This window comes from Lolium perenne, chromosome 2 (genome assembly GCF_019359855.2).
Source record: "Lolium perenne isolate Kyuss_39 chromosome 2, Kyuss_2.0, whole genome shotgun sequence".
NCBI classification, from domain to species: Eukaryota; Viridiplantae; Streptophyta; class Magnoliopsida; order Poales; family Poaceae; genus Lolium; species Lolium perenne.
Window position 1 is genome coordinate 59,445,565 of NC_067245.2, and position 72,089 is coordinate 59,517,653.

Genomic DNA, 72,089 nt, shown 5'->3' on the forward strand with positions numbered 1-72,089 from the left:
CTTGGGGGACTAAAAAGATCATGCTCATCAAAACCAGCTTCCCCAAGCTTAGAATTTTCCATATCATTAGCAATAATGGTATTCAAAGTATTCATACTAATATGTTCCATGGGTTTTTTAATTTTCGGATCAAACCATCCATGTTTTAAATCAGGAAATAGAATAAGAAGCTCATTCTTGTCCATTATGCCAAACTAGTGTAAACAAGAAACAAAAAGATGCAATTGCAGGATCTAAAGGAAATAGCTTTGAGTACTTACAACGGCGAAAATAGCTTAGTAGCCGAGATCCGGAGTGTGAGTACCTTTTACCTTTCCTCCCCGGCAACGGCGCCAGAAAATAGCTTGATGTCTACTTCCCCCTCCTTTTCCTGTAGACAGTGTTGGGCCTCCAAGAGCAGAGGTTTGTAGAACAGCAGCAAGTTTTCCCTTAAGTGGATCACCCAAGGTTTATCGAACTCAGGGAGGAAGAGGTCAAAGATATCCCTCTCATGCAACCCTGCAACCACAAAGCAAGAAGTCTCTTGTGTCCCCAACACACCTAATAGGTGCACTAGTTCGGCAAAGAGATAGTGAAATACAGGTGGTATGAATAAGTATGAGCAGTAGCAACGGTGCCAGAAAATAGCTTGCTGGCGTGTAGTTGATGGTGGTAGTATTGCAGCAGTAGTAACGCAAAGAAACGAGTAAACAAGCAGCGATAGCAGTATTTAGGAACAAGGCCTAGGGATTAGACTTTCACTAGTGGACACTCTCAACATTGATCACATAACAGAATAGATAAATGCATACTCTACACTCTTGTTGGATGATGAACACATTGCGTAGGATTACACGAACCCTCAATGCCGGAGTTAACAAGCTCCACAATTCAATGTTCATATTTAAATAACCTTAGAGTGCATGAAAGATCAATTCGACTAAACCAAGTACTAACATAGCATGCACACTGTCACCTTCATGCTTATGTAGGAGGAATAGTACACATCAATAATATCATAGCAATAGTTAACTTCATGTTCTACAAGAGATCATGATCATAGCATAAACCAAGTACTAACACGGATGCACACACTGTCACCTTTACATCGTGCAAGAGGAATAAAACTACTTTAATAACATTGCCAGAGTAGCACATAGATAAATTGTGATACAAAACACATTGCAACCATAAAGAGATATAAATAAGCACTTCACTATGCTCTTCATAACAGTGAATAAGTATTCTGTGAAATATAGCCTAAGAGACCCACACGGTGCACACACTGTCACCTTTACACACGTGGGACAAGGAGTCTCCGGAGATCACATAAGTAAAATTCACTTGACTAGCATAACGACATCTAGATTACAAGCATCATCATATGAATCTCAATCATGTAAGGCAGCTCATGAGATTATTGTATTGAAGCACATAGGAGAGAGATGAACCACATAGCTACCGGTACAGCCCCGAGCCTCGATGGAGAACTACTCCCTCCTCATGGGAGCAGCAGCGGTGATGAAGATGGCGGTGGAGATGGCAGCGGTGTCGATGGAGAAGCCTTCCGGGGGCACTTCCCCGTTCCGGCGGCGTGCCGGAACAGAGACTCCTGTCCCCCAGATCTTGGCCTCGCGATGGCGGCGGCTCTGGAAGGTTTCTGTGGGTTTCGTCGAACGTATCAGGGTTTTCGCGACGGAGGCTTTAAATAGGCGAAGAGGCGGCGCCAGAGGGTCGAAGGGGTGCCCACACCATAGGGTGGCGCGGGCCCCCCCTGGCCGCGCCGGCCTAGGGTTTGGTGGGCCTGTGCCCCCTCTCTGGTGGTTCTCGTGTGTTCTGGATGCTTCCGGGCAAAATAGGAACCTGGGCGTTGATTTCGTCCGATTCCGAGAATATTTCGTTACTAGGATTTCTGAAACCAAAAACAGCAGAAAACAGGAACTGGCACTTCGGCATCTTGTTAATAGGTTAGTTCCAGAAAATGCACGAATATGACATAAAGTGTGCATAAAACATGTAGATAACATCAATAATGTGGCATGGAACATAAGAAATTATCGATACATCGGAGACGTATCAATCATCTTATAATGCTACCGTCGCGATCTAAGCAAAATAAGATGCATAAAAGGATTAACATCACATGCAGTTCATATGTGATATGATATGGCCCTTTTGTCTTTGCGCCTTTGATCTTCATCTCCAAAGCACGGACATGATCTCCATCATCTTCGGGCATGATCTCCATCATCGTCGGCGTAGCGTCAAGGTCAATGGCGCCGTCTTCATGATTGTCCTCCATGTAGCAACTATTACAACTACTTTGAAATACTACTCAACATGAAATTTAAAGACAACCATAAGGCTCCTGCCGGTTGCCACAATACAATAATGATCATCTCATACATATTCATCATCACATAATGGCCATATCACATCACCAAACCCTGCAAAAACAAGTTAGACGTCTCTAATTTGGTTTGCATATTTTACGTGGTTTAAGGTTTTCGATAGAGATCTAATCTACCTACGAACATGAACCACAACGGTGATACTAGTGTTGTCAATAGAAGAGTAAATTGAATCTTCACTATAGTAGGAGAGACAGACACCCGCAAAGCCTCTTATGCAATACAAGTTGCATGTCGAACGAGGAACAAGTCTCATGAACGCGGTCATGTAAAGTTAGTCTGAGCCGCTTCATCCCACTATGCCACAAAGATGCAAAGTACTCAAACTAAAGACAACAAGAGCATCAACGCCCACAAAACAATTGTGTTCTAATCGTGCAACCATCTATGCATAGACACGGCTCTGATACCACTGTAGGGATTCGTTGCATAGAAAACAAAAATTTTCCTACCGCGAACACGCAATCCAATCCAAGATGCAATCTAGAAGACGGTAGCAACGAGGGGATTATCGAGACTCACCCTTGAAGAAATTCCAAAGCCTACAAGATGAGGCTCTTGTTGCTGCGGTAGACGTTCACTTGCCGCTTGCAAAAGCGCGTAGAAGATCTTGATCACGGTGCCACGAACGGGCAGCACCTCCATACTCGGTCACACGTTCGGTTGTTGATGAAGACGACGTCCACCTCCCCGTTCCAGCGGGCAGCGGAAGTAGTAGCTCCTCTTGAATCCGGTAGCACGACGGCGTGGTGTCAGTGGTGGTGGAGAAACCCGGCGGAGCTTCGCTAAGCGTGCGGGAAGTGGTGGAGGAGAGAAGGCCGCTAGGGTTTGGGAGAGGGGGGCGCCGGCCACTAGGGGGTGCGGCCACCTTGTGGTCTTGGGGTGGCCGGCCCCCTCCCCTTGGCCCTCATTATATAGGTGGAACACCCAAGAGTTGGTCTACAAGTCTTCGAATAAGACCCCAAACCAAAACCTTCCATATCACATGAAACCTACCCAAGCTAGGACTCCCACTAGAGGTGGGATTCCCACCCTTCCTTGGGAGGGGGTGGCCGGCCCCCTTAGGGGAGTCCACTTGGGACTCCTCCCCCTTAGGGTTGGCCGGCCATGGTGGTGGAGTCCCTTTGGGACTCCGCCTTCCAAAGTGGTTTCTTCCGGACTTTTCTAGAACCTTCTAGAACCTTCCGTAGAACCTTCCGGATCATTTTAAATCTTATAAAATGACTTCCTATATATGAATCTTATTCTCCGGACCATTCCGGAACTCCTCATGATGTCCGGGATCTCATTCGGGACTCCGAACAAATATTCGAACTCCATTCCATATTCAAGTTCTACCATTTCAACATCCAACCTTAAGTGTGTCACCCTACGGTTCGCGAACTATGCGGACATGGTTGAGTACTCACTTCGACCAATAACCAATAGCGGGATCTGGAGATCCATAATGGCTCCCACATATTCAACGATGAATTTAGTGATCGAATGAACCATTCACATACGATACCAATTCCCTTTGTCACGCGATATTTTACTTGTCCGAGGTTTGATCATCGGTATCACTCTATACCTTGTTCAACCTCGTCTCCTGACAAGTACTCTTTACTCGTACCGTGGTATGTGGTCTCTTATGAACTTATTCATATGCTTGCAAGACATTAGACGACATTCCACCGAGAGGGCCCAGAGTATATCTATCCGTCATCGGGATGGACAAATCCCACTGTTGATCCATATGCCTCAACTCATACTTTCCGGATACTTAATCCCACCTTTATAACCACCCATTTACGCAGTGGCATTTGATGTAATCAAAGTACCTTTCCGGTATAAGTGATTTACATGATCTCATGGTCATAAGGACTGGGTAACTATGTATCGAAAGCTTATAGCAAATAACTTAATGACGTGATCTTATGCTACGCTTAATTGGGTGTGTCCATTACATCATTCATACAATGATATAACCTTTTTATTAATAACATCCAATGTTCATGATTATGAAACTAATCATCCATTAATCAACAAGCTAATTAAGAGGCATACTAGGGACTCTTTGTTGTTTACATATCACACATGTATCAATGTTTCGGTTAATACAATTATAGCATGGTATATAAACATTTATCATAAACATAAAGATATATAATAACCACTTTTATTATTGCCTCTTGGGCATATCTCCTTCAAGTTACCAGTCGCGGGCCACCACCCGCGGCTGGTAGCCCAAATTGGCACGCCATAGGTAGGTTTTTCCCTACTAGTGACCGCTTCCTCGACCGCGACTGACGGACTGACGGGCGGCTGCAAGATACTCTTGCAGACTTCCACCAAGAAGGCAACGTTATCTTGGATATTCTGGAGCATCGTTAGTGGAATGCTCTTCTGGAAAAAGCTCTCGCATATACCCGGGTATGCACGAAAGCTCAATTTTCATATCCTCGACCGCCACTTTCATTATGCCACCCTCCTGCGAAATCTAACAAATCTAATTAAGTCAAATCATTCCTAGATTTTACTACTACATACCTCTACTCCAAAGATTAAGGCTTATACTCCATCCGATCAAAATTAATTGAGTCCACTTTGTCTACATACGCATGTATGTACTCTAGAAACTTAACTAAACTACAATAGATACATATGAATCTAGATAAAGTTGAGTTAATTAATATGGGTCCCACGGAGTTTATTTTTAGAAAATCAAACTATGTAAAATTTGACCAAGTTTTTACAAAAAATTATTAACATGCAAAATAGAAAATTAATATCACTAGATCGATAGAGAATGAAATATATTTTTATATGCTATCTACAAAATATCATATTTATTGATATATTCTTCTAAATATTTGTTCAAACTTTACTTAGTTTAAATTTTCTAAAAAAACTTAAGCTTTGAAATGGAGGTAGTATCGATTAGTTGGGCGATATTTTAAATTTATATGACAAAACACATCCTTTTTTACAAAATACCAACCTATATACGGAGGATAGCAGCACTATCAGATGATAATATCAATGTAAGGATTGCAAACAGTAGCTAGGAGATGCATTTTTATATGTGCCGTGAGATTGATGAGAGACTCATGGACAATAGTTGCATTTTGTTGTTGCTAGAATCCTAGTAAAAGAAAGGTAATTAGGCGCGACGATGGAACCCTATGATAATAGTGCTTGAGTATAGTATTAGGAATCCCAACATTCTCTGTTGAGAGGACACACACCCATATGCTTTTTTAAAGGTGTGATGTGGGCGTCCAGAGTAGTTAAATTTGGGTACAGAAATAATAGTTGTATCAAGTTTTGGGAGTATATCTAGTTTGGTAATGCACCTTTTGCCATCCAATACTGGGACATTTATTTTGTAGTTAATCAGCAAACCTAAACCATAGGTTATCTATGGGATGGAACATAGCTAATGTGCTCTTTTAGGAGAATATTCACTACTCCAATGATGTAGCCGTTGATGAAAATTTTGATATTGCAAACAACATTAATTTCTCCAACTCGGAGGACCAATTAGATTAGTAGAACATTCACTCCTCCCATGATGTAAAAGTGGATGTAAATTGTAGAAATTGCAAACAATATTAGTTTCTCCAACTCAAAGGGTCAATTGTAGCGACTGCAAACAATATTATCTTTTAAATTTTTATATATGAAATTATTAACTTTAGAGGAGTGCAACCCATATGTTTGCCTCCTGTGGGGGTGATATGTCTCCAACGTATCTATAATTTCTGATATTCCATGCTTGTTTTATGACAATACCTACATGTTTTGTTCACACTTTATGTCATTATTATGCATTTTTTGTAACTAACCTATTGACGAGATGCCGAAGTGTCAGTTCCTGTTTTCTGCTGTTTTTGGTTTCAGAAATCCTAGTAAGGAAATATTCTTGGAATTGGACGAAATCAATGCCCAATATCTTATAATTCCACGAAGCTTCCAGAACACCGGAGAGGCACCAGAGGGGAGCCCTGGGGGGGCCCACACGTGTGGGCGGCGCGACCCAAGGGGGGCGCCCCCTATTGTGTGGAGCCACCGAGCCCTTCCGACTCCGCCTCATCGCCTATAAGAAGCCCCCTGACCTAAATCTTCGATACGAATAAGCCACGGTACGAGAAACCTTCCAGAGCCGCCGCCATCGCGAAGCCAAGATCTGGGGAACAAAAGTCTCTGTTCCGGCACGCCGCCGGGACGGGGAAGTGCCCCCGGAAGGCATCTCCATCGACACCACCGCCATCTCCATCAACGCTGCTGTCTCCCATGAGGAGGGAGTAGTTCTCCATCGAGGCTAAGGGCTGTACCGGTAGCTATGTGGTTAATCTCTCTCCCATGTACTTCAATACAATGATCTCATGAGCTGCCTTACATGACTGAGATTCATTTGAGCTTTGTATCACTATTAATCTATGTGCTACTCTAGTAATGTTATTAAAGTACTCTATTCCTCCTCCATGATGTAATGTTGATAGTGTGTGCATCATGTAGTACTTGGCGTGGTTTATGATTGTGATCTCTTGTAGATTATGAAGTTAACTATTACTATGATGGTATTGATGTGATCTATTCCTCCTTTCATAGTATGATGGTGACAGTGTGCATGCTATGTTAGTACTTGGTATAATTGCGTTGGTCTATCATGCACTCTAAGGTTATTTAAATATGAACATCGAATGTTGTGGAGCTTGTTAACTCCGGCATTGAGGTGCTCTTGTAGCCCTACACAATTAATGGTGTTCATCATCCAACAAGAGAGTGTAGAGTGGTTTTATTATGTGATCAATGTTCAGAGTGTCCACTAGTGAAAGTATGATCCCTAGGCCTTGTTTCCAAATACTGCAATCATCGCTTATTTACTGTTCTACTGCATCTTTACTTCCTGCAATATTACTACCATCAACTGCATGCCAGCAAGCTATTTTCTGGCGCCGTTACTACTGCTCATATTAATTCATACCACTTGTATTTCACTATCTCTTCGCCGAACTAGTGCACCTATACATAGGTGTATTGGGGACACAAGAGACTTCTTGTATCGTGATTGCAGGGTTGCTTGAGAGGGATATCTTTGACCTCTTCCTCCCTGAGTTCGATAAACCTTGGGTGATCCACTTAAGGGAAAACTTGCTGCTGTTCTACAAACCTCTGCTCTTGGAGGCCCAACACTGTCTACAGGAAAAGAAGCGTGAGTAGACATCAAGCTATCTTCTGGCGCCGTTGCCGGGGAGGAAAGGTAAAAGGCACTCACCCTCTGGTCCCAGGTAACTAAGTTATTTTCTGGCGCCGTTGTAAGTGCTCGAAGCTATTTCCTTTAGATCCTGCAATTGCATCTTTTTGTTTCTTGTTTTTATTTCACTAGTTAGGCATAATGGAAAGCAACATGGAGCTTTTTAATCTATTTCCTGAGTTAAGACATGGATTGTTTGATGCGAAAATTAAAAAACCTATGAAACATATTAGTATGAACGCTTTGAACACCATTGTTGTTAATGATATGGAAAATTCTAAGCTTGGGGAAGCTGGTTTTGATGAGCATGATATTTTTAGTCCCCCAAGCATTGAGGAGAAAATTTTCTTTGATGATACTTTGCCTCCTATTTATGATGATCATAATGATAGTGGTCTTTTGGTGCCACCTACTATGGAGAGTAAATCTTATTATGATTATACTATGCCTCCTACACTTGATGAGAATAATAATGATAGCTGCTTTGTTGAATTTGCTCCCGCTATTACTAATAAAATTGATTATGCTTATGTGGAAATTAATAATTTTATGCATGAGACTCATGATAAGAATGCTTCATGTGATAGTTATATTGTTGAGTTTGTTCATGATGCTACTGAAAATCTTTATGAGAGAGGAAAATATGGTTGTAGAAATTTTCCTGTTACTAAAACACCTCTCTTTTTGCTGAAATTTTTGAAGTTACACTTGTTTTATCTTTCTATGCTTGTTGCATTATGCTTCATGAATTTGTTTATTTACAAGATTCCTTTTTATAGGAAGTGGGTTAGGCTTAAATTTGTTTTGAATTTTCTTTTTGATGCTCTCTTTTGCTTCAACTCTTATTTCTTGCGAGTGCATCATTAAAATTACTGAGCCCATCTTAATGGCTATAAAGAAAGCACTTCTTGGGAGATAACCCATGTTTTTTATTTTCCTACTGTTTTGTTGTGTCTTGGAAGTTGTTACTACTGTAGCAACCTCTCCTTATCTTATTTTATTGCATTGTTGTGCAAAGTAAAGTCTTTGATTGTAAGGTTGATACTAGATTTGGATTACTGCGCAGAAACAGATTTCTGTCTATCACGAATTTGGGCAGGGTTCTCTCTAGGTAACTCAGAAAAATCTGCCAATTTACATGAGTGATCCTCAGATATGTACGCAACTTTCATTCAATTTGAGCATTTTCATCTGAGCAAGTCTGGTGCCTCTAAAAAATTCGTCTTTACGGGCTGTTCTGTTTTGATAGATTCTGCCTTTTATTTCGCATTGCATCTTTTGCTATGTTGGATGGATTTCTTTGTTCCATTAACTTCCAGTAGCTTTGGGCAATGTCCAGAAGTGTTAAGAATGATTGTGTCACCTCTGAACATGTGGATTTTTGATTATGCACTAACCCTCTAATGAGTTTGTTTTGAGTTTGGTGTGAAGGAAGTTTTTAAGGGTCAAGAGAGGAGGATGATATATGATTAAGAAGAGTGAAACGTCTAAGCTTGGGGATACCCCCGTGGTTCATCCCTGCATATTTCAAGAAGACTCAAGCGTCTAAGCTTGGGGATGCCCAAGGCATCCCCTTCTTCATCAACAATTTATCAGGTTTCTTCTCTTGAAACTATATTTTTATTCGGTCACATCTTATGTACTTTACTTGGAGCGTCTGTTTGTTTTTGTTTTTGTTTTTGTTTTGTTTGAATAAGTTCATGCTTGTGTGGGAGAGAGACACGCTCCGCTGGTTCATATGAACACATGTGTTCTTAGCTTTTAATGTTCATGGCGAAGGTTGAAACTGCTTCGTTAATTTTTATATGGTTGGAAACAGAAAATGCTACATGTGGTAATTGGTATGATGTCTTGAATAACTTGATATTTGGCAATTGTTGTGCTCAAATAGATCATGTTTAAGCTCTTGCATCATATACTTTGCACCTATTAGTGAAGAAATACATAGAGCTTGCTAAAATTTGGTTTGCATGATTGGTCTCTCTAGAGTCTAGATATTTTCTGGTAAGGTGTTTGAACAATAAGGAAGACAATGTAGAGTCTTATAATGCTTGCAATATGTTCTTATGTAAGTTTTGTTGTACTAGTTCATCGCTTGTTTACTGTTCTACTGCATCTTTAGGTCCTGCAATATTACTACCATCAACTGCACGCCAGCAAGCTATTTTCTGGCGCCGTTACTACTGCTCATATTCATTCATACCACTTGTATTTCACTATCTCTTCGCCGAACTAGTGCACCTCATGGTGGGTGTGCTACTGAAGCATGTGTGCAAGAACATCGAGAAGAAGCTCATGCAGTTCATGTGGTGATTTTAAAATTCGAGTCACAAAATATTCAATGTTTTACAATCACGGATCAGATAAGGTCGATACATGAATCAGCCATATAAAAATGAAGCTGAAGCATAAAAAGAGACTATCCATTTTCTAGTCTACTAATATGCCGCCACCCAGTAGCCTGGAAAAAGAAGTCCCGAGCAACCGTCAGCAGCCGATTGCATCCAATAACCATATACTTCCGCTGGTCATGTGTGGAAGAAGGAATACCCAAAGCTGGACCCAATGGATAGCCCGCCGTATAACCTACAAGAAATTAGTACCCTTTTATTTGTTAAAAATTATATCATTTCTAGTTCTCCAAATGGACGAACAAAGAGCGGAAACGCCAATACGAATTCTATCTTTGTAAATTCCTCGCGCTCGATTCAACCAATTACCAAACATATTAGTGATATTAGATGGGGGCGGAATATTGTATGCAAAGTAAACCATACGTCGGATTAATTTTGCAAAAGGACAAGCAAGAAACAAATGATTAACGGTTTCAGCAGAATCACAAAAATAACACTTTTGACAACAAGTCCACTTCCGTTTAGCCAAATTATCCTTAGTTAATAACACCTTATTACTAAGAAATCACATATTTTTATTTTTCAATGGGATCTTCAATTTCCATAAGTATTTACGAAGAAATCTAGCATGACCATTCATTAAATCCCGATACATAGACTTAACCCTAAACACCCTAGAATATGTAAGTTTCGAAACAAACCTACCAGGTTCACTTGACAATATGACGGAAATTAACCGCTCACATAGATGCATCCATTCCACCCACTTATGATCATTTAGACCCCTTCAAAAAGAAATATTAATAGGTGTACTGGCGAATATAGTCGAAACCAAAATATTCTTATATTGCACAATATTGTAGAGAGAAGGATATTGTTGTGATAAAGGAAAATCCCCCAACCAAGCACCCTCCCAAAATCGCACATGTGTGCCATTACCAATTTTAGAATATCCTCGACTGAAAAAGTCATGCTTCACACACATAAGACCTTTCTAGAACGGGGAATATATAGGCTGCCCCTTGCAACAATAGTTGCTGCCACGTTCTGTCCTCAGTTAGGAGCTTAAATAGCCATTTACTGAGTAAATATTTTTTTAAAACTCAAGCACTTCAATCCCAAGCCCCCTTGATCCTTAGATTACAAACAATGTTCCACTTTGATAATCTATAGTTCTTCTTGTTCTCGTCAGATTGCCAAAAATATTGAGCGATAATAATCTAATTATAATATTTTCGTGACACCTTTACGAATCTCCAAAACAAGAGAGCATGAACATAGGTAAGCTAGTTAAAACCGAATTTATCAGGACGAGCCTATTAACATATGATAGCATCTTACTACACCAACATCCAAGCTTGGACACAAAAGGAGACTCCAAGGGATTCCATTCTCCATTACGAAGGGTCCTATAATGGATGGGTATACCCAAATATCTAAAAGGTAAAGCTTTAGACTCACATCCAAAATTTTGTTTATATTGATGTTCCAGCAAAAGAGCTCACTCTTATGAAAATTAATTTTCAACCTGGGTGTTGTTCAAATAGGCAAAGAATCAGTTTCATAAAAACCGCATTATCGATATCATGTTCCGTAAATAGTAGTGTATCATCGGCATATTAAAGTATATAAACTCCACCATGGACCAGACGAGGAATCAAACTCCCCACTTGTCCTACCTCTTTAGCACAAGCAATAAGAATAGCCAGCTAGATTGGCCAACCACAGTTTGGCGGTGCGAACTCAAAGGAGATCTCGTTTTATCTAGTTCCAATTTAAGTTATCGGTCTGTAGTAGACTCGTTCTCTAAACCTGTAGCTTGCATAGCTTTTTTTTTTTTGTGCCTGATCTGTCTTGTTATGGACATCAGTGCGTTCCCGTTCTCCGTTTGTGAGACGTTTAGCTTTGAACCCCTTTTGGGATCTTTTGATTCTCGCTTTTGGTTAGCCGGTACGCTGTAAGTTTTGTTTATGATGAAATGGCGATGGTGAGCGATCCCTGTTAATAAAAAAAACATAAGATCCCTATCTTCTAATGTGGATGCTTAACCAACACAACCGCGACCCGACTCCTCTTGGTTTCCCTATATTTGGCATCTTCTCCACTAAATATCACGTACACGCAGTAAGGCAAAAATGTTTTCGAAAGATCAAGGGAAGAGAAGAATCCCCGACCGTGAGAGCAGCGTTGTTCTATGGCTCATACCGATCAGTCATCAAATTTTAATTAATCACGCGTCAGGCTAGGCCCCATGGCGCTGGTGCCATGGCAGTCGACAGAGCCAGGTGATGAGGAATCATAGGAAAGCGCGAACCTCGTACTCCTGAACGCTGTATCCGGCCACCACCATCTGTCCCCCATCACATATACTGTATATAACTATATAGCCTGCCGCCCCCTGTCGGCACCATTCATGGCCAAGCCGATTTCAGGCAACTGCAGCTCCCAGCACAGACAGTAGACAACACCAAAGCCTCTGCAGCGCGCGGGGCACTGTCATCAAGTCATGGGCTCAGGGCATGAGCTACGGTAGCATACGGTTGCCGCTGCTTCAGCACTTCCACGTAGGTTCGATACTCTGAAACAGCATCATAAACACAAATCTGCCCAACGCTAGACGCTGAGGCCACCACTTTGTGGGTCCCATGGTCCATATTTTTTTATTTGGACACTCTTCTCTTTACCATTGTCTTCCAAACTCCAATCCCTTCCATCCCGCAAGCACCGAGCTGCTTCTTTGATTCTCCCAACGATTGAAGAGAAGTCCTAGATTACAAAGCCGTTGACTGCCCCGTCCCTCTCAGATCCAGTGACTCCTCTCTGTTTTTCTATGAAATCAGCTCGGGGCGAACTTCTCCAACCACCAGATCAAGGTCCGGCAGGTCGACGAACTCAAGGCGGTGCGGTGGCTGGTGCGGGATTGCCGACCTTGGACTGCCGTAGCCTCATAGCTCATAGATCATGCCCTTTTTCTCTTGAATTCGAGATCAACACAGCTGCTGAACTTCCCTTCCTCTCCCCTTTTCTCTCCGTGATCCTTTTTTCTTGCTTTTTCTCATGGGGAGGCCGTCTCCTCTGCAAGCTACACTGACACACTGCGGGGCGACATGTCTGACAATCCGAGCCTAGCTGGCCTGCGGGGCGACATGCTGGGGCGACGCGTTGTCCATGCCCTCAAGCTGCTAGCCCTGTGTGGAAGGCAGCGGGAGCAGTGGTCAGTGGTTGCGCCATGGATGCCCCAGTGAGTAATGACAGAACAGATTTCATGCTCGAAAATTAGATATGGTCCAACAGGTTTCGTCCTTCTATCCCGCCATCTTCGTGGATGGCCCAGCAGGGGAGCGAATAGCCTGGCGGTTCAGACATAGAGCCATCGTTTTGTAAGACAAGGAAAAAAAATGAAAAGGCACCCTCTTGAATCTGGAAACGGCTGTGATCGTGGTTGATTTTTTTTTTTTTTTTGACCAGGAGCTCTGCCTTTGCATTATATAGTCTCTCCGTCCATAAGAAGGTGTTGAAGATTTCTCCAAATTCAGATGTATCTATACACTAAAAAATGTGTAGATACATCTGAATTTAGACAAGCTTTCAACATTCTTTTATGAACATAGGTAGGAGTAGAAGTTGTTACAAAACATGCCGAAGTGGCGAAGAACTGAGAAAAAAGAAAACAAAAGTGGGAAACCCCACTCCAGTGGAGAGTAGATTACTCCCAAAACACATCTCTTAAGAGGGAAATGTCATCACTCATCTCTAACCAGCTGCAACCACTGCAGTGCTCAGTATTTGCGTCATGGATGGGCCAGCAGGGGAGCGAGTAGTCCCTAGCGATATGCCTGTTGCATATAAATACACTGCCTAGTCTCTTTTAAATTTCTGGTTTAATTGGCTAGTGCAGCAATCTTTCATGGTATCAGAGTCAAGAAATCTCAAGTTCAGAATCATGCTCACGCAGTTTTAAAAACAAAATAAAAAGATTCTGCGGCCTGCACCGAACCCACGCTAAGGACTAAAATAGCCAGACGTGAGGGGAAGTGTTGAATATAAATACATTGACTAGTCTCTTTTCATCAGTTTGGACTTTTAATTTTATCGACTAGTGCAGTAATCACGCTTCACACATACTAGAGCGATCGTTTTGTAAGACCAGGAAAGCAAAATGAAAAAGGCATCCTCTGGAATCTGGAGACAGTTGTGGTCCTTGTCCATTCTTTACCCGGGTAATGCGATCAATATATGGTGACAAATATATGGGCGCCTTATTCTCAGACACAAAAAATTCGAGTGATTTTCTATGATCAGGTTCCATCCAAGTGCTCAAGGCATCATCACCCTGCTTTTGGGAGCACCTGAAACTGCCGCTGGCCCGAACTTCTGATCGAGAGGAATAGCAGGCAAAAGTGCGCCATGGTACTAGCAACCTGAATGCCTCCACTTGATCTATCTGATTCGAGCTCTCTTGCATGCCATATTATACTTTAGAGATGTTGGGTAATGAATGTATATATAGGCCGTTCCTGTGTTTGATGGAGAGAAATTTCTCTACGGATGGCGTAAAAGAATGTGTCGCTGTGTATGCCTAGAATAATTACGTTCCTCTATTCCACCAGACGTCAAAGTCGTTGTAGTATAGTGGTAAGTATTCCCGCCTGTCACGCGGGTGACCCGGGTTCGATCCCCGGCAACGGCGTTAAATTTTTGTGTATTGTTCAGTCAGGCGCTCGTCTCTTAATGTGCAAGCAATTAGCAGACTACCCATTTGAACTAGAGGAAGTTTCTCAAGCTCAAAACGAACAGTAATGAATTCTTTTCGGAACCAGATACTATTCTCTTTATGACTTTATGTCCAATCAGCAGACGGCAGCATTCTGAGTTGGCCAAAAAAATTCAAACTAAATACCAACATCTACGAAAAATAGCATGCGAATTTCAGAGACGGTAGTGTAGAGGATAGGAACCTGCATATGAGTCAAATTAGGATATACATGTACAAGATAGTTCAGAATAAGCCACCTGTATGACATGAAAGCATCCTGAGGTCTTGAATTTCCTCAAGAAACAAACCGAGAAGCAGGTAAAATGAACCATGAACAGACCATAGAAACTGCGCATCCAGAGAAATTTTCTGAACAAAAAATGATTGCAAAAAATAATACCATGCCAATATGAACAATAACCACTAAATTTATTCTAATTTGAAGGTGATCGAGTTCCCACATTACAACTGTTCCATCACACGCAAAAATCTAAATCCCTTACCGTCGCCAGGGCGGCTGTCTAAGGAAGAGGTAAAGTGAAGTTACAATGAAGTGATATCTCAGTTCATCAGCACTAACCAAAACTGTAGTATTTCAGTATGGATAGTTCACATGAACAGAAGTGTATGCTACTGCTTCTTACTTGCTCTTGAGAGCAGGTCCCTTCGCGGTGGTAATTGCGCCCTTTAGTGGGTTAAGCTCATCCCAAGCCTCAATCCATGTGACCATGGCATCAGCAAGCTTGAGGAAGTAGCCGTCCACCTTGCCGAGCTTTGCCTTCACCTGCTTGGCCAGCTCGAGGTAACACTTCTGGACAGTGGTAGCCTCCTTTGGGAGGGCAACGGACTGGAAGAAGGGGATCAACTCCTCTTGCCAGAAAATGCCGTTGTATTCCTTCTTCAGGTTCACAAACGGGTTGCTTGCTTTGCTGTGCCAGATGTAAGGCAGACCAGTCTTAATACCCAGGCTCAAATGATCAGTGATAACCTGTGTGAACCGAGCAAAGGTATTCAGTACAACTAAAACTGCAGCAGGATACAATGTAACTGAGCAAAGCATGGTATCAGTAAGCATGGATTTGTAACTTGCACGATGCACTGCATATACTGAACTGTTCATGGCAATCAAACTGTATAATTTGCTTTCGCAGACATAGGGTCGATGCAGTTTTGAAGAAAAATCATTTTATGTACCTTGGTGCACCATCCCGCCCACATATCGTCATAACGACCAATAGGCTGGCCATCACCCATAAGGCCAAAATACATCGCAGGACCAATGAGCTCACGGTCAAATGCAAGGTTCATTCCACACATTGGAAACAAGGTGCCCTTTGGGATTGTAAGAACAGCATCGATATACCTGATAACAAGAAAGAAACATCAGATTAGCGAGAATATAAAAAAATTAGACATGAAAGCTACAAACATCCTTACCTGTTATTTCTCTCAAGCGGCTTGACAAGCTGGGTAGGGGCATCGTAGTCCGGAATGTTGAGCCAAAGCCCATGAGAAACGGCAGTTGGGGCACCCTCGCGAAGACTAAAGGGGTACCCACGAACAAAATCAGCACCATCACGGTATGGGTCATACAAGGTATTGAAGAAAAATGGTGTTGAAGGGCTCAGAAGGTTCTTGATGTGCTGCTCAAGTGCATTGATGTCCTTTCCTGATGGGTCCTTAGCAACCTGAGATTTTGCGAAAAAATGTCAGGATTGAGCTAATGACATGTCATCTGATACATCACCATATGTATATAGAGTAAATTTGAACGGGGACTAAACTAATGTCATCACATTCTAAGGCAGTAGACTTGAGAGTGTGGCTTGTGCTAGCGTAGCTGTCAACTAATCAAATGCAAGTAAGGCCAAGAAAGGAACATGATTTACTATTTTCTAACTAAACAAATGACAATTGCAGGCCATAGCCATCCCAGAGACCCATCCAAATTATTTAACAATCAGGTGGGACGCTTGTGTGAATATGCAAGTAATATTGATGTATCTTATGTCAAGGAATGTTCTGTAGTTAAAGATAAATCCAAACAGATATGTAGCCCATAAGAAAGAGGACGATCCAAAGACATATATATTCCTTGGATTGATCCAAGCAGGATGCAAACAACATACTTGTTTCTTGTAATTTCCGTACCATTAAACAACTATATCTTTGTCCACTAGCTAAGATTACTGATCACTACCTTCAAACACACAAAAACAAAATATGCGCAACAACATAACTGACAACAGGGGGCGACACAACCTTACAGTTTGTATATGTGGATTTCTATAACAGAAACTCTAAGTTCTACAACAACTGTGGGTTACCAAAATACCAACACGAGATCCATAACTTACTTCTCATATCTCATCCAGCTGCAAGAAATACATGACCAAAAGAGTTGCTAGCTCCTATGTTTTGGTTTGTCCTTGTTAGCAGTGAACATGCCATTTAAGTTTGTTAACCCCCAAACCGAAATAACAGATTAGATCTGTACGCAGATGTGACTTCCGCTGATGCTATCCACTTACAAAACATGTGAAAGTTGCATTCTCTACCTACCCATATCACAGAACTACTAAGCATGTGGTTTTCTTACACACAAATGAACTGAACCATCATGACTAACACGAAACTGCACGTCTGCACTGGTACCCAATGCACCAACATCTCCACGGAGAAATTAATCAAAGATGTAGCCTCTCTCTTGAACCCACCCAAACGGATCCGAGCCCCACACCGCAAAAGGAAACCAAAATCGCACCTCTTGGTGACAACATCACACAAGTTTACAATTCGGCAAAATTAGATTATGATCCAGCGTAATCTGGACAAATCACAGAAGTATATTCACAGATCTCGTGATAGCACAAGCGGGGTGAGAGGGCACTCACGAAGCAGTCGTCGTCGATGGTGTAGATGTACTTCTTCTTGGAGACCATGTAGCCGAAGCAGCGGCATGCGGAGTCCTTGAAGGAGATGCAGGAGGCCTTGGGTCCGAGGATGCGGTTGACGTCGTTGCGGTTGTAGAGCTCGTAGTCGAAGCCCTGGGGCACCTTGATGACCTTGGCCGGGTCGCCGTCCTGCACGATGATGAGGTGGTAGGGCTGGAAGAAGGGCCGCCACATCTCGAGGAAGTCGAGGTTGCGGATCGTCGGGATGACGATGTCCAGCTCGTCCTTGAGCAGCGGCGTCGAGGACGTGGCGGCCATGGCGGCGATCGGTGGTGGGGAGGAGGAGGGCGGTCAGGCTGCAGGGGATATGGAGGTGGCCGGCCGGGGTGCAGAGACGGAGTGGGAAACGGACGGGGTATAAAACGGGGAGGTTTAGTGTGGGCCCGGACGGCTGGGCCGAAGGGTGGACCGGCTGCGGCCGGTGGGCTGGTGGGCCCGCTTCGTCTCTTTTTTGTTTCCCTTTGCTTGTCCATGAAGTGAATAGTTGGTGTCGAGTGGACTCGTTGGTGTACCGGTCAGGTTTTGCCAGATTTGTACATGTACAGATAAGTGACAGTGACACGATTTCTGCTCTAGTTTAGGTTTATTTTTCTAGGTGGAATTCAGCTCCAGCCTCCAGGCTAGCACAAGAACTGACTGCACAACTTTCACCGTTGTATTTTGTTGTTATATTTCTAACTTTAATAGGAGTATATTCTAAATTTGACTAAGTTATAAAACAATTTATTATCTACAACATCAAATTTATATGCTAGAAGTTTGTATTTTATGATTGTTTAATGAGCTATTGGCGCTTAATTAAGTGTTGATATGTTTTCTGTAAACTTGGCCAAACTTAAAAGAAGATTCACTCGAAATCGAAATAATTAGAGATTCAAGTAATTAGCAATATAAAAACCAGTAGCAGAATACAAGACAACTACGCCGAAGTATTTTAATTATGATAAAGTTGAGGCTCAAAGTTATGCGGAATAGCCGTCATGTATGTTGATAGAGGGTGTAATATCGGTCATACCTCCTCAGTAACGATATATTTGGGCAGAATACATGTGAATTATGGTGTGCAATAGATCTTTTGGTTGATTTTCTACCATACAGACTTCACTCCTTTATTGCTCTCATTGACCGGAGTTCGCCATATTTATTCTCCACTAGAACCACGTATCACTCTTTTCGGCACCTTATCCCTTCGATCACACACAGTCTCTCTCCTTCTTCCATCGTTTTAAACACCTTTTTGGCACCAAGACAAGGAACATATTATCTTACAAATCACTGATTAACCCTATCCCTATGGCGCCCACATTCCCTTTGAAACTGGCATTTCTTTTGTCAAATAATTCGATGCCCCTACGAAAAACTGAGTAAATAAAGTGGTGAGGGCCGAGTTAGAGGAGGAACAGACATTCAAAGCAGCCGAACCATAGATCCAACTTTGTAGGAGAAGTCTCATTTATTAGGGAAGCAAAGGACAAACTTATCCTTTGATGCCTTTGTCTTTGTCTTTATCTTCCAGGTTGACTCGAGAGGCGCCTTGTCAGTTACCCAAATGGATAGCATCACCCTCTTCCTCCTCCTTCCGCAACTCATCTTCTTTGATGTAAGGATCGAAATGTTGTTCGGTCTCTTGATCAGACAATGAATGCTGTACATAAACTCTAAACAAATAAGTCGCAACAACTAAATATGGGACACCCACATGTACACCTGGTGACCAAGGGAGCATGGGCTTAGGGCTATTTACACAAAAATAACCCTTTGTTGCAACTATAGCACAGACTGACCCTCTGGGCAAACTATTTCACCCATCTAACCCTTTTGTGTGGCGCCCGTGCCTGCGGCGCCACTCTTCCAGCCGACGTGGCGCCCTCGAGGCTGAGCTGGTGCGCCGATCCGACGTGGCAGGATGTGTGGCGCCCATGGGAGGGGCGCCACACTACTCTTTATATATAATGTCTGTCTAGAGATAATAAAAGATTGTGGTAGCTCAATTGGATGAAGCCTTTGCTTCCCAATCGTAGGTCATGAGTTCGAACCTCCTCACCACCCGAATTTATTTTTATTTTTAAAAATTATGCTAGACATTGTAGTATGTTTAAAACATGAAATCTAGCCTTTTGTAGAGTTTTTTTTTATCTTCTCTTGCTTGCAACATTGCAACGTTGTATATGTCAGTTAGTGGAGATGCGTATGGAGCGAAAGAGCCAATCTTCTGCTACTACAAGATTGCGCTGATTCACTTGCTTCTTGTCTCTGCGACGTGCAGCAGAACGCTAGCGGCCGCGGCTCCGGTGGTGGGGTGGCCTCCGGTGCGCTCGTTCCGGCGGAACCTGGCCTCCTCCTCGGCGTCCAAGCGGCCGCCCGCCGACCCACGCAACGGCACCGACGACAAGGCCGGCTACAAGGGCCTGTTCGTGAAGGTGAACATGGACGGCGTCCCCATCGGCCGCAAGGTGGACCTGAAGGCACAGGGCGACTACGGCAACCTCTCCGTCGCCGTCGACCGCCTCTTCCGGGACCTCCTCGCCGGTACGCACGCACCGTCCGGCCGGCCGGCCGGCAGCATACGAGTTGGATTATGTAGAGAGGCCTGCGCGGAGGGGAACCAGCCGTCGATCACCGGACTGCTGGACGGCAGCGGTGAGTACACCGGTGTACGAGGACGACGAGGGCGACCAGATGCTGGTCGGCGATGTCCCATGGGAGTAAGTTTTTCTTCAGTCTTCCAAATGCATGCAACGCCGAACTATCTGAGTATCTGTTCTTCTTGACTTAATTAAATGTAAAGCTCATGAATTCCATTTTCCAAAAAAATTATAGCTCATGAGTTCCTCTTGCCGCAATCGTTCTTGCAGCATGTTCATCGCCACGGCGAAGAGGCTGCGCGTGCTGCGGAGCTCGGATCTGAACGCTCCCTCGGTCGGTGCAACTGAAACTTACTAAATTCTGTTGGGATGTTTACTCCACAATATGCACTTGAGCTGATCCTTCGATTCATGTTCTTGTTGAAGCTACGAGCGGCGCTGACCCAGGGGAGCAGCTGATCAGTGCTGAGCTATCTATCTATCTCCGTTTTAATTTTGTACTCTTGGCTAAGCTCTGCTAGTATCGATCTGTATAAAATTTGCCAATCACCTTGGGCTGTCATCATGTCACGTTGCTATCATCAAGTAGTAGACCAGACTTGTACTGTTAAGATCATGTATCTAGCTGCAGTGCTGTAACTCGTAAGGTGTTGATTTTTGGAACGGCAGGAATGCCAAGTTTGGCTTTATCGATCGACTACTGTTCTTTTGCCTGTGAGAGGGAATCTTGGTTTGGTCAGTGCAGGCATCGCTGCTCTTCACTGTCCACATTGCAGCGTTGTATATGTTTATTCAGTTTGCAAGCGAGAGAAGATAAAAAAAAACTCTACAAAACAGTACGAGGCTAGATTTCATGTTTTAAACATACTACAATGTGTAGCATAATTTTTAAAAATAAAAATAAATTCAGGTGGTGAGGAGGTTCGAACTCATGACCTAGGATTGGGAAGCAAAGGCTTCATCCAATTGAGCTACCACTGTGTTCTGTTATCTCTAGACAGACATTATATATAAAGAGTAGTGTGGCGCCCCTCCCATGGGCGCCACACATCCTGCCACGTCTGATCGGCGCACCAGCTCAGTGTCGAGGGCGCCACGTTGGCTGGGAGAGTGGCGCCGCAGGCACGGGCGCCAGGCGCCCATGGGAGGGGCGCCACACAAAAGGGTTATATGGATGAAATAGTTTGCCTGGAGGGTCAGTCTGTGCTATAGTTGCAACAAAGAGTTATTTTTGTGCAAATCGCCTGGGCTTAGGGGTGGAAACGGATCGGATAGTGCTTGCGTGGTTCACATGGGAATGCAAACAAGATGTATCAAAGACATTAATTAGCTGAGGGCGGGGATGCAAACAAGATGTGTGTCAAAGGCATCCATTTGCTAGCTGGGGGTGCACCCTTTTTTCTTTTGACAATCAATACCCATGGTAGAGATACATGAGTTGGCTTCAACGTTTACAAAATAAAGTTTAAAAGATACTAACAAATATTTGAGGTCTTCAAATTTTTCTTCTTCCAGAATACAATCACTCTTCTGAAGGCAGCCAAAAATAGATAACGAACCATAGACCTGTAAATATCGACGAAGGTTTTCCTATAATTTTAATTTAAGTCGCAATGCCAAAGCTGCGTGCACACACGCAACCATTGAAGCAGTTATTCAACATCGATAAGAGTACCAACACCAGTATATCATGGAATAACAACCGACTAGCCTTGTCGATATCGATGGAGAGCCGAGAGTACAAATCACCATTATTGAAGACGTAGTAGGCAGGACAAAAACTGCGACGATAATCCTCCTCGCGGCAACAACGAAAAAAGATCCAAAATCGATCTGGCGAAGCAAGATCTAAAGATTCATACCTAGAGGATTGTAATCTTTCAACACCACCATTAATGTCGGAAAAGAGATCTCGTCGTCGAACGAAAGCCCGAAGATCACTTATTGCAGACGATGCCATCTCCATTAAAGGCAAACCAACAAGAAGATGACTACCAAAATCCTAACATAATCGACTGAAAACACTATTTTTATTGAAAACTTCACGCATAGATCAGGTTCTCCACTCCTCCCGACGCGGCGAAGCCGGCGGGAGGAAGGGGAACCGATCTGTAGGAGACTGAAGTGGAGGCGGCGGCTGTCCGTGATTATAACCGATTTATGGAATTAGCTGGAGGTGCACCCTTGATCCTTAAGTGCAGGCGGGATTACTTGAAGATTACATCATCAGGGGAACACAACGGATGGGACGCCATGAACGACTGTCAGCCTGTCACGCGTCGCAAATACGTTTCGCTTTTGGACCAGGGTAGTCCGTGCATGTGAGCACTTAACAAGAAACAAAAGTAGTGACCACTGACCGTGCAAGCCGGCAAGCCAGAAGTAGATGTGCTTCTATTCTATGGCTTTGATCGGACGAGGGATCCGAGAGTGCTAGGTACGCCGGCCGTCTGCTTTGCTGCTTAATTTGTTTGCGTGCGTTTTGGGGATCGGAAAGTTTGTCCTTCGGCTCTTCTCTTTGCCCACCTTGCACGTTGGCGAGCGTAGCTAAGGCTGTCCCCAGTGTCCACCCCACAATATGGCGAGGTAGACGCAGGTCCACCGGCCAATTTGCCAAGGAACAAATCGTGTCAATTAGCATTAGGCAGATCTGGGGTTTCATTTTCTCGTTGGCGATGTCGCTGGTCCGCTTCTTCACCGGTGGCTTTGGGGCTTTAGAGGTGTAGTGGATCGCGCCATCACGGCTCCTCACCGATGGGAAAACCTTTTTTTTTTCCTTTTAGGTTATTTCTGAGTGTCCTTTTTTGAGATGGTGACGCCACCGCTAAAGCATGAAGTCAAAATAAGGTTCCTTTCGCCTTATCCTCAATCCGGTAGTGCATCTAGCGTTGTCAGAGGCCACGTGTAATCGTGTATCCGATGGATCTCATACAATCCGGTCGGTTTTCATGTTCATTTTGTCGTTTGATGTCAGTTACTTTCGATCTATATTAGTCATTATTGACAATGGTTATTGCTCCAATGGGTTGGTCATTTGGGGCCTTAGGGCATCTCCAGTTGGCCGACTACCGTCTGTATTTGTTTGGGTTGGGCCGCAGACACGGAATTAGCCTCCCGGTCACGACTGATCGTTTGCATCGAGGGTTGTCCCGGCCCGACGCATTTTAACTTTGCAAACTTTTTTTTTATTGATAGGTAGAAATATTTTACATATGTTTTGGGACATAATTTAAAATAATGTAAAATGAGGAAACCTAACTAGTGGGTTGTTGAAAGGACACGGATGTCGCCTAGAGGGGGGGGGGGGGGTGAATAGGCGATTTAAAACTTTTACGAGATGGGCTTAACAAATGCGGAATAAAACTAGCGTTTACTTTGTCAAGCCCAAAGCCTATATACTATTGTTCACCTATGTGCACCAACAACTTATTCTAAGCAATGGTTCACCTATGTGCACCAACAACTTATGCTAAGCAATACAAGCAAGTATGTGATAGCAAGATATATATAACTTCAAGCACGATGGCTATCACAAGGTAAAGTGCATAAGTAAAGAGCTCGGGTATAGAGATAACCGAGGCACGCGGGAGACGATGATTTATCCCGGAGTTCACACTCTTGCGAGTGCTAATCTCCGGTGGAGAGGTGCGGTTGCTTAGTGCTCCCGAACGCCACAAGAGGCTCACCTTGAGGTGTGGTTGCTTGATGCACACCAACGCCACAAAGGCCTCACCCCAAGATGCGGTACTCACACCACACACCGAACGCCACGAAGGCGCCTCACCTAAATCTCCGGTGACCCTCGCCACAAAGGCCTAGGTCACGGTTCCACTAAGGGATTTCCTTCGAGGCGGAAACCGGGCCTTACACAAAGATTGGGGCACACATCCACAACTTAATTGGAGGCTCCCAACAAATCGCCACAAAGGCGTAGAATCTGTCTAGGGTTCCAAGAACCCAAGAGTAACAACCTTCTTGCTTTCACCACCACGAATCACCGTGGAGAACTCAAACCTATGCACCAAATGCAATGGCAAGAACACCACAAAGATGCTCAAGTCCTTCTCTCTCAAATTCCAACAAAGCTACAAAAGCTATTGGGGGAATAAGAGAGGAAGAACAAAAGAAGAACACAAAGTTCCCCAAGATCTAGATCCCAAAGATTCACTCACAAAGAGATGATTTGGTTTGGTCAAAGTGTGGATCTAGATCCCCTCAATCTTTCTTTCAAATAGATGCAAGAATCATGGGAAGAGGAGAGAGAGATCAAGCTCACAAAAAGTCAACAACAATGGTGGTGAGCTTGAGAGAGAGGAGGAAGAAGAAGGAGCAAGCAGTCAAAAAAATAGGAGAGAGAGGGGGCTTAAAAGGATGCCCCAATTTCTGCCCGTTGGAGTGCTGCGCGCGGGGAAGAAGGGGACCGGTAGTACCGGCCCTTGGTGGCCGGTACTACCGGCCAGAGATGGCAGGAGGCGGCTGTAGGATAACGTTGCATAGAAAACAAAAATTTTCCTACCGCGAACACACAATCCAAGCCAAGATGCAATCTAGAAGACGGTAGCAACGAGGGGGTATCGAGTCTCACCCTTGAAGAGATTCCAAAGCCTATAAGAGTAGGTTCTTATTGCTGCGGTAGACGATCACTTGCCGCTTGCAAAAGCGCGTAGAAGATCTTGATCACGATCGCTTCCGGCGCCACGAACGGGCAGCACCTCCGTACTCGGTCACACGTTCGGTTGTTGATGAAGACGACGTCCACCTCCCCGTTCCAGCGGGCAGCGGAAGTAGTAGCTCCTCTTGAATCCGACAGCACGACGGCGTGGTGTCGGTGGCGGTGAAGAAGTCCGGCGGAGCTTCGCTAAGCTACGCGGGAGATATGGAGGAGAAGGGGGCGGCTAGGGTTTGGGAGGGGGTGGCCGGCCACTCAAGGGGGGCGGCCAGCTTGTGGTCTTGGGGTGGCCGGCCCCCTCCCTTGGCCCCTCATTATATAGGTGGATCCCCAAGTGTTGGTGTCCAAGTCTTCGAATAAGACCCGAACCAAAAACCTTCCATAAGAGGGGAAACCTAGCCCAACTAGGACTCCCACCAAAAGGTGGGATTTCCACCTCCCATGTGGGGGGTGGCCGGCCCCCTATGGAGGAGTCCACTTGGGACTCCTCCCCATCTAGGGCTGGCCGGCCATGGAGGTGGAGTCCCATGTGGACTCCACCTTCCTTGGTGGTTTCTTCCGGACTTTTCTAGAACCTTCTAGAACCTTCCATAGAACCTTCCGCGACATTTTATTTCACATAAAATGACATCCTATATATGAATCTTATTCTCCGGACCATTCCGGAACTCCTCGTGATGTCCGGGATCTCATCCGGGACTCCGAACAAATATTCGAACTCCATTCCATATTCAAGTTCTACCATTTCAACATCCAACTTTAAGTGTGTCACCCTACGGTTCGTGAACTATGCGGACATGGTTGAGTACTCACTCCGACCAATAACCAATAGCGGGATCTGGAGATCCATAATGGCTCCCACATATTCAACGATGACTTTAGTGATCGAATGAACCATTCACATACGATACCAATTCCCTTTGTCACGCGATATTTTACTTGTCCGAGGTTTGATCTTCGGTATCACTCTATACCTTGTTCAACCTCGTCTCCTGACAAGTACTCTTTACTCGTACCGTGGTATGTGGTCTCTTATGAACTCATTCATATGCTTGCAAGACATTAGACGACATTCCACCGAGAGGGCCCAGAGTATATCTATCCGTCATCGGGATGGACAAATCCCACTGTTGATCCATGTGCCTCAACTCATACTTTCCGGATACTTAATCCCACCTTTATAGCCACCCATTTACGCAGTGGCGTTTGGTGTAATCAAAGTACCTTTCCGGTATAAGTGATTTACATGATCTCATGGTCATAAGGACTAGGTAACTATGTATTGAAAGCTTATAGCAAATAACTTAATGACGAGATCTTATGCTACGCTTAATTGGGTGTGTCCATTACATCATTCATTCAATGATATAACCTTGTTATTAATAACATCCAATGTTCATGATCACGAAACCATGATCATCTATTAATCAACAAGCTAGTTATACAAGAGGCTTACTAGGGACTCCTTGTTGTTCACATAACACACATGTATCAATGTTTCGGTTAATACAATTATAGCATGGTATGTAAACATTATCATAAACTCAAAGATATTATAATAACCATTTTATTATTGCCTCTTGGGCATATCTCCAACAGTCTCCCACTTGCACTAGAGTCAATAATCTAGTTTACATTAGTAAAGATATAACACCTTGGCCTTCTGGTGTTTTATCATGTTTTGCTCACGGGAGAGGTTTTAGTCAACGGATCTGACATGCTCAGAACCGTATGTATTTTGTAATTCATTTGCGTCTCAACACGTCACTCATTTCCAAATGAGTCGGCATTTAATATGTTTGGTCTTCTGGTGGAACCTTAATTCCGCGGTCTGAAATATGTCACTAACATTGTCACACACAATATAGCTTCAAAGTTCTGACTCTGTCGGAACTACACCAAGTTCTCAAAGAACCTCTTGACTTAACATCCTTTGTCATTGTCAAAACAATGACATACTCTGCCTTCTTTTGTAGAATCCGTCACAATATTTAGAACTCTTCTAAATCTAGCATAGACTACTTCTAGCTCATTGTGCTACCTTTTAAACAATACTTAGTCTAGATTGAAATTATATTTTATATGTGACAAAACCAATATCGGTGTAACACCTTACAGCGATTTGTTTGTCATTTCTTCATACAAATATATATATATATCCTTAGTTCTTCTAAAGTACTCAAGGATATTCTTACTGTTGTCCAATGATCATCATATGAATCATTAGGTATATGCTCATAACACTTTATAGCACATGATATCTGATTGTGTACATATTATTCGTGATCTAAAATCACTCATGTGTTTTTACTCATCGAGTGTCAGACACACTCAAGTCTTGTTAATCCTTCACATGACAAGAACATTTTCTTAATATTTCTATATTGAACTACTTCAATATCCATTCTATGTACTTTGACTTAAACTTATTATGTGTTTCAATCTATCTTCATAGATCTTGACACTAGATATGTTTCAGTCCATATCCTTTCATTGAAATTAATTTCTCAATGAAACCTTTTAATCAAGTATATAATTACATCATTTATAACCAACTATATGTCACCTACATAAAGTATTATAAATATGTCTTAGCGCTCCCACTTAATTTCTTGCAAATGCAAGCCTCTTCATCGTTTCTGATGAAATCAAAAAAAACTCTTTGACTATTTCATCTGGTGAAGATTCTAACTTCGTGATACTTACTTCATCCAATTGAAGTTCGTATACTTATCTAGTATTCCACGGACCAGCAAAACTCTTGGTTGGATCTTGTATACACCTTTAATACACACTTCTGATAAGTAATGTATTTTGCCATCCTACTAACATATCTCATAAAAGAAATATGTAGTGATTACTAGAATAATCCACATAGACTATAAGCATTGCTACGGAAGATCTAATCTTGTTGTAGTCAACTATTTGAACTTTGTCGTAAACAACTTTTCGACAAGTCAAGCTTCTTCAAGGATATTTCATCCAAGTCCATCAATTTTATAGATCCATTTACTTTCAAAAAGTATTCATCTATCTTGGATTTCATGGCGTATAGCCATTTTAACGGAGTCAGGGCCCATCATAGCTTCTTTGTTTGTAGTTGGTTTATCATTGTTCATAATCAATCCTTTGTCCACAAATCATTTATTTGATCACAAAGTAAACCATACCTACAAGGTTCAATATGTACTTCGATTTCCATGGCTAAAATACTTTGTAGTCATGGGAGCCATGATCGTCGTGGTCGCTTCCGGAATCAATTTCCGATGCTGCGCTACACTGATCATTATGCTCAGGTTCATAAACCTTATCAAATTATATTGTCCTCCCACTCAAATACTTCACTAGAAACAATTTCTTGGAAATAAGAAACATTGACAAACACTTTTGTCTTTGTCTACATAGTGGGAAGAATTCCCAATCAATTCTCTGGGATAACCAACAAAGACATTCATCCGATTTTGGTTGTAAACTTATTTACTTATGCTATGCATACCAAAATTTTAAGAAAAGACTATTAGGATTCATACCCATACCATAACTCGTATGGTGTCATTTTAACGGATCATGATGATGCTCTATTAAGTGTAAAAGCGGTAGTCACTAAAGCATAATCCACAAAAATATAATGGCGTCATAATATTTTATCTCATCATTAATCCAACAAGGTTTGGATACATCTCTCGGATACTTCATCATCACTATGATACTCCAAGAAACGTGAGTTGTAGAACAATTTCATAACTCTCTTAGATGTTCGCTAAAACTCGTAACTCAAATATTTCCACTATGATCCAATCATAGATATTTGACTTTTCTATTACGATGATTTCCACTTCATGCTGAAATTTATTTGAATCCATTCAAAATGTTTCAAACTTTTCCTTATTGAATATATCCACATATATACTCAATTCATTGTTTTGAAAGTTTTCATGAAGTAGAAGAATCTCCCGCACACAACTATGCCCAGTGAACCACATACATCATCATGTATTTTTCACTAAGTTAGTTGCCCGTTCAACTTTTGGCCTATGAACGGTATTTTAATCACTCTCTTTAGAAAAGATTTGCAAGCGCCAAATGATTCAAAAATCAAATGACTCCAAAAATCCATTTGCATGGAGTTCCTTTATGCATTCCTTTCTAACATGACCTAAATGGCGGTTCCACAAATAAGTGGAATTCAAATCATTTGCCTTATGACATTTTAGCGTCAGTGTTATGTATGTGTGTTTCACCATTAAGATTTATAATAACTCATCCATCGTACATGGAGTAATGTCATAATTTGAACAACTCATTGTTTTCATTTGACCAGAGCAAAATAACAATTATTAAGTTCTTTATTATAAATTCTAAGGGCTAGATAGAATGCCAACGACGAACATAATAACACTTTATTTTGTTCTAGACGTGCATTCCTATCATATTCCTTGTCAGTCACTTAGGCCATTGTATTCTTGTATTGCGTTGTTTTGTATGACACTTCATACCAACCAATATAGTACTAATACCCAAGAATTTTATAGTGTGACCTAACTAGGAATACAACCATAACATGTATATCATTTATATACACCTGAGCTAGACTTTCTAGTCTTTTCTTTCTTTCTGCCAAAATATCTTTTGCAGTTTCTCTTTTAGTTTTCCTCATTATTCAGAAAAACACTTCAACATCAATAACTTCTAGGTTTGTTGGTCTAATACCAATAACCTTGAGGTTCTTATTTTGAAGTTGATCATCATATGACAAGTGTTCTAGATTTCACCATTAGTAACTTTGTAATACGATGAATAATTTCACTCATAATTTTATCCATCAATTCATGACAACTTTCTGAGACCATGTCTGTACATGCTAGGCTCATAAAGTTTAACCTTAGTATTCGCATGTGCAAATCTGGCTTGCACCCGTTGTATGCACACGTAGAATCTATCACACCTGATCATCATGTGATGCTTCGATACGACGAGTCTTAGCAACGGTGCATACTAAGGATGATAACTTCATGGATATGCGAATATCGTTAGTGCCCCAATAGTTGGAGGATTGTGACGCCTGGCGTCTTCAACCTTTATACATTCCCATAAAACTTATGAGTTTATGTAGTCTCACCAAATTATATTCTATCATCTTGCAATAAGGTCTTAGATATCACATATATCTCATACCTTGATTATTTCTGAAAACTAAATTTTCAGCTCCTTACTTTTCAAACAGATTTGAACTTCAAGTTTCACGGAGACAAGATAACTTTAGGTACTAATTGAAACCATAGCTCTTTGAATCAACAATGTGAGGTTTACTAAAAGTTTGCAATAGGACTTAATCAATTCTTGATTCTTTAACAATACGGTACCAATCCGTAAAGTTTCTTGTCAGATTTTAACAGTATTTCTATCTCAATAACAAGACTAGCGCATAGTAGAAAACGGATGCCAATACTACAAAATTAATTCAAAATACTACTCAGACTATGTTTATGATAATTAGTTCATGTTCTAATCTAATTACTAATGAACTCCCACTTAATACAACATCCCTCATAGTTGTTAAGTGGTACACGATCCACATCCACTACACCAAAACCGATCATCACGTGAGATGATGTAGCTTCAATGGTGAACATCAACATGTTGATCATATCATCCATATGACTCGTGTTCAACCTTTTGGTTTCCATTGTCCCGAGGCCACGTCTGTACATGCTAGGCTCGTCAAGCAAACCCAAGTATTCCGCGTGTGCAACATGGCTTACACCCGTTGTATGTGAACGTTGAATCTATCACATCCGATCATCACGAGATGCTTCGAAACGACGAACTGTACAACGGTGCATACGAGGGGAGAACACTTTATTATCTTGATATTAATGTGAGGGATCATCTTATAATGCTACCGTCGTGATCTAAGCAAAATAAGATGCATAAAGGATTAACATCACATGCAGTTCATATGTGATATGATATGGCCCTTTTGTCTTTGCGCCTTTGATCTTCATCTCCAAAGTACGGACATGATCTCCATCATCTTCGGGCATGATCTCCATCATCGTCGGCGTAGCGTCAAGGTCCATGGCGCCGTCTTCATGATTGTTCTCCATGTAGCAACTATTACAACTACTTTGAAATACTACTCAACATGAAATTTAAAGACAACCATAAGGCTCCTGCCGGTTGCCACAATACAATAATGATCATCTCATACATATTCATCATCATATTATGGCCATATCACATCACCAAACCCTGCAAAAACAAGTTAGACGTCTCTAATTTGGTTTGCATATTTTACGTGGTTTAGGGTTTTCGAGAGAGATCTAATCTACCTACGAACATGAACCACAACGGTGATACTAATGTTGTCAATAGAAGAGTAAATTGAATCTTTACTATAGTAGGAGAGACAGACACCCGCAAAGCCTCTTATGCAATACAAGTTGCATGTCGAACGAGGAACAAGTCTCATGAACGCGGTCATGTAAAGTTAGTCCGAGCCGCTTCATCCCACTATGCCACAAAGATGCAAAGTACTCAAACTAAAGATAACAAGAGCATCAACGCCCACAAAACCATTGTGTTCTACTCGTGCAACCATCTATGCATAGACACGGCTCTGATACCACTGTAGGATAACGTTGCATAGAAAACAAAAATTTTCCTACCGCGAACACGCAATCCAAGCCAAGATGCAATCTAGAAGACGGTAGCAACGAGGGGGTATCGAGTCTCACCCTTGAAGAGATTCCAAAGCCTATAAGAGTAGGCTCTTATTGCTGCGGTAGACGATCACTTGCCGCTTGCAAAAGCGCGTAGAAGATCTTGATCACGATCGCTTCCGGCGCCACGAACGGGCAGCACCTCCGTACTCGGTCACACGTTCGGTTGTTGATGAAGACGACGTCCACCTCCCCGTTCCAGCGGGCAGCGGAAGTAGTAGCTCCTCTTGAATCCGACAGCACGACGGCGTGGTGTCGGTGGCGGTGAAGAAGTCCGGCGGAGCTTCGCTAAGCTACGCGGGAGATATGGAGGAGAAGGGGGCGGCTAGGGTTTGGGAGGGGGTGGCCGGCCACTCAAGGGGGGCGGCCAGCTTGTGGTCTTGGGGTGGCCGGCCCCCTCCCTTGGCCCCTCATTATATAGGTGGATCCCCAAGTGTTGGTGTCCAAGTCTTCGAATAAGACCCGAACCAAAAACCTTCCATAAGAGGGGAAACCTAGCCCAACTAGGACTCCCACCAAAAGGTGGGATTTCCACCTCCCATGTGGGGGGTGGCCGGCCCCCTATGGAGGAGTCCACTTGGGACTCCTCCCCATCTAGGGCTGGCCGGCCATGGAGGTGGAGTCCCATGTGGACTCCACCTTCCTTGGTGGTTTCTTCCGGACTTTTCTAGAACCTTCTAGAACCTTCCATAGAACCTTCCGCGACATTTTATTTCACATAAAATGACATCCTATATATGAATCTTATTCTCCGGACCATTCCGGAACTCCTCGTGATGTCTGGGATCTCATCCGGGACTCCGAACAAATATTCAAACTCCATTCCATATTCAAGTTCTACCATTTCAACATCCAACTTTAAGTGTGTCACCCTACGGTTCGTGAACTATGCGGACATGGTTGAGTACTCACTCCGACCAATAACCAATAGCGGGATCTGGAGATCCATAATGGCTCCCACATATTCAACGATGACTTTAGTGATCGAATGAACCATTCACATACGATACCAATTCCCTTTGTCACGCGATATTTTACTTGTCCGAGGTTTGATCTTCGGTATCACTCTATACCTTGTTCAACCTCGTCTCCTGACAAGTACTCTTTACTCGTACCGTGGTATGTGGTCTCTTATGAACTCATTCATATGCTTGCAAGACATTAGACGACATTCCACCGAGAGGGCCCAGAGTATATCTATCCGTCATCGGGATGGACAAATCCCACTGTTGATCCATGTGCCTCAACTCATACTTTCCGGATACTTAATCCCACCTTTATAGCCACCCATTTACGCAGTGGCGTTTGGTGTAATCAAAGTACCTTTCCGGTATAAGTGATTTACATGATCTCATGGTCATAAGGACTAGGTAACTATGTATTGAAAGCTTATAGCAAATAACTTAATGACGAGATCTTATGCTACGCTTAATTGGGTGTGTCCATTACATCATTCATTCAATGATATAACCTTGTTATTAATAACATCCAATGTTCATGATCACGAAACCATGATCATCTATTAATCAACAAGCTAGTTATACAAGAGGCTTACTAGGGACTCCTTGTTGTTCACATAACACACATGTATCAATGTTTCGGTTAATACAATTATAGCATGGTATGTAAACATTATCATAAACTCAAAGATATTATAATAACCATTTTATTATTGCCTCTTGGGCATATCTCCAACAGTCTCCCACTTGCACTAGAGTCAATAATCTAGTTTACATTAGTAAAGATATAACACCTTGGCCTTCTGGTGTTTTATCATGTTTTGCTCACGGGAGAGGTTTTAGTCAACGGATCTGACATGCTCAGAACCGTATGTATTTTGTAATTCATTTGCGTCTCAACACGTCACTCATTTCCAAATGAGTCGGCATTTAATATGTTTGGTCTTCTGGTGGAACCTTAATTCCGCGGTCTGAAATATGTCACTAACATTGTCACACACAATATAGCTTCAAAGTTCTGACTGTCGAACTACACCAAGTTCTCAAAGAACCTCTTGACTTAACATCCTTTGTCATTGTCAAAACAATGACATACTCTGCCTTCTTTTGTAGAATCCGTCACAATATTTAGAACTCTTCTAAATCTAGCATAGACTACTTCTAGCTCATTGTGCTACCTTTTAAACAATACTTAGTCTAGATTGAAATTATATTTTATATGTGACAAAACCAATATCGGTGTAACACCTTACAGCGATTTGTTTGTCATTTCTTCATACAAATATATATATATATATCCTTAGTTCTTCTAAAGTACTCAAGGATATTCTTACTGTTGTCCAATGATCATCATATGAATCATTCTGGTATATGCTCATAACACTTTATAGCACATGATATCTGATTGTGTACATATTATTCGTGATCTAAAATCACTCATGTGTTTTTACTCATCGAGTGTCAGACACACTCAAGTCTTGTTAATCCTTCACATGACAAGAACATTTTCTTAATATTTCTATATTGAACTACTTCAATATCCATTCTATGTACTTTGACTTAAACTTATTATGTGTTTCAATCTATCTTCATAGATCTCCATCATCTTCGGGCATGATCTCCATCATCGTCGGCGTAGCGTCAAGGTCCATGGCGCCGTCTTCATGATTGTTCTCCATGTAGCAACTATTACAACTACTTTGAAATACTACTCAACATGAAATTTAAAGACAACCATAAGGCTCCTGCCGGTTGCCACAATACAATAATGATCATCTCATACATATTCATCATCATATTATGGCCATATCACATCACCAAACCCTGCAAAAACAAGTTAGACGTCTCTAATTTGGTTTGCATATTTTACGTGGTTTAGGGTTTTCGAGAGAGATCTAATCTACCTACGAACATGAACCACAACGGTGATACTAATGTTGTCAATAGAAGAGTAAATTGAATCTTTACTATAGTAGGAGAGACAGACACCCGCAAAGCCTCTTATGCAATACAAGTTGCATGTCGAACGAGGAACAAGTCTCATGAACGCGGTCATGTAAAGTTAGTCCGAGCTGCTTCATCCCACTATGCCACAAAGATGCAAAGTACTCAAACTAAAGATAACAAGAGCATCAACGCCCACAAAACCATTGTGTTCTACTCGTGCAACCATCTATGCATAGACACGGCTCTGATACCACTGTAGGATAACGTTGCATAGAAAACAAAAATTTTCCTACCGCGAACACGCAATCCAAGCCAAGATGCAATCTAGAAGACGGTAGCAACGAGGGGGTATCGAGTCTCACCCTTGAAGAGATTCCAAAGCCTATAAGAGTAGGCTCTTATTGCTGCGGTAGACGATCACTTGCCGCTTGCAAAAGCGCGTAGAAGATCTTGATCACGATCGCTTCCGGCGCCACGAACGGGCAGCACCTCCGTACTCGGTCACACGTTCGGTTGTTGATGAAGACGACGTCCACCTCCCCGTTCCAGCGGGCAGCGGAAGTAGTAGCTCCTCTTGAATCCGACAGCACGACGGCGTGGTGTCGGTGGCGGTGAAGAAGTCCGGCGGAGCTTCGCTAAGCTACACGGGAGATATGGAGGAGAAGGGGGCGGCTAGGGTTTGGGAGGGGGTGGCCGGCCACTCAAGGGGGGCGGCCAGCTTGTGGTCTTGGGGTGGCCGGCCCCCTCCCTTGGCCCCTCATTATATAGGTGGATCCCCAAGTGTTGGTGTCCAAGTCTTCGAATAAGACCCGAACCAAAAACCTTCCATAAGAGGGGAAACCTAGCCCAACTAGGACTCCCACCAAAAGGTGGGATTTCCACCTCCCATGTGGGGGGTGGCCGGCCCCCTATGGAGGAGTCCACTTGGGACTCCTCCCCATCTAGGGCTGGCCGGCCATGGAGGTGGAGTCCCATGTGGACTCCACCTTCCTTGGTGGTTTCTTCCGGACTTTTCTAGAACCTTCTAGAACCTTCCATAGAACCTTCCGCGACATTTTATTTCACATAAAATGACATCCTATATATGAATCTTATTCTCCGGACCATTCCGGAACTCCTCGTGATGTCCGGGATCTCATCCGGGACTCCGAACAAATATTCGAACTCCATTCCATATTCAAGTTCTACCATTTCAACATCCAACTTTAAGTGTGTCACCCTACGGTTCGTGTACTATGCGGACATGGTTGAGTACTCACTCCGACCAATAACCAATAGCGGGATCTGGAGATCCATAATGGCTCCCACATATTCAACGATGACTTTAGTGATCGAATGAACCATTCACATACGATACCAATTCCCTTTGTCACGCGATATTTTACTTGTCCGAGGTTTGATCTTCGGTATCACTATATACCTTGTTCAACCTCGTCTCCTGACAAGTACTCTTTACTCGTACCGTGGTATGTGGTCTCTTATGAACTCATTCATATGCTTGCAAGACATTAGACGACATTCCACCGAGAGGGCCCAGAGTATATCTATCCGTCATCGGGATGGACAAATCCCACTGTTGATCCATGTGCCTCAACTCATACTTTCCGGATACTTAATCCCACCTTTATAGCCACCCATTTACGCAGTGGCGTTTGGTGTAATCAAAGTACCTTTCCGGTATAAGTGATTTACATGATCTCATGGTCATAAGGACTAGGTAACTATGTATTGAAAGCTTATAGCAAATAACTTAATGATGAGATCTTATGCTACGCTTAATTGGGTGTGTCCATTACATCATTCATTCAATGATATAACCTTGTTATTAATAACATCCAATGTTCATGATCACGAAACCATGATCATCTATTAATCAACAAGCTAGTTATACAAGAGGCTTACTAGGGACTCCTTGTTGTTCACATAACACACATGTATCAATGTTTCGGTTAATACAATTATAGCATGGTATGTAAACATTATCATAAACTCAAAGATATTATAATAACCATTTTATTATTGCCTCTTGGGCATATCTCCAACAGTCTCTGTCAACACCCGGATTTTTAAGTCCAGATGCCTATTATGCCATTCCTCGCAATCCCAGGAATATTGTTTTTGCGAGACATAATAGATTAATATCACAACACATCATTCATTACAACGCATAATTGTCTTACAACAAGGGATCACATGATCCAGTCTCATTACGATAGTAGATGATCTATTGATCAATTACAAAACACATAGCGGAAGCGAAGTAGCGTAGTAGTAGCGGTCACGGTCCATCTGTTCCACAGGCAACGGTTGACGTCAGGAGTGATCCTAGTTGTCGTAGACGTCCTGCTGTCCTTCTTCCGGGTTCTGGTACTCCTCTTCATAGTCTGGCCATTTGAATAGCCAGGGACAAAGCCATGAGTACTTTAAAGTACTCGCAAACTAATACTAAGGTAAACACTATCAACTATAGAAGGGGATGCTAAGCTCTAGTTTCATTTGCATAAAGCCAGTTTTATTTCATAAACACTTTCGTAATCAAAAACCTTCATTTGCTCTACTAACTCAAGTGGGAACATTAGTGTCATTCCCACAACTTAGTTGTGATTCAAAGTCAAAGTCACCTTTCAAATCAAATCACAAGTCACCATTCACCTTTTCAAGTTCAAAACACCCTTCACATGTCACATTTTGAAAATGGTCTGATGACGGAACAGTATGGCCTTTCCAACCGTCCATAACCGTGGACGCGGCTATTCGAATAGATCTACACTCTGCAGAGGTCGTACACTTGTGCCACAACATTTGCAATAATCCGTCAGGGTTAACTGGCCCTGATTTACCACACTCCGTGTGCGGACTACCAACCATAACCTTTCACTTACATATCCTAGTATAGGCATCTCTCCCCATGAGCTTGGCCTCCCGGTGAAAACCAACTGTTAACCCGGAACCGCACAGGGCTTGGGCCGGACCTTCACCTCCTCTGCACGGCAGTTCATATCACTTCACTTTTGTAGAGGCAGCCTCCAAAGATAACCCCGATGACGCTTGTTTAGAGGGAACCCATACTAAGATACATAAACTTCTAGTTAAGCCCTACCCATATCAGGTATTGTGGGGGTACTTGCAAAATTGGAATGGTATCGCATCCAAACCCAACCATCAGTTTTTGGTAAAATTCACCAAGTCATTCACCAATCACATTCACCTTCAAAATCTTTCAATAGAATGACTCATCATTCCAAGGTTTTCAAAATCATTTCAACTCACAAGTTCCCATTTAGAGTAGCCACTTTTGATATTGAGCACTAGCAACTAATCATGAGGGGTGCTAACTAGCTTATAGCCTTCTAGGCTAAGTTTGATACTCTTGTAGTATTCTATCTCTAGACCAAAGTTAACTATAAAAGCAAGTTATAAATAATCAAAAGCAAAAGCTTGTAAGAGTAAAACTGGGAAATAGGATCATAAGCATAAAGTAAAAAGTAATGGTGCCTTGCTCTTGTGGAGCTTTGCACTTGGGTAGTCTTGCAAGAATATTTGCTGGCCATAATATGGTTTGCAAGGATGTTAGCTTGCCTTGAGTGGTGTACTGATCAAAGTGGTCTTCTTCTCCTTCTTCTTGGTAGAAAACCTCCTCCTCTTGATAGTCCCCGGTACTAGCGTCTAAAATACGAATACGAGGATACAATCACCAAACAATTCATTGGCCATTCCAAACATCACATATATTCACACAAACTATTCTATGCACACAATTAATACGATTTGGTGCATTGGGGGTATTGCTTTGAGGAAGAATAATTTCCTCTCATTTTATATGTAAAAGATAGTTTCCATATAGTTCTCGAGGAATAATTTCCTCTCATTGAATCTTCTTTAAGATTTAATTTCTCAAATCATCACACATGAATTTATGTTGACCTAAGTCAACCATTCATCATCATCATTTGAGAAAAATGATTTAAATGAGGTAGGGATACCTCATACCATTTAATAAGGCCTATTATGATTTAAAATCTCCAAGTATTTCATGTGAGAGTATTTGACCAGGGGTTCAAACTTCATATGAAAATACTTGGGACAAGATTTAAATGAAGCGAAACACTTCATATAATTTACACAAGTAAACTAGCATCACTCATTACTATTAAGTGGGTAAATGTGTTGTTCTCTTATTTAGGAAAATTAATTTCCTCTCATACTACATAAGGTGTTACTTTTAGTTACTTAGAGAAATAACTTCTTCTCATTGTCTCATTAAGATTTAATTTCTCTTATGAAAAATATATGACCTAGGTTGACCCAAGTCAACCTCTTCATACTTATCATTTGAGAAAAAGATTTAAATGAGGTTCCATACCTCATGCTATTTAATTCCTATTAATGACCTCAAGTGAGCATATATGAGACCCAACAAAAGGATCATCACATTACTTTAGGCCACTTGGTAAGTTGATTTAAATGAGGTGTTACCCTCATAGGTTTGAATCCTAAATTTGAACATAAATTAAATGAGGTGGTGCACCTCATGCATTTTAATAACACAAAGTAAAGATTTAACATCATCAACTAATTCAATATGAGATTTAACAAACCAAGGTATCTACCTCAGGTTGAATTAGTTGAGACAAGATTTAAATGAGAAGGAATCTCTCATACAATTTAAATACTATTTTTGAAAAAGTTTAAATGAGCTAGAGATGGCCAGATAGCCATTATTTGAGTTTAGCTCAAGATCATATGAAACAACCATAGTATTTTATTACATAATAAATTAGACAACATCAAATGTGATTTTTGAGAGGTGGAACCACCTCAAAATAGTTTATGGTTGATTTTTAAGATTTATTTGAAGTTTGAAAAGTTACTGATTTGTTATTTTTACTATTCAAAAACTACAACATATTTCGATTTAAATCCAGTGTGGTTGGATGGTTCCTTTCATGAGCTTTCCAAATATATAAAATTTATCAAAAATGACCGAGCAGATTTGAAAAGATTAAAGATTTGGCAAAGCATGTGAGAGCAAAAACACAGAAAATAAATAAAGCAAAGTTTGAATTTCAAACGCTGGCGGGAAGGGAGTGGGCCGGCCCAGTTGCTGCCCGGGCCGTGCGTGCATGGCGCATGCACGCAGCCGGCGCGCGGGAAGCACAGGGCGTCAGATCAAGATCCGACGGCCCTGGTTCTTCGCCTACCTCGCGGTGCTGCAACCTTGCGGGGGCTCTAACTTTTGCCTCGGAGCTCGGATTGAGGCGTGGTTTGTTGCGTTGGAAAGGTCTTTCCAAGGGCTACAACTTTGGTATAGGTGTTGGAGGCTATGGTGGCAAAAAACTGGGCGGCTTTTGATGGTGGCCGCCGGCGAGCTTTTGGCTATGGTGAGCTGCAAGGAGCGAGAGAGAAAGGCTAGGGGCGAGAGAGGTGAGCTGCTGGGTGGTGTGGTGAAGTCCAGAGGCGCGGGGGGGGGTTTATATAGCGGCTGGAGGAGCGGGGCGCGACGGGACCGGCATGGTGGCGACGTCACGGTGCACGGTGGGCATGGGCTTCTCCGGCCTTTGCTGCTGCGTCGAGCGGTGAGCTCATGGGTAGGTGATGACGCGTGAGCAGTGGCGCGGTCGATGGCGTAGTGTGCAGGGCGCACCGGGTCAATGCCGACCTCGGCGTCCTCTCGGGGCGTCGCGTCATGGCGTCGTCCAGGGGCGCGCAATGGCCAACGGTCGTGTCGCGGTGGTGCAGGACCAAGAGGAAGCTTGTGGCGCAGGGTGACGCGGTGGAACGCAGTGTGCACGCGGGAACGGGGTCGTGTCCACGGGTTGGTGACCAAGTACTTGGCATGGACGATTTTAGTCCACCACTTGCTCTCCTTGTCCTATGGTGATGTCTAGCAGTGGTAATAGGTCAAGAGTGAGAGGTGTGACAAGGTGAGAGAGAGGGAAAATGGACAGGGCAGGTGGGTGCATGGTGGACTAGGGTGGCCGGCATGAGGTGGCATTGGGTGTGTGTGATGCATCAAGTCGTCGAGCATCACGTCTGGCACGTTCAGAGGGGTGATTGGAGTGGCCAGGACATGGTCTTGCATGCTGAAATAGACTAGAGAGGGAGGTGACAAGGTGATGGCATGGGGGCCGGCATGGTTTGGGCTTTTGGTCATGGTGACCAAGGCAAGGGCAGGCAAGTGGTGGCTCTGGTGCTGCAGGGTAGGGAGGGTCTCCAGATGTGCAGGGGTGGCCAGGGTTGGACCAAGTCCAACCAAAAATCAGTATGGGCTTCTATTTTAGCTTGTGCACACAAGGTGTTTGATTAAATGCCCGCAAGAGAAAAGTTTTCGAAATTTGAAAATTCCTTTGGTGGATCTCAAACATATAATCTTAGAGATAGAATGGGGGTGGTGGGGTTCATTTTGGAAAAGAATTGCAAAATGGCAAAAGTGAGATGATCTTCTCTTTATTTCAAGGTCTCCTCTTGCCTCCTCTATTCTGGTCAACCTAGGCAGAGTCAACCCTAATGGTCAACATGAAAGTTGTTGACCTTGACATGGTCTTGGATGACATGGTCATAGTTGACTAAGTTTGGTTGAGGAATCCGAAGATAAAAGGGTGCAAAGTGGTGAAGATAATATAAAAGTGACATATGACCATTATCATATGTGAGATGGTTTTGAGATTTCCTTTGATTGGATTCTTGTTTCTTTGATGCAATTGTGTTTGTTTATCATATATAAGTATTCTACAAGCAAGAGATCAAGCCATGGTGGCCTTGCTTGAAGATTTGCAAATTTGGCTCTATGTGTATTTGAGTGAAAATGGGATTTTCTCACCAATTGATTTCTCTCCATTTACTTTGACTTTGGTTGACTCTAATGTGATTCTTATTAGTTTAGAAACATTTCCAAACCATTGAATCCATTTCAAAAGGTCTTGGTCAAAGATTTGCAAAAATGGCCATAACACATAAGAGGTGATGTGTTAAGTTTTAGTATTTTTGAAAAGGGTTCACCTTGCTTCACTTGGACATGGGTTAGGGTCAATTTGGTGTTATATTAGGTTTGGAGAAGGTTTCACACCATTTGGTCAAGGTAGAAAAGCATAGGTCAAGATTTGGTGAAAAGGGCTATGGTTCTCATATGCCTCTATGCATATGTTGCATTTGATTTTTGATTTGAGTGTTCTTGGCCCAAAGGGTGTTGTTGAGGGTTGAAATGGTATATGGAAGTGATCCAACCATTCACAACAAGTCCTAGGGTCAAACTTCTCAAATTCACAAATTTGCATTTTTCTCACATATGCCTCTATGGCATTTTTAGTTTCTTTTTATTTTCTTTGGAAACCACTTGGAATTGGTTTGGTAGGTACTGGGTAAGGTGTATGAAGGTTTTCTAAACCTCTAAGCAAAGTAGCAAAGCTTAGGGTAAAGTTTTATAAAAATAGCCACAGGCACATATGCCTCTTTCTTATTTAATTTCTTTTTATTTCATTTTATCTAGTAGTGGTGAGAAGAGGGGTGAGGTCTAGGGTTTAGTGGGGTTCACAAAGGTTCACCACCATTTAGCAAAATTAATAAAGGTAGGGTTCAAGAATTTCCTATTGGGGTTTATATGTTCCCATAGGTCTTTTATTTTATTTTGTGTTTCTCAAAATATATCCAAAATGAATTTTGGAGAAGATTAGGGTTTAAGGTTTTTCTTATTTGAATTATTTTTCTTGTATTTTATTTGATTGGTGATCTTCACTTGATCACTTTGGGGTTTTAGGGTTTAGCACTTAAGCATACTAACACTCATCATGGCAAAGCACAAGATTTAAACAAGATCTATATGTATCAATCTTATTTTAATAAAAGTTTTTGTTGGTTCCAAAATTTGGAACTAGGGAACTTCATTTGTTTTGTTTTGAAATTCTTGGGATGTTACAAACCCTTCCCCCTTAAACAAATCTCGTCCCGAGATTTTAAGAAAAGTTAGGTTCCTAATAGAGATTGAGCATTTTAATAACAGGAGGACATACTTGGCATTGTCTGGGGTGCTTCCTGAGCTTCAGTGGCAGTCATGTGGTAGAAACGTCCGTTGTTGTTATTCTGGTTCCTTCTTCCAGCAAAGCGGCGCTGTTGTTGAGCAGGTGCTGCGGTATTGGCGGCAATCCTGGCAAGCTTCTTGGGGCACTCCTTGGAGAAGTGACCCACAACTCCACATTCATAGCAGTTGACGGTGGACTTGTCTTTGGGGTTGACGGGCACAGCGTTGCTTCCAGTCCTTGGGGCAGTATTGGGGTTGTTGTTGTTTCCATTGTTGTTGCTGTTGTTGGGGCGGTTGTTGTTGTTGTTGTTCCCTCCGGGCTTCGGGGGTCCTCCGTTGTTGTTGGTGTAGTTGGGGCGATAATTCTGAGTGGTTGGCTTGTTGTATCTTGGGGTGAATCCTCCAGAGGAGTTGTTGCGATACTTCTGGTTATGGTGGGGTCCACTCTGGTTCATCATTCTGCGCTTGCGGTTCTCGTTGGCCTGATGCAGCTTTCCTTCCATCTGAATGGCTGAGTCCACGAGGGCTTCTAAGTCAGCGAACGGAATGTTCACCAACACAGTTTGCATCTCGTCGTGCAATCCGTTCAGAAATCTTTCCTTCCTCTTCTCATTGGTGTCGGTCTCATCCGGGGCGTACCTTGACAGCGTAAGAAACCTGTCGCGGTATTCCACCACGGACATTCTTCCTTGCTTGAGTTCACGGAACTCGTCTCTCATCTTCTTGATCAGTCCTTGGGGCACATGGTACTTGCTAAATTTCAGCTTGAAGTCTTCCCAGGTCATCATCTGTCCTGCATTCATGGCACGGGTGCTGGTCCACCAAGCTCTGGCTGGTCCTGCTAAGTAGTGCGTGGCAAACAGTACTTTCTCTGCGGCTTCAACTTGCGCAACTTCGAGGTTGTTCTCCATTGTCTGGAGCCAGTCATCAGCGTCTAGGGGTTCTTCAGTCTTGTTGAACATCGGAGGGTTGGTGTGCTGAAAGTTCTTCAACTTTGACCCCGGGTGATCGTGGTTTCCATGGCCTTGGTTGTTCTGAGCTATCTGTTGCAGTGCAGCAATGTTGGCTTGTCGTTCAGCTCTCTCGACTTCTCGGTCTGCCATCATTGTCTGCAGCAGTTGCATCATGGCATCTGGGGTGGTGTTGCGGGTTGGTGGGGCCATCTGGACATCGAGGTAGATGATAAGATAAGAGGGAAATTTCTATGGTTAGTTTTTGTTAAATTTTTACAAGTTCACAAATTGAAAAATTTGAGTAGTGTTGCGGGGGTAAAAACCAACAACACTTTTTCATTCATACCAAGCATCATACATTACAAAGCTAACACACCGTTGGTTTGAAGAACCATTCATCGCTCTACGATACAAGGGGGGTCCTGATACAACTCACACCTGCTTAAGTGCTTAGAGATACTACTCTTTAGGGTGGAGTCTTCGTCTTCACGGGTGAGGTGCTTGGCGAGAGGCGAGGGCGTGGTCCAAATCCCTGCGGGTTTTGTACTGCCTGAAGTCCTGAGGTGCTTCATAGGGGTTCATTTTTGGTTGTGGTGGGGGCATGGTCATCGGTCTTCCCATGGAGTCATGTCTTGGGTAGTAGATGAAGCGAGTGTTCTTGATCTTGTCCTCATTTTGTCCACACAGACGGGAAATTGCTTCTTGCATAGCTTTGTCTAGTCCTTCCTTCCAAGTGTTTCCCGTTACAGAAAACCATATGGTTTCCCATACCGGGGCATCAAGCTTCCTTCGGAGATCAGTAGAAACGTCCCACAGAGGTGGTTCTCCTAACTGAGCTTTGAGGGGTATTCCGAAGAACTCGGGATACGGATGTCCCAGATAGTCCACCAGTTGCTTCAATTCCTTTTCGAAACTTTTGTCGTCTCCGGATCCAAGCTTATAGGACTCCCATTGGTACTTCATCTGTGAGCAAAGAGGAGGAGTAAATTTAGAGACGTATTCAAGTGTGCAAAATTTTAGATAGTGCTACAAAGAAAGAGTAGAGCATGAATTTCTCATTTTGAAAAAAAGATTTCAAGGGTAAGAGTGGAAATAAGTTTTTCACAAATATTCACCTCTTTGGTTTTTGAAACTAAGTTTTTCAGACGTCCATTCTAACTAGGGTCTCCTAAGGTCAACAATGGCTCTGATACCAACTTGTCAACACCCGGATTTTTAAGTCCAGATGCCTATTATGCCATTCCTCGCAATCCCAGGAATATTGTTTTTGCGAGACATAATAGATTAATATCACAACACATCATTCATTACAACGCATAATTGTCTTACAACAAGGGATCACATGATCCAGTCTCATTACGATAGTAGATGATCTATTGATCAATTACAAAACACATAGCGGAAGCGAAGTAGCGTAGTAGTAGCGGTCACGGTCCATCTGTTCCACAGGCAACGGTTGACGTCAGGAGTGATCCTAGTTGTCGTAGACGTCCTGCTGTCCTTCTTCCGGGTTCTGGTACTCCTCTTCATAGTCTGGCCATTTGAATAGCCAGGGACAAAGCCATGAGTACTTTAAAGTACTCGCAAACTAATACTAAGGTAAACACTATCAACTATAGAAGGGGATGCTAAGCTCTAGTTTCATTTGCATAAAGCCAGTTTTATTTCATAAACACTTTCGTAATCAAAAACCTTCATTTGCTCTACTAACTCAAGTGGGAACATTAGTGTCATTCCCACAACTTAGTTGTGATTCAAAGTCAAAGTCACCTTTCAAATCAAATCACAAGTCACCATTCACCTTTTCAAGTTCAAAACACCCTTCACATGTCACATTTTGAAAATGGTCTGATGACGGAACAGTATGGCCTTTCCAACCGTCCATAACCGTGGACGCGGCTATTCGAATAGATCTACACTCTGCAGAGGTCGTACACTTGTGCCACAACATTTGCAATAATCCGTCAGGGTTAACTGGCCCTGATTTACCACACTCCGTGTGCGGACTACCAACCATAACCTTTCACTTACATATCCTAGTATAGGCATCTCTCCCCATGAGCTTGGCCTCCCGGTGAAAACCAACTGTTAACCCGGGAACTGCACAGGGCTTGGGCCGGACATTCACCTCATATTCACGTCATTTCATATCACTTCACTTTTGTAGAGGCAGCCTCCAGCATAACCCCGATGACGCTTGTTTAGAGGGAACCCATACTAAGATACATAAACTTCTAGTTAAGCCCTACCCATATCAGGTATTGTGGGGGTACTTGCAAAATTGGAATGGTATCGCATCCAAACCCAACCATCAGTTTTTGGTAAAATTCACCAAGTCATTCACCAATCACATTCACCTTCAAAATCTTTCAATAGAATGACTCATCATTCCAAGGTTTTCAAAATCATTTCAACTCACAAGTTCCCATTTAGAGTAGCCACTTTTGATATTGAGCACTAGCAACTAATCATGAGGGGTGCTAACTAGCTTATAGCCTTCTAGGCTAAGTTTGATACTCTTGTAGTATTCTATCTCTAGACCAAAGTTAACTATAAAAGCAAGTTATAAATAATCAAAAGCAAAAGCTTGTAAGAGTAAAACTGGGAAATAGGATCATAAGCATAAAGTAAAAAGTAATGGTGCCTTGCTCTTGTGGAGCTTTGCACTTGGGTAGTCTTGCAAGAATATTTGCTGGCCATAATATGGTTTGCAAGGATGTTAGCTTGCCTTGAGTGGTGTACTGATCAAAGTGGTCTTCTTCTCCTTCTTCTTGGTAGAAAACCTCCTCCTCTTGATAGTCCCCGGTACTAGCGTCTAAAATACGAATACGAGGATACAATCACCAAACAATTCATTGGCCATTCCAAACATCACATATATTCACACAAACTATTCTATGCACACAATTAATACGATTTGGTGCATTGGGGGTATTGCTTTGAGGAAGAATAATTTCCTCTCATTTTATATGTAAAAGATAGTTTCCATATAGTTCTCGAGGAATAATTTCCTCTCATTGAATCTTCTTTAAGATTTAATTTCTCAAATCATCACACATGAATTTATGTTGACCTAAGTCAACCATTCATCATCATCATTTGAGAAAAATGATTTAAATGAGGTAGGGATACCTCATACCATTTAATAAGGCCTATTATGATTTAAAATCTCCAAGTATTTCATGTGAGAGTATTTGACCAGGGGTTCAAACTTCATATGAAAATACTTGGGACAAGATTTAAATGAAGCGAAACACTTCATATAATTTACACAAGTAAACTAGCATCACTCATTACTATTAAGTGGGTAAATGTGTTGTTCTCTTATTTAGGAAAATTAATTTCCTCTCATACTACATAAGGTGTTACTTTTAGTTACTTAGAGAAATAACTTCTTCTCATTGTCTCATTAAGATTTAATTTCTCTTATGAAAAATATATGACCTAGGTTGACCCAAGTCAACCTCTTCATACTTATCATTTGAGAAAAAGATTTAAATGAGGTTCCATACCTCATGCTATTTAATTCCTATTAATGACCTCAAGTGAGCATATATGAGACCCAACAAAAGGATCATCACATTACTTTAGGCCACTTGGTAAGTTGATTTAAATGAGGTGTTACCCTCATAGGTTTGAATCCTAAATTTGAACATAAATTAAATGAGGTGGTGCACCTCATGCATTTTAATAACACAAAGTAAAGATTTAACATCATCAACTAATTCAATATGAGATTTAACAAACCAAGGTATCTACCTCAGGTTGAATTAGTTGAGACAAGATTTAAATGAGAAGGAATCTCTCATACAATTTAAATACTATTTTTGAAAAAGTTTAAATGAGCTAGAGATGGCCAGATAGCCATTATTTGAGTTTAGCTCAAGATCATATGAAACAACCATAGTATTTTATTACATAATAAATTAGACAACATCAAATGTGATTTTTGAGAGGTGGAACCACCTCAAAATAGTTTATGGTTGATTTTTAAGATTTATTTGAAGTTTGAAAAGTTACTGATTTGTTATTTTTACTATTCAAAAACTACAACATATTTCGATTTAAATCCAGTGTGGTTGGATGGTTCCTTTCATGAGCTTTCCAAATATATAAAATTTATCAAAAATGACCGAGCAGATTTGAAAAGATTAAAGATTTGGCAAAGCATGTGAGAGCAAAAACACAGAAAATAAATAAAGCAAAGTTTGAATTTCAAACGCTGGCGGGAAGGGAGTGGGCCGGCCCAGTTGCTGCCCGGGCCGTGCGTGCATGGCGCATGCACGCAGCCGGCGCGCGGGAAGCACAGGGCGTCAGATCAAGATCCGACGGCCCTGGTTCTTCGCCTACCTCGCGGTGCTGCAACCTTGCGGGGGCTCTAACTTTTGCCTCGGAGCTCGGATTGAGGCGTGGTTTGTTGCGTTGGAAAGGTCTTTCCAAGGGCTACAACTTTGGTATAGGTGTTGGAGGCTATGGTGGCAAAAAACTGGGCGGCTTTTGATGGTGGCCGCCGGCGAGCTTTTGGCTATGGTGAGCTGCAAGGAGCGAGAGAGAAAGGCTAGGGGCGAGAGAGGTGAGCTGCTGGGTGGTGTGGTGAAGTCCAGAGGCGCGGGGGGGGGTTTATATAGCGGCTGGAGGAGCGGGGCGCGACGGGACCGGCATGGTGGCGACGTCACGGTGCACGGTGGGCATGGGCTTCTCCAGCACTGCTGCTGCGTCAGGCGGTGAGCTCATGGGTAGGTGATGACGCGTGAGCAGTGGCGCGGTCGATGGCGTAGTGTGCAGGGCGCACCGGGTCAATGCCGACCTCGGCGTCCTCTCGGGGCGTCGCGTCATGGCGTCGTCCAGGGGCGCGCAATGGCCAACGGTCGTGTCTGGCAGTGGTGCAGGACCAAGAGGAAGCTTGTGGCGCAGGGTGACGCGGTGGAACGCAGTGTGCACGCGGGAACGGGGTCGTGTCCACGGGTTGGTGACCAAGTACTTGGCATGGACGATTTTAGTCCACCACTTGCTCTCCTTGTCCTATGGTGATGTCTAGCAGTGGTAATAGGTCAAGAGTGAGAGGTGTGACAAGGTGAGAGAGAGGGAAAATGGACAGGGCAGGTGGGTGCATGGTGGACTAGGGTGGCCGGCATGAGGTGGCATTGGGTGTGTGTGATGCATCAAGTCGTCGAGCATCACGTCTGGCACGTTCAGAGGGGTGATTGGAGGGGCCAGGACATGGTCTTGCATGCTGAAATAGACTAGAGAGGGAGGTGACAAGGTGATGGCATGGGGGCCGGCATGGTTTGGGCTTTTGGTCATGGTGACCAAGGCAAGGGCAGGCAAGTGGTGGCTCTGGTGCTGCAGGGTAGGGAGGGTCTCCAGATGTGCAGGGGTGGCCAGGGTTGGACCAAGTCCAACCAAAAATCAGTATGGGCTTCTATTTTAGCTTGTGCACACAAGGTGTTTGATTAAATGCCCGCAAGAGAAAAGTTTTCGAAATTTGAAAATTCCTTTGGTGGATCTCAAACATATAATCTTAGAGATAGAATGGGGGTGGTGGGGTTCATTTTGGAAAAGAATTGCAAAATGGCAAAAGTGAGATGATCTTCTCTTTATTTCAAGGTCTCCTCTTGCCTCCTCTATTCTGGTCAACCTAGGCAGAGTCAACCCTAATGGTCAACATGAAAGTTGTTGACCTTGACATGGTCTTGGATGACATGGTCATAGTTGACTAAGTTTGGTTGAGGAATCCGAAGATAAAAGGGTGCAAAGTGGTGAAGATAATATAAAAGTGACATATGACCATTATCATATGTGAGATGGTTTTGAGATTTCCTTTGATTGGATTCTTGTTTCTTTGATGCAATTGTGTTTGTTTATCATATATAAGTATTCTACAAGCAAGAGATCAAGCCATGGTGGCCTTGCTTGAAGATTTGCAAATTTGGCTCTATGTGTATTTGAGTGAAAATGGGATTTTCTCACCAATTGATTTCTCTCCATTTACTTTGACTTTGGTTGACTCTAATGTGATTCTTATTAGTTTAGAAACATTTCCAAACCATTGAATCCATTTCAAAAGGTCTTGGTCAAAGATTTGCAAAAATGGCCATAACACATAAGAGGTGATGTGTTAAGTTTTAGTATTTTTGAAAAGGGTTCACCTTGCTTCACTTGGACATGGGTTAGGGTCAATTTGGTGTTATATTAGGTTTGGAGAAGGTTTCACACCATTTGGTCAAGGTAGAAAAGCATAGGTCAAGATTTGGTGAAAAGGGCTATGGTTCTCATATGCCTCTATGCATATGTTGCATTTGATTTTTGATTTGAGTGTTCTTGGCCCAAAGGGTGTTGTTGAGGGTTGAAATGGTATATGGAAGTGATCCAACCATTCACAACAAGTCCTAGGGTCAAACTTCTCAAATTCACAAATTTGCATTTTTCTCACATATGCCTCTATGGCATTTTTAGTTTCTTTTTATTTTCTTTGGAAACCACTTGGAATTGGTTTGGTAGGTACTGGGTAAGGTGTATGAAGGTTTTCTAAACCTCTAAGCAAAGTAGCAAAGCTTAGGGTAAAGTTTTATAAAAATAGCCACAGGCACATATGCCTCTTTCTTATTTAATTTCTTTTTATTTCATTTTATCTAGTAGTGGTGAGAAGAGGGGTGAGGTCTAGGGTTTAGTGGGGTTCACAAAGGTTCACCACCATTTAGCAAAATTAATAAAGGTAGGGTTCAAGAATTTCCTATTGGGGTTTATATGTTCCCATAGGTCTTTTATTTTATTTTGTGTTTCTCAAAATATATCCAAAATGAATTTTGGAGAAGATTAGGGTTTAAGGTTTTTCTTATTTGAATTATTTTTCTTGTATTTTATTTGATTGGTGATCTTCACTTGATCACTTTGGGGTTTTAGGGTTTAGCACTTAAGCATACTAACACTCATCATGGCAAAGCACAAGATTTAAACAAGATCTATATGTATCAATCTTATTTTAATAAAAGTTTTTGTTGGTTCCAAAATTTGGAACTAGGGAACTTCATTTGTTTTGTTTTGAAATTCTTGGGATGTTACAGTCTCCCACTTGCACTAGAGTCAATAATCTAGTTTACATTAGTAAAGATATAACACCTTGGCCTTCTGGTGTTTTATCATGTTTTGCTCACGGGAGAGGTTTTAGTCAACGGATCTGACATGCTCAGAACCGTATGTATTTTGTAATTCATTTGCGTCTCAACACGTCACTCATTTCCAAATGAGTCGGCATTTAATATGTTTGGTCTTCTGGTGGAACCTTAATTCCGCGGTCTGAAATATGTCACTAACATTGTCACACACAATATAGCTTCAAAGTTCTGACTCTGTCGGAACTACACCAAGTTCTCAAAGAACCTCTTGACTTAACATCCTTTGTCATTGTCAAAACAATGACATACTCTGCCTTCTTTTGTAGAATCCGTCACAATATTTAGAACTCTTCTAAATCTAGCATAGACTACTTCTAGCTCATTGTGCTACCTTTTAAACAATACTTAGTCTAGATTGAAATTATATTTTATATGTGACAAAACCAATATCGGTGTAACACCTTACAGCGATTTGTTTGTCATTTCTTCATACAAATATATATATATATCCTTAGTTCTTCTAAAGTACTCAAGGATATTCTTACTGTTGTCCAATGATCATCATATGAATCATTCTGGTATATGCTCATAACACTTTATAGCACATGATATCTGATTGTGTACATATTATTCGTGATCTAAAATCACTCATGTGTTTTTACTCATCGAGTGTCAGACACACTCAAGTCTTGTTAATCCTTCACATGACAAGAACATTTTCTTAATATTTCTATATTGAACTACTTCAATATCCATTCTATGTACTTTGACTTAAACTTATTATGTGTTTCAATCTATCTTCATAGATCTCCATCATCTTCGGGCATGATCTCCATCATCGTCGGCGTAGCGTCAAGGTCCATGGCGCCGTCTTCATGATTGTTCTCCATGTAGCAACTATTACAACTACTTTGAAATACTACTCAACATGAAATTTAAAGACAACCATAAGGCTCCTGCCGGTTGCCACAATACAATAATGATCATCTCATACATATTCATCATCATATTATGGCCATATCACATCACCAAACCCTGCAAAAACAAGTTAGACGTCTCTAATTTGGTTTGCATATTTTACGTGGTTTAGGGTTTTCGAGAGAGATCTAATCTACCTACGAACATGAACCACAACGGTGATACTAATGTTGTCAATAGAAGAGTAAATTGAATCTTTACTATAGTAGGAGAGACAGACACCCGCAAAGCCTCTTATGCAATACAAGTTGCATGTCGAACGAGGAACAAGTCTCATGAACGCGGTCATGTAAAGTTAGTCCGAGCTGCTTCATCCCACTATGCCACAAAGATGCAAAGTACTCAAACTAAAGATAACAAGAGCATCAACGCCCACAAAACCATTGTGTTCTACTCGTGCAACCATCTATGCATAGACACGGCTCTGATACCACTGTAGGATAACGTTGCATAGAAAACAAAAATTTTCCTACCGCGAACACGCAATCCAAGCCAAGATGCAATCTAGAAGACGGTAGCAACGAGGGGGTATCAAGTCTCACCCTTGAAGAGATTCCAAAGCCTATAAGAGTAGGCTCTTATTGCTGCGGTAGACGATCACTTGCCGCTTGCAAAAGCGCGTAGAAGATCTTGATCACGATCGCTTCCGGCGCCACGAACGGGCAGCACCTCCGTACTCGGTCACACGTTCGGTTGTTGATGAAGACGACGTCCACCTCCCCGTTCCAGCGGGCAGCGGAAGTAGTAGCTCCTCTTGAATCCGACAGCACGACGGCGTGGTGTCGGTGGCGGTGAAGAAGTCCGGCGGAGCTTCGCTAAGCTACACGGGAGATATGGAGGAGAAGGGGGCGGCTAGGGTTTGGGAGGGGTGGCCGGCCACTCAAGGGGGCGGCCAGCTTGTGGTCTTGGGGTGGCCGGCCCCCTCCCTTGGCCCCTCATTATATAGGTGGATCCCCAAGTGTTGGTGTCCAAGTCTTCGAATAAGACCCGAACCAAAAACCTTCCATAAGAGGGGAAACCTAGCCCAACTAGGACTCCCACCAAAAGGTGGGATTTCCACCTCCCATGTGGGGGGTGGCCGGCCCCCTATGGAGGAGTCCACTTGGGACTCCTCCCCATCTAGGGCTGGCCGGCCATGGAGGTGGAGTCCCATGTGGACTCCACCTTCCTTGGTGGTTTCTTCCGGACTTTTCTAGAACCTTCTAGAACCTTCCAGAGAACCTTCCGCGACATTTTATTTCACATAAAATGACATCCTATATATGAATCTTATTCTCCGGACCATTCCGGAACTCCTCGTGATGTCCGGGATCTCATCCGGGACTCCGAACAAATATTCGAACTCCATTCCATATTCAAGTTCTACCATTTCAACATCCAACTTTAAGTGTGTCACCCTACGGTTCGTGAACTATGCGGACATGGTTGAGTACTCACTCCGACCAATAACCAATAGCGGGATCTGGAGATCCATAATGGCTCCCACATATTCAACGATGACTTTAGTGATCGAATGAACCATTCACATACGATACCAATTCCCTTTGTCACGCGATATTTTACTTGTCCGAGGTTTGATCTTCGGTATCACTCTATACCTTGTTCAACCTCGTCTCCTGACAAGTACTCTTTACTCGTACCGTGGTATGTGGTCTCTTATGAACTCATTCATATGCTTGCAAGACATTAGACGACATTCCACCGAGAGGGCCCAGAGTATATCTATCCGTCATCGGGATGGACAAATCCTTTGTTGATCCATGTGCCTCAACTCATACTTTCCGGATACTTAATCCCACCTTTATAGCCACCCATTTACGCAGTGGCGTTTGGTGTAATCAAAGTACCTTTCCGGTATAAGTGATTTACATGATCTCATGGTCATAAGGACTAGGTAACTATGTATTGAAAGCTTATAGCAAATAACTTAATGACGAGATCTTATGCTACGCTTAATTGGGTGTGTCCATTACATCATTCATTCAATGATATAACCTTGTTATTAATAACATCCAATGTTCATGATCACGAAACCATGATCATCTATTAATCAACAAGCTAGTTATACAAGAGGCTTACTAGGGACTCCTTGTTGTTCACATAACACACATGTATCAATGTTTCGGTTAATACAATTATAGCATGGTATGTAAACATTATCATAAACTCAAAGATATTATAATAACCATTTTATTATTGCCTCTTGGGCATATCTCCAACAGTCTCCCACTTGCACTAGAGTCAATAATCTAGTTTACATTAGTAAAGATATAACACCTTGGCCTTCTGGTGTTTTATCATGTTTTGCTCACGGGAGAGGTTTTAGTCAACGGATCTGACATGCTCGAACCGTATGTATTTTGTAATTCATTTGCGTCTCAACACGTCACTCATTTCCAAATGAGTCGGCATTTAATATGTTTGGTCTTCTGGTGGAACCTTAATTCCGCGGTCTGAAATATGTCACTAACATTGTCACACACAATATAGCTTCAAAGTTCGACTGCCTTGAACTACACCAAGTTCTCAAAGAATCTCTTGACTTAACATCCTTTGTCATTGTCAAAACAATGACATACTCTGCCTTCTTTTGTAGAATCCGTCACAATATTTAGAACTCTTCTAAATCTAGCATAGACTACTTCTAGCTCATTGTGCTACCTTTTAAACAATACTTAGTCTAGATTGAAATTATATTTTATATGTGACAAAACCAATATCGGTGTAACACCTTACAGCGATTTGTTTGTCATTTCTTCATACAAATATATATATATATCCTTAGTTCTTCTAAAGTACTCAAGGATATTCTTACTTGTTGTCCAATGATCATCATATGAATCATTCTGGTATATACTCATAACACTTTATAGCACATGATATCTGATTGTGTACATATTATTCGTGATCTAAAATCACTCATGTGTTTTTACTCATCGAGTGTCAGACACACTCAAGTCTTGTTAATCCTTCACATGACAAGAACATTTTCTTAATATTTCTATATTGAACTACTTCAATATCCATTCTATGTACTTTGACTTAAACTTATTATGTGTTTCAATCTATCTTCATAGATCTCCATCATCTTCGGGCATGATCTCCATCATCGTCGGTGTAGCGTCAAGGTCCATGGCGCCGTCTTCATGATTGTTCTCCATGTAGCAACTATTACAACTACTTTGAAATACTACTCAACATGAAATTTAAAGACAACCATAAGGCTCCTGCCGGTTGCCACAATACAATAATGATCATCTCATACATATTCATCATCATATTATGGCCATATCACATCACCAAACCCTGCAAAAACAAGTTAGACGTCTCTAATTTGGTTTGCATATTTTACGTGGTTTAGGGTTTTCGAGAGAGATCTAATCTACCTACGAACATGAACCACAACGGTGATACTAATGTTGTCAATAGAAGAGTAAATTGAATCTTTACTATAGTAGGAGAGACAGACACCCGCAAAGCCTCTTATGCAATACAAGTTGCATGTCGAACGAGGAACAAGTCTCATGAACGCGGTCATGTAAAGTTAGTCCGAGCCGCTTCATCCCACTATGCCACAAAGATGCAAAGTACTCAAACTAAAGATAACAAGAGCATCAACGCCCACAAAACCATTGTGTTCTACTCGTGCAACCATCTATGCATAGACACGGCTACGATACCCTTTGTAGGATAACGTTGCATAGAAAACAAAAATTTTCCTACCGCGAACACGCAATCCAAGCCAAGATGCAATCTAGAAGACGGTAGCAACGAGGGGGTATCGAGTCTCACCCTTGAAGAGATTCCAAAGCCTATAAGAGTAGGCTCTTATTGCTGCGGTAGACGATCACTTGCCGCTTGCAAAAGCGCGTAGAAGATCTTGATCACGACGCCATGAACGGGCAGCACCTCCGTACTCGGTCACACGTTCGGTTGTTGATGAAGACGACGTCCACCTCCCCGTTCCAGCGGGCAGCGGAAGTAGTAGCTCCTCTTGAATCCGACAGCACGACGGCGTGGTGTCGGTGGCGGTGAAGAAGTCCGGCGGAGCTTCGCTAAGCTACGCGGGAGATATGGAGGAGACGGGGCGGCTAGGGTGTGGGCCCGGCTGGCCGGCCACTCACGGGGGGCGGCCAGCTTGTGGTCTTGGGGTGGCCGGCCCCCTCCCTTGGCCCCTCATTATATAGGTGGATCCCCAAGTGTTGGTGTCCAAGTCTTCGAATAAGACCCGAACCAAAAACCTTCCATAAGAGGGGAAACCTAGCCCAACTAGGACTCCCACCAAAAGGTGGGATTTCCACCTCCCATGTGGGGGGTGGCCGGCCCCCTATGGAGGAGTCCACTTGGGACTCCTCCCCATCTAGGGCTGGCCGGCCATGGAGGTGGAGTCCCATGTGGACTCCACCTTCCTTGGTGGTTTCTTCCGGACTTTTCTAGAACCTTCTAGAACCTTCCATAGAACCTTCCGCGACATTTTATTTCACATAAAATGACATCCTATATATGAATCTTATTCTCCGGACCATTCCGGAACTCCTCGTGATGTCCGGGATATCATCCGGGACTCCGAACAAATATTCGAACTCCATTCCATATTCAAGTTCTACCATTTCAACATCCAACTTTAAGTGTGTCACCCTACGGTTCGTGAACTATGCGGACATGGTTGAGTACTCACTCCGACCAATAACCAATAGCGGGATCTGGAGATCCATAATGGCTCCCACATATTCAACGATGACTTTAGTGATCGAATGAACCATTCACATACGATACCAATTCCCTTTGTCACGCGATATTTTACTTGTCCGAGGTTTGATCTTCGGTATCACTCTATACCTTGTTCAACCTCGTCTCCTGACAAGTACTCTTTACTAAATACCGTGGTATGTGGTCTCTTATGAACTCATTCATATGCTTGCAAGACATTAGACGACATTCCACCGAGAGGGCCCAGAGTATATCTATCCGTCATCGGGATGGACAAATCCCACTTTGTTGATCCATGTGCCTCAACTCATACTTTAGGATACTTAATCCCACCTTTATAGCCACCCATTTACGCAGTGGCGTTTGGTGTAATCAAAGTACCTTTCCGGTATAAGTGATTTACATGATCTCATGGTCATAAGGACTAGGTAACTATGTATTGAAAGCTTATAGCAAATAACTTAATGACGAGATCTTATGCTACGCTTAATTGGGTGTGTCCATTACATCATTCATTCAATGATATAACCTTGTTATTAATAACATCCAATGTTCATGATCACGAAACCATGATCATCTATTAATCAACAAGCTAGTTATACAAGAGGCTTACTAGGGACTCCTTGTTGTTCACATAACACACATGTATCAATGTTTCGGTTAATACAATTATAGCATGGTATGTAAAAATTATCATAAACTCAAAGATATTATAATAACCATTTTATTATTGCCTCTTGGGCATATCTCCAACGATCTCCCACTTGCACTAGAGTCAATAATCTAGTTTACATTAGTAAAGATATAACACCTTGGCCTTACGGTGTTTTATCATGTTTTGCTCACGGGAGAGGTTTTAGTCAACGGATCTGACATGCTCAGAACCGTATGTATTTTGTAATTCATTTGCGTCTCAACACGTCACTCATTTCCAAATGAGTCGGCATTTAATATGTTTGGTCTTCTGGTGGAACCTTAATTCCGCGGTCTGAAATATGTCACTAACATTGTCACACACAATATAGCTTCAAAGTTCTGACTCTGTCGGAACTACACCAAGTTCTCAAAGAACCTCTTGACTTAACATCCTTTGTCATTGTCAAAACAATGACATACTCTGCCTTCTTTTGTAGAATCCGTCACAATATTTAGAACTCTTCTAAATCTAGCATAGACTACTTCTAGCTCATTGTGCTACCTTTTAAACAATACTTAGTCTAGATTGAAATTATATTTTATATGTGACAAAACCAATATCGGTGTAACACCTTACAGCGATTTGTTTGTCATTTCTTCATACAAATATATATATATATCCTTAGTTCTTCTAAAGTACTCAAGGATATTCTTACTGTTGTCCAATGATCATCATATGAATCATTCTGGTATATGCTCATAACACTTTATAGCACATGATATCTGATTGTGTACATATTATTCGTGATCTAAAATCACTCATGTGTTTTTACTCATCGAGTGTCAGACACACTCAAGTCTTGTTAATCCTTCACATGACAAGAACATTTTCTTAATATTTCTATATTGAACTACTTCAATATCCATTCTATGTACTTTGACTTAAACTTATTATGTGTTTCAATCTATCTTCATAGATCTCCATCATCTTCGGGCATGATCTCCATCATCGTCGGCGTAGCGTCAAGGTCCATGGCGCCGTCTTCATGATTGTTCTCCATGTAGCAACTATTACAACTACTTTGAAATACTACTCAACATGAAATTTAAAGACAACCATAAGGCTCCTGCCGGTTGCCACAATACAATAATGATCATCTCATACATATTCATCATCATATTATGGCCATATCACATCACCAAACCCTGCAAAAACAAGTTAGACGTCTCTAATTTGGTTTGCATATTTTACGTGGTTTAGGGTTTTCGAGAGAGATCTAATCTACCTACGAACATGAACCACAACGGTGATACTAATGTTGTCAATAGAAGAGTAAATTGAATCTTTACTATAGTAGGAGAGACAGACACCCGCAAAAGCCTCTTATGCAATACAAGTTGCATGTCGAACGAGGAACAAGTCTCATGAACGCGGTCATGTAAAGTTAGTCCGAGCCGCTTCATCCCACTATGCCACAAAGATGCAAAGTACTCAAACTAAAGATAACAAGAGCATCAACGCCCACAAAACCATTGTGTTCTACTCATGCAACCATCTATGCATAGACACGGCTCACGATACCACTTTGTAGGATAACGTTGCATAGAAAACAAAAATTTTCCTACCGCGAACACGCAATCCAAGCCAAGATGCAATCTAGAAGACGGTAGCAACGAGGGGGTATCGAGTCTCACCCTTGAAGAGATTCCAAAGCCTATAAGAGTAGGCTCTTATTGCTGCGGTAGACGATCACTTGCCGCTTGCAAGCGCGTAGAAGATCTTGATCACGATCGCTTAGGCGCCACGAACGGGCAGCACCTCCGTACTCGGTCACACGTTCGGTTGTTGATGAAGACGACGTCCACCTCCCCGTTCCAGCGGGCAGCGGAAGTAGTAGCTCCTCTTGAATCCGACAACACGACGGCGTGGTGTCGGTGGCGGTGAAGAAGTCCGGCGGAGCTTCGCTAAGCTACGCGGGAGATATGGAGGAGAAGGGGGCGGCTAGGGTTTGGGAGGGTGGCCGGCCACTCAAGGGGGCGGCCAGCTTGTGGTCTTGGGGTGGCCGGCCCTCCCTTGGCCCCTCATTATATAGGTGGATCCCCAAGTGTTGGTGTCCAAGTCTTCGAATAAGACCCGAACCAAAAACCTTCCATAAGAGGGGAAACCTAGCCCAACTAGGACTCCCACCAAAAGGTGGGATTTCCACCTCCCATGTGGGGGTGGCCGGCCCCCTATGGAGGAGTCCACTTGGGACTCCTCCCCATCTAGGGCTGGCCGGCCATGGAGGTGGAGTCCCATGTGGACTCCACCTTCCTTGGTGGTTTCTTCCGGACTTTTCTAGAACCTTCTAGAACCTTCCATAGAACCTTCCGCGACATTTTATTTCACATAAAATGACATCCTATATATGAATCTTATTCTCCGGACCATTCCGGAACTCCTCGTGATGTCCGGGATCTCATCCGGGACTCCGAACAAATATTCGAACTCCATTCCATATTCAAGTTCTACCATTTCAACATCCAACTTTAAGTGTGTCACCCTACGGTTCGTGAACTATGCGGACATGGTTGAGTACTCACTCCGACCAATAACCAATAGCGGGATACGGAGATCCATAATGGCTCCCACATATTCAACGATGACTTTAGTGATCGAATGAACCATTCACATACGATACCAATTCCCTTTGTCACGCGATATTTTACTTGTCCGAGGTTTGATCTTCGGTATCACTCTATACCTTGTTCAACCTCGTCTCCTGACAAGTACTCTTTACTAAATACCGTGGTATGTGGTCTCTTATGAACTCATTCATATGCTTGCAAGACATTAGACGACATTCCACCGAGAGGGCCCAGAGTATATCTATCCGTCATCGGGATGGACAAATCCCACTGTTGATCCATGTGCCTCAACTCATACTTTCCGGATACTTAATCCCACCTTTATAGCCACCCATTTACGCAGTGGCGTTTGGTGTAATCAAAGTACCTTTCCGGTATAAGTGATTTACATGATCTCATGGTCATAAGGACTAGGTAACTATGTATTGAAAGCTTATAGCAAATAACTTAATGACGAGATCTTATGCTACGCTTAATTGGGTGTGTCCATTACATCATTCATTCAATGATATAACCTTGTTATTAATAACATCCAATGTTCATGATCACGAAACCATGATCATCTATTAATCAACAAGCTAGTTATACAAGAGGCTTACTAGGGACTCCTTGTTGTTCACATAACACACATGTATCAATGTTTCGGTTAATACAATTATAGCATGGTATGTAAAAATTATCATAAACTCAAAGATATTATAATAACCATTTTATTATTGCCTCTTGGGCATATCTCCAACAGTCTCCCACTTGCACTAGAGTCAATAATCTAGTTTACATTAGTAAAGATATAACACCTTGGCCTTCTGGTGTTTTATCATGTTTTGCTCACGGGAGAGGTTTTAGTCAACGGATCTGACATGCTCAGAACCGTATGTATTTTGTAATTCATTTGCGTCTCAACACGTCACTCATTTCCAAATGAGTCGGCATTTAATATGTTTGGTCTTCTGGTGGAACCTTAATTCCGCGGTCTGAAATATGTCACTAACATTGTCACACACAATATAGCTTCAAAGTTCTGACTCTGTCGGAACTACACCAAGTTCTCAAAGAACCTCTTGACTTAACATCCTTTGTCATTGTCAAAACAATGACATACTCTGCCTTCTTTTGTAGAATCCGTCACAATATTTAGAACTCTTCTAAATCTAGCATAGACTACTTCTAGCTCATTGTGCTACCTTTTAAACAATACTTAGTCTAGATTGAAATTATATTTTATATGTGACAAAACCAATATCGGTGTAACACCTTACAGCGATTTGTTTGTCATTTCTTCATACAAATATATATATATATCCTTAGTTCTTCTAAAGTACTCAAGGATATTCTTACTGTTGTCCAATGATCATCATATGAATCATTCTGGTATATGCTCATAACACTTTATAGCACATGATATCTGATTGTGTACATATTATTCGTGATCTAAAATCACTCATGTGTTTTTACTCATCGAGTGTCAGACACACTCAAGTCTTGTTAATCCTTCACATGACAAGAACATTTTCTTAATATTTCTATATTGAACTACTTCAATATCCATTCTATGTACTTTGACTTAAACTTATTATGTGTTTCAATCTATCTTCATAGATCTCCATCATCTTCGGGCATGATCTCCATCATCGTCGGCGTAGCGTCAAGGTCCATGGCGCCGTCTTCATGATTGTTCTCCATGTAGCAACTATTACAACTACTTTGAAATACTACTCAACATGAAATTTAAAGACAACCATAAGGCTCCTGCCGGTTGCCACAATACAATAATGATCATCTCATACATATTCATCATCATATTATGGCCATATCACATCACCAAACCCTGCAAAAACAAGTTAGACGTCTCTAATTTGGTTTGCATATTTTACGTGGTTTAGGGTTTTCGAGAGAGATCTAATCTACCTACGAACATGAACCACAACGGTGATACTAATGTTGTCAATAGAAGAGTAAATTGAATCTTTACTATAGTAGGAGAGACAGACACCCGCAAAGCCTCTTATGCAATACAAGTTGCATGTCGAACGAGGAACAAGTCTCATGAACGCGGTCATGTAAAGTTAGTCCGAGCCGCTTCATCCCACTATGCCACAAAGATGCAAAGTACTCAAACTAAAGATAACAAGAGCATCAACGCCCACAAAACCATTGTGTTCTACTCATGCAACCATCTATGCATAGACACGGCTCTGATACCACTGTAGGATAACGTTGCATAGAAAACAAAAATTTTCCTACCGCGAACACGCAATCCAAGCCAAGATGCAATCTAGAAGACGGTAGCAACGAGGGGGTATCGAGTCTCACCCTTGAAGAGATTCCAAAGCCTATAAGAGTAGGCTCTTATTGCTGCGGTAGACGATCACTTGCCGCTTGCAAAAGCGCGTAGAAGATCTTGATCACGATCGCTTCCGGCGCCACGAACGGGCAGCACCTCCGTACTCGGTCACACGTTCGGTTGTTGATGAAGACGACGTCCACCTCCCCGTTCCAGCGGGCAGCGGAAGTAGTAGCTCCTCTTGAATCCGACAGCACGACGGCGTGGTGTCGGTGGCGGTGAAGAAGTCCGGCGGAGCTTCGCTAAGCTACGCGGGAGATATGGAGGAGAAGGGGGCGGCTAGGGTTTGGGAGGGTGGCCGGCCACTCAAGGGGGCGGCCAGCTTGTGGTCTTGGGGTGGCCGGCCCCTCCCTTGGCCCCTCATTATATAGGTGGATCCCCAAGTGTTGGTGTCCAAGTCTTCGAATAAGACCCGAACCAAAAACCTTCCATAAGAGGGGAAACCTAGCCCAACTAGGACTCCCACCAAAAGGTGGGATTTCCACCTCCCATGTGGGGGGTGGCCGGCCCCCTATGGAGGAGTCCACTTGGGACTCCTCCCCATCTAGGGCTGGCCGGCCATGGAGGTGGAGTCCCATGTGGACTCCACCTTCCTTGGTGGTTTCTTCCGGACTTTTCTAGAACCTTCTAGAACCTTCCATAGAACCTTCCGCGACATTTTATTTCACATAAAATGACATCCTATATATGAATCTTATTCTCCGGACCATTCCGGAACTCCTCGTGATGTCCGGGATCTCATCCGGGACTCCGAACAAATATTCGAACTCCATTCCATATTCAAGTTCTACCATTTCAACATCCAACTTTAAGTGTGTCACCCTACGGTTCGTGAACTATGCGGACATGGTTGAGTACTCACTCCGACCAATAACCAATAGCGGGATCTGGAGATCCATAATGGCTCCCACATATTCAACGATGACTTTAGTGATCGAATGAACCATTCACATACGATACCAATTCCCTTTGTCACGCGATATTTTACTTGTCCGAGGTTTGATCTTCGGTATCACTCTATACCTTGTTCAACCTCGTCTCCTGACAAGTACTCTTTACTCGTACCGTGGTATGTGGTCTCTTATGAACTCATTCATATGCTTGCAAGACATTAGACGACATTCCACCGAGAGGGCCCAGAGTATATCTATCCGTCATCGGGATGGACAAATCCCACTGTTGATCCATGTGCCTCAACTCATACTTTCCGGATACTTAATCCCACCTTTATAGCCACCCATTTACGCAGTGGCGTTTGGTGTAATCAAAGTACCTTTCCGGTATAAGTGATTTACATGATCTCATGGTCATAAGGACTAGGTAACTATGTATTGAAAGCTTATAGTAAATAACTTAATGACGAGATCTTATGCTACGCTTAATTGGGTGTGTCCATTACATCATTCATTCAATGATATAACCTTGTTATTAATAACATCCAATGTTCATGATCACGAAACCATGATCATCTATTAATCAACAAGCTAGTTATACAAGAGGCTTACTAGGGACTCCTTGTTGTTCACATAACACACATGTATCAATGTTTCGGTTAATACAATTATAGCATGGTATGTAAAAATTATCATAAACTCAAAGATATTATAATAACCATTTTATTATTGCCTCTTGGGCATATCTCCAACAGTCTCCCACTTGCACTAGAGTCAATAATCTAGTTTACATTAGTAAAGATATAACACCTTGGCCTTCTGGTGTTTTATCATGTTTTGCTCACGGGAGAGGTTTTAGTCAACGGATCTGACATGCTCAGAACCGTATGTATTTTGTAATTCATTTGCGTCTCAACACGTCACTCATTTCCAAATGAGTCGGCATTTAATATGTTTGGTCTTCTGGTGGAACCTTAATTCCGCGGTCTGAAATATGTCACTAACATTGTCACACACAATATAGCTTCAAAGTTCTGACTCTGTCGGAACTACACCAAGTTCTCAAAGAACCTCTTGACTTAACATCCTTTGTCATTGTCAAAACAATGACATACTCTGCCTTCTTTTGTAGAATCCGTCACAATATTTAGAACTCTTCTAAATCTAGCATAGACTACTTCTAGCTCATTGTGCTACCTTTTAAACAATACTTAGTCTAGATTGAAATTATATTTTATATGTGACAAAACCAATATCGGTGTAACACCTTACAGCGATTTGTTTGTCATTTCTTCATACAAATATATATATATATCCTTAGTTCTTCTAAAGTACTCAAGGATATTCTTACTGTTGTCCAATGATCATCATATGAATCATTCTGGTATATGCTCATAACACTTTATAGCACATGATATCTGATTGTGTACATATTATTCGTGATCTAAAATCACTCATGTGTTTTTACTCATCGAGTGTCAGACACACTCAAGTCTTGTTAATCCTTCACATGACAAGAACATTTTCTTAATATTTCTATATTGAACTACTTCAATATCCATTCTATGTACTTTGACTTAAACTTATTATGTGTTTCAATCTATCTTCATAGATCTCCATCATCTTCGGGCATGATCTCCATCATCGTCGGCGTAGCGTCAAGGTCCATGGCGCCGTCTTCATGATTGTTCTCCATGTAGCAACTATTACAACTACTTTGAAATACTACTCAACATGAAATTTAAAGACAACCATAAGGCTCCTGCCGGTTGCCACAATACAATAATGATCATCTCATACATATTCATCATCATATTATGGCCATATCACATCACCAAACCCTGCAAAAACAAGTTAGACGTCTCTAATTTGGTTTGCATATTTTACGTGGTTTAGGGTTTTCGAGAGAGATCTAATCTACCTACGAACATGAACCACAACGGTGATACTAATGTTGTCAATAGAAGAGTAAATTGAATCTTTACTATAGTAGGAGAGACAGACACCATAAAGCCTCTTATGCAATACAAGTTGCATGTCGAACGAGGAACAAGTCTCATGAACGCGGTCATGTAAAGTTAGTCCGAGCCGCTTCATCCCACTATGCCACAAAGATGCAAAGTACTCAAACTAAAGATAACAAGAGCATCAACGCCCACAAAACCATTGTGTTCTACTCATGCAACCATCTATGCATAGACACGGCTCTGATACCACTGTAGGATAACGTTGCATAGAAAACAAAAATTTTCCTACCGCGAACACGCAATCCAAGCCAAGATGCAATCTAGAAGACGGTAGCAACGAGGGGGTATCGAGTCTCACCCTTGAAGAGATTCCAAAGCCTATAAGAGTAGGCTCTTATTGCTGCGGTAGACGATCACTTGCCGCTTGCAAAAGCGCGTAGAAGATCTTGATCACGATCGCTTAGGCGCCACGAACGGGCAGCACCTCCGTACTCGGTCACACGTTCGGTTGTTGATGAAGACGACGTCCACCTCCCCGTTCCAGCGGGCAGCGGAAGTAGTAGCTCCTCTTGAATCCGACAGCACGACGGCGTGGTGTCGGTGGCGGTGAAGAAGTCCGGCGGAGCTTCGCTAAGCTACGCGGGAGATATGGAGGAGAAGGGGGCGGCTAGGGTTTGGGAGGGGGTGGCCGGCCACTCAAGGGGGGCGGCCAGCTTGTGGTCTTGGGGTGGCCGGCCCCCTCCCTTGGCCCCTCATTATATAGGTGGATCCCCAAGTGTTGGTGTCCAAGTCTTCGAATAAGACCCGAACCAAAAACCTTCCATAAGAGGGGAAACCTAGCCCAACTAGGACTCCCACCAAAAGGTGGGATTTCCACCTCCCATGTGGGGGGTGGCCGGCCCCCTATGGAGGAGTCCACTTGGGACTCCTCCCCATCTAGGGCTGGCCGGCCATGGAGGTGGAGTCCCATGTGGACTCCACCTTCCTTGGTGGTTTCTTCCGGACTTTTCTAGAACCTTCTAGAACCTTCCATAGAACCTTCCGCGACATTTTATTTCACATAAAATGACATCCTATATATGAATCTTATTCTCCGGACCATTCCGGAACTCCTCGTGATGTCCGGGATCTCATCCGGGACTACGAACAAATATTCGAACTCCATTCCATATTCAAGTTCTACCATTTCAACATCCAACTTTAAGTGTGTCACCCTACGGTTCGTGAACTATGCGGACATGGTTGAGTACTCACTCCGACCAATAACCAATAGCGGGATCTGGAGATCCATAATGGCTCCCACATATTCAACGATGACTTTAGTGATCGAATGAACCATTCACATACGATACCAATTCCCTTTGTCACGCGATATTTTACTTGTCCGAGGTTTGATCTTCGGTATCACTCTATACCTTGTTCAACCTCGTCTCCTGACAAGTACTCTTTACTCGTACCGTGGTATGTGGTCTCTTATGAACTCATTCATATGCTTGCAAGACATTAGACGACATTCCACCGAGAGGGCCCAGAGTATATCTATCCGTCATCGGGATGGACAAATCCCACTGTTGATCCATGTGCCTCAACTCATACTTTCCGGATACTTAATCCCACCTTTATAGCCACCCATTTACGCAGTGGCGTTTGGTGTAATCAAAGTACCTTTCCGGTATAAGTGATTTACATGATCTCATGGTCATAAGGACTAGGTAACTATGTATTGAAAGCTTATAGCAAATAACTTAATGACGAGATCTTATGCTACGCTTAATTGGGTGTGTCCATTACATCATTCATTCAATGATATAACCTTGTTATTAATAACATCCAATGTTCATGATCACGAAACCATGATCATCTATTAATCAACAAGCTAGTTATACAAGAGGCTTACTAGGGACTCCTTGTTGTTCACATAACACACATGTATCAATGTTTCGGTTAATACAATTATAGCATGGTATGTAAACATTATCATAAACTCAAAGATATTATAATAACCATTTTATTATTGCCTCTTGGGCATATCTCCAACAGTCTCCCACTTGCACTAGAGTCAATAATCTAGTTTACATTAGTAAAGATATAACACCTTGGCCTTCTGGTGTTTTATCATGTTTTGCTCACGGGAGAGGTTTTAGTCAACGGATCTGACATGCTCAGAACCGTATGTATTTTGTAATTCATTTGCGTCTCAACACGTCACTCATTTCCAAATGAGTCGGCATTTAATATGTTTGGTCTTCTGGTGGAACCTTAATTCCGCGGTCTGAAATATGTCACTAACATTGTCACACACAATATAGCTTCAAAGTTCTGACTCTGTCGGAACTACACCAAGTTCTCAAAGAACCTCTTGACTTAACATCCTTTGTCATTGTCAAAACAATTAATAGTATGACTTGAAGCATATGGTTTTCCAAAAATGTATTGAGGGACACATTGTGAAAAACCATGCCAAGAAAAACTTTCACAAATAAGATCCACTAAGATATTAGCAATGAAGCCATTTAAGCAAATTGGAACTTGTTTGAGAAAACATGTCACATATGGGAGATAATCTACAATATCAATTCTATATGACACAACCTCAAATGTTCACATTTCCTAGGCTTGTAATATGCACAAAGCTTATTACTCCCCCATAATGTGATAAGGAGTTTATTTTCACAAGAGGCAAATAAGATCCAACTAGAGATATTAATGAACATTAGAATTTGAATTTCTCATGAAGATGACATACCACATAGAGACTAGATAATCTTGCAATATCAATTCTAAGTGATATTCCTCATGTACACACATTGTTAGGATTGTGAAATTCCTAAAGGCATATCACTCCCCCAAAATGTTATAGTCCATTAATCTCTCATAAGAGCCATATAAGATACAACAAGATGCAAAGAGGCTCCAACACAAGCACAAATACATGGTGTGCAACCTAACATACATAGCCTTGATTTCTCAAGAAAAACAAGTAGGATGCACAACATATACAAACACATGTTAGGAACAAAACTAACACATGCAAAGGGGCGAGTAGCTTTCAATATAAATGAGTTGAGCACATGTTACCGCAAGGAGGAACATTGGGTGTATGATAGAAGTAAGATAACCAAAAGACTTGGCTTGAGATAATATAAATGATGAAGATCCCTTAATTCTTCATGATGTAGCCAAGTCTCCAATGCCCTCCAACAAGCACCTATTGATCAAGTTTTGGATTGTTGGTCCCCAACTAATTGGGTCCTAAGAGGTTAGTCACAATAGGCTTGGCAACCCAAATGGTTCTTTTCTTGACACCACTTTGAGCACCAACAAATTTGGCAAACACATTGCCACCCTCATCCTTACGAAGAGAATAAACATCATCAACGGTGATAGAGTTGGATGAGGTACCAATAGTGCAAAAGGAGGAGATGTGGCCCTTCTCGCGGCATATGTAGCAAGTTCTTTTCTTCTCCTTCTTCTCACTAGATTTCTCCACAATGGGAGCATTGGCTTGATTCTTCTTGGGAAGTGACATTTCTTCAACTTGAGGTTGAATATGAGTTTGAGCTTGAGGCCGCTTCCCTTTTTGCTTCTTCTTCAAAGGGCAAGATCTAACATGATGCCCTTCAATTTTGCACTTGAAGCAAACAATCTTGGCCGGGTCTTTGACTTGTACTTGGCCCTTCTTGTTGTTGTTGTTGTTGTTGGACTTGTTCTTGTTGTTGGATTTGAATCCAAGTCCACTCTTATCATTGGGGAATTGTTGCACACTTAACATCGTGTCAAGTTTGCATTTCCCTTCATGACTCTTTACCAAGTCATTCTTCAAAGAAGTGACTTGAGCCTTGAGCTCTTTGATTTCCTCTACATGGTTAGTAACAACACAAGTACTAGAGGAAGTAGAACCTTCATTGTTAGAGCAAGAAGGCAAGGAAGATAATTCATCACAAGATTTAGCAATATTATGAGTGGATGAATTACTATGACTAGCACATGGCAATATAACATTTTGAGTAGTAGTGCTAGTACCCACATGAGGCTCACAAGGTGTTGCCTTAGATATGATAGCCTCATGAGCTAACTTTAGCCTATCATGAGAGGCTAGAAGATCCTTATGGGAGCTAGCAAGCTTTCCATGATTTTCTTCCAATTTCCCATAATTGCTAGTTAGCAAATCAAGTTGAGCCCTTAGCTCAACATTCTCCTTCAAGATAGATGCTTCACAAGTAGTAGAGTTAGTAGCACAAGCATCATCACAAGACATATCAAGAAGAGAGGGTAACATAGCATGCTCTTTTAAATGTGAAGCTTGTAGTTGCTCATATGACTTGGTGAGGATAGAGTGTTCGCTCTCCAAGGCCTTGTGGGCCTTGTCTAGATCATCTAGATCCTTAACAAGTTTATCATGACCAACACCAACTTTGGACTTTTCATTTTTAAGCAATTTTAATTTAGCTTTAGCATGGTCTCTTTCTTTAGTGAGTTTAGCAAATATTTTATTTTGAGACACCTCAAGGGTTTCAAGTTGCTCCTCTAGAGAGGCTACGGTATCTTGTTCTTCTTCAAGATCATTCTTTAAGGATGCTACATCATTGGCATACTCTCGTTCAAGAGCACCCTTTTTATCAATGGTGTTCTCATGCATCCAAATAAGTTTTTGGCTCTCAATAGCGGTAGTCAAGATTTCAAAGAAGTGAGTGCTAGCAATTTTATCTTTGCAAATAACCTTGAATACGCTCTCACCCTTATCGCGTAGAGAGACAACCCAATCCTCTTCTTCATATTCATCCTCATCCTTATCACCACGAGACATATTAGGTTCCATGGTAGGAGGTACCGTGGAACCCTTGGCCATAAGGCATATATGAGGACCGTGAGATAAAGATGAGGAGTTACTTGAGGCTCCTTTCAAGATCTTGTCTTGACCAATAGAATCTTTGGTTTCCTCTACAATGTTAGTCACACAACAACTAGAGGAAATATAAGCATTTTTATCATGGCCACAAAACAAAGCAAGCATATCATCATTAGATTTATTCAAGCAACTTACACATGATATGCAAGGACTATCAACACAAGCATGTAAATCATTTCTAGTGCTAGATGTGTTTAAGTCCAAAGATGAAGCATTGCAATGAGATAGAGATGAAGAATCATCAATAGTACGCTCAATATCAACATTGCAATTTTCATCACCACTCACCATATCATTACCTTGTGTCTTACCACACTTTGGTGAAGTGGATGAAGATGAGAACTCATCACGACCGGATGTGGAAGCAATACAATCATCCTCAATAATATTGGACACATCATATTTATCTTGAAGCTTTGTCCATAATTCATGAGCGCTCCCAAAAGGCATGATTGAAGAAGTAACTACATTGCTCACAACAATGGAAAACACATGAGAAGCAAGAGCATCGAGACAAGAGTTTTTCTCCTCCTCAAGAGATAAATTTTGAGGATCCTTAGGAGAAGAAAAACCCATGTCAAGAAATCGCTCCATGTCCGAGGACATACGCCGCAAAATATTAAGCACATAAATTTTCCATAGATCATAATTTGTGCCATCAAATATAAACAAGTTATTGTGCGCTAATCCCCTAACCGACATCTTTACTCTCAAGGCGGTGAAGCCTAAGAATGAGAGACCTTGCTCTGATACCAATTGAAAGGACACGGATGTCGCCTAGAGGGGGGGTGAATAGGCGATTTAAAACTTTTACGAGATGGGCTTAACAAATGCGGAATAAAACTAGCGTTTACTTTGTCAAGCCCAAAGCCTATATACTATTGTTCACCTATGTGCACCAACAACTTATTCTAAGCAATGGTTCACCTATGTGCACCAACAACTTATGCTAAGCAATACAAGCAAGTATGTGATAGCAAGATATATATAACTTCAAGCACGATGGCTATCACAAGGTAAAGTGCATAAGTAAAGAGCTCGGGTATAGAGATAACCGAGGCACGCGGGAGACGATGATTTATCCCGGAGTTCACACTCTTGCGAGTGCTAATCTCCGGTGGAGAGGTGCGGTTGCTTAGTGCTCCCGAACGCCACAAGAGGCTCACCTTGAGGTGTGGTTGCTCGATGCACACCAACGCCACAAAGGCCTCACCCCAAGATGCGGTACTCACACCACACACCGAACGCCACGAAGGCGCCTCACCTAAATCTCCGGTGACCCTCGCCACAAAGGCCTAGGTCACGGTTCCACTAAGGGATTTCCTTCGAGGCGGAAACCGGGCCTTACACAAAGATTGGGGCACACATCCACAACTTAATTGGAGGCTCCCAACAAATCGCCACAAAGGCGTAGAATCCATCTAGGGTTCCAAGAACCCAAGAGTAACAACCTTCTTGCTTTCACCACCACGAATCACCGTGGAGAACTCAAACCTATGCACCAAATGCAATGGCAAGAACACCACAAAGATGCTCAAGTCCTTCTCTCTCAAATTCCAACAAAGCTACAAAAGCTATTGGGGGAATAAGAGAGGAAGAACAAAAGAAGAACACAAAGTTCCCCAAGATCTAGATCCCAAAGATTCACTCACAAAGAGATGATTTGGTTTGGTCAAAGTGTGGATCTAGATCCCCTCAATCTTTCTCTCAAATAGATGCAAGAATCATGGGAAGAGGAGAGAGAGATCAAGCTCACAAAAAGTCAACAACAATGGTGGTGAGCTTGAGAGAGAGGAGGAAGAAGAAGGAGCAAGCAGTCAAAAAAATAGGAGAGAGAGGGGGCTTAAAAGGATGCCCCAATTTCTGCCCGTTGGAGTGCTGCGCGCGGGGAAGAAGGGGACCGGTAGTACCGGCCCTTGGTGGCCGGTACTACCGGCCAGAGATGGCAGGAGGCGGCGGAGGAGGCGAGCAGCGGGCAGGAAGGGGGAGGTCGGAGCCTCCGACCATGGTACCGGCCGGGGTACCGCCGAACCTCCCCATAGCCCTGGAGCTTCACTGTGGCACTCGGCGCCTTAGCGGTACCGCGGGCGGTACCGAGCCCGGAGGCTCCGGCCATGGTGAGGCCGGTGGTACCGCCCGTGCCTCCAGCGGCTGCCCCTCCTCTCCTTTTCCTTTCTTTTACTTTTCTTTCTTTTAAACCCAAATATGGAAATGCAAATAACTTGAGATTGGTGAATCCAAACGAGATGAAACCAAATTTGTTGGAAAGAGGACAACAAGAGCTACCCAACAAAAATGGAAATCAGTGGGGGGTGATTTTCTATGATTTTTAGAGGTGCAATACCTCAACATGAGAAACCGAGAAAA

The 72,089-nt window shown here is 42.4% G+C and overlaps 1 protein-coding gene, 1 non-coding gene and 1 pseudogene across 2 annotated transcripts; 2 read left to right on the top strand and 1 right to left on the bottom strand.

Annotated features, from left to right (window-relative positions):
- Positions 1–14,601: 14,601 nt before the first annotated feature.
- On the top strand, positions 14,602–14,673 carry TRNAD-GUC (transfer RNA aspartic acid (anticodon GUC)). Its single transcript has one exon. It is a non-coding gene; the product is annotated as a tRNA-Asp (tRNA).
- Positions 14,674–15,149: 476 nt separating this feature from the next.
- On the bottom strand, positions 15,150–18,017 carry LOC127322833 (UDP-arabinopyranose mutase 3). The gene is made up of 4 exons (XM_051351241.2): positions 17,634–18,017; positions 16,177–16,427; positions 15,934–16,102; positions 15,150–15,727 (listed from the first exon to the last, which is right to left on the bottom strand). Exons 1-4 carry the CDS (start codon positions 17,949–17,951, stop codon positions 15,380–15,382), a joined length of 1,086 nt encoding a protein of 361 aa, XP_051207201.1. The 5' UTR covers positions 17,952–18,017; the 3' UTR covers positions 15,150–15,379.
- Positions 18,018–19,828: 1,811 nt separating this feature from the next.
- Positions 19,829–20,991, top strand: LOC127322815 (auxin-responsive protein IAA16-like; annotated as a pseudogene).
- Positions 20,992–72,089: the final 51,098 nt, after the last annotated feature.

Bases quoted from the DNA above. Each gene is read 5' to 3' on its own strand.
- LOC127322833 (XM_051351241.2), bottom strand. From the start codon at position 17,951: ATGGCCGCCACGTCCTCGACGCCGCTGCTCAAGGACGAGCTGGACATC. The intron at 16,428-17,633 runs GTGAGTGCCCTC...GCAAAATCTCAG, and splicing joins CCATCGACGACGACTGCTTC to GTTGCTAAGGACCCATCAGG. The intron at 16,103-16,176 runs GTAAGGATGTTT...TCTTGTTATCAG, and splicing joins CCGCTTGAGAGAAATAACAG to GTATATCGATGCTGTTCTTA.